The following is a 72089-nucleotide window of genomic DNA, read 5'->3' as shown; positions in this document are numbered from 1 at the left end:
TATTACGTTAATAAATATTTAAATGTAAGTAAAAAATACAAATTTAATAAAATATATATGTGAGTAATAAAAATTGTTGGATGTTAAAAGTTTTAGAAAAAAATTTTTAAATAAATAGCGTTACTTTTACGTCGTGGTATTTCCGTTCACCGCCCGTCTCTCGAATCTTTTCATTCGCCGTATTCGTAGTCTTACTTTATACATGCTTGCTATCAATCACGTCACTTTCAAGCAAGCATATTGACTGCAGTCATTAATCTCATTTCGAGCGCTCGCTCTGGCATCGATCGTAAGTACCGATATCATGCATTCTCGATAGTGGTTTAAATGTGATAATGCAAGCTAGAGCAAGGCTACATAACTTCCTTCGATGCGATTTACATATCTTATGTATTCTTATTTTTGTTTTTTTTTTTTTTTTTTTTTTTTTTTTTTAATTAAATTATAACGTATTGTATCAGTGTTTAGGTATTCGTATTGTCAATGTTTTGAATATGTTGCAGAGAATTATAAAAATTATCCGCGGAAAATATAAAACGGGCGACGTATCTACATCTGCGTCAAATATATATTTTGTGTCAATTATATCGATATCGATCCGACGGTTTCAGCAAATTTCAAAATACGCACGTATTTTGCGTCTACGTTTATATCCATGACCGTTGTCCGCTCTATGAATAAAAAAAAAGCGCGTTAATATTTCACATCAATATCGTACAGACATTTTAACGCGATGTGCCATAGTCGCCATACTCGATTTGATGTTGTAAATTTAATTTGCAGGCAGGACACGCACGCGCATATTCTTTGAGATACGAGCGGTCCGTGCTTACAAGACATAATGAATTTCGTGGCCCGCGCCAACATTAGACGCCCGTAATCTCGCGTAAAAAGACGTCGTCCGTCGCGTCGATTCGGCAGCCGTGTCGTGTTTCGAGTCAATGGTATTTTCATGATAGGTTCTTCGTGCAACCGCATCCACGATGAGTTACCGCGCGTCAATGTATTTCGAGGATTTAATTATTCCTGGTATTTCTCCCGTTCGTCTACGGCATATTAATCATATGCTAATCAAAAGCCGTTAATGTATTTACATTGAATATCACGCACGGATTTATCAAAATATGATTTCGAGATTGACCACTCTCTCGAAAAAACAAAATATATATAATAATAAAGGGCGCAACGTACTTTTTATAACTCTCTTGATTAGTCTATGCGACTGATTTTAAATATCTATGTAGAGGCAAACACACAAAATTCATATTGCGTTAATTAAATATTTACCCAGGTTTTATTATTACCTTATTTAATATTGATTTAATAATGATCATGACATTGTAATATCTCAATGAAAATATACAATATGAAAAAAAGTAAATAGCGTTTCTCGCAAATTGTGTGCAATATTGCATCGGTAAATAAAGATCCGATAAAGAGTTAATATATCATTTCAATAAATGTCGGTGCTTTTATTTGAATTGCGCAGATTGCGTAAAGCAGAAACAAAGCATGTCCATTCTATGACTCTTGACAATATCGCTTACCCGAAAATCGGGATATTTTGTGCCAAATCAATATACCGAAACATTATTGCGCGCAATGTGCGAATGTGCGCAGTACTGTGATATTCGAGACAGTATTATTGGTAAAAAGCGAGCACTGCAATATCTCGGAGAATTCTCCGGGAAAACGTAAAGCATTCTTTATATCTCCTTCTATTGCCGACTGTAATGTATATTATAGCGCGTTGCCTTCCCGTTTTTATTGCATTACCTTCTGTCCTAACTGGCAACAAGAACGGACGGTTGTTAAACGATCGTTATTTCGGCATCTCGATCCAATAAAAATATGCAAATATCATGACATTCGAAATAGCTCCGGCGTTGAATTTTTTTGGGGCATTCAACTTTCGTTAAGCTTCGTTTGCTTCAATTAAATACGTGCACAAATACATGAACGGAAGAAACTTATCGAGTCGCGACAGCAACCAACGTTCATGTTATGCAGCGGTTGGTTTAAAAAAAAAAGATGATGTGGATTGTTTCCTGAAGGAATGGACTGTGAATAACGAAACGAACGCTACGACCTATCTACACAGGCAAGTCGATTTTTATCGCCGTATCGATTATTTGATCGACGATATTTCGAGACAGTCTCTTTCGAGAGAGAGAGAGCAAAAAAACGAGTCTAGATTCCGGTTGATTTATAAATAAACTGAAAATATCTGTCGCGCTATGCTAGCTCGTCATATATCAAAAACGAAAAACTGAAAAACACGAATGTTAAAAAAAACGTCAATTACATAACTGCAACACGTGCGCGCTATGTATGAATATGCTTTAGGATCATGGCGTAATATTTCGTAATTTGCGCGTTAATGCCACTTGTTTCGTATTTCTAAATTAAATTAATTTCTTCGAAAAGTTAAACGAAACTCTCATTTGAAATTTTTAGACGAGGCGTTAATTGGATGGTTGAAATTGTTAATGATTTCTCGAGAAACTAGATTACTATAGTTACGCAAGTCAGACCTTCGGTTAACTTTACTCTCGCAATTATACTACCGACATTTCAACTGTGTATAATATTGTAATTGTAATGAAATAACTGAGATACAGTTTAGATATTGCTTTTGTTTCAAGAAACAAATGTTATCAAAATGTTGTCTTTTCCATTTAGACAACGCGTGTTTAAATGAAATTATTATATAACAGAGTTTATTTCTCGTTAATGCATACTACGTAATTTTTTTTCAGAATATACAATCGTATATTTATAAAGTGAAATCAGTGTTTATTTACTTACAGTTTTTCCGCGATGAGCAAGCTCGCCAGGTCACCAGGTATCTGCGTCAGCCCGCGATGAGAGCAATCGACCTCTTGTCCGCCGCACGTGCACGCCCAAGGACACCTGATTCCGTTCAAATCGTCTATCGTATCCGTCATACTACCGAGGCCGAAACTACCGATCCCGGTGCCATGAGAGGCGCCACCACCGAGCACGGATAATATTAGGAGAAGTCCCCAGGCGCAGACTACGGAGCCGCAGCTGACGCCGAGCAGACGTAGCGACCAGGCGGGCGTCATGGCTCGCGCCATCGCCAGGACCTTGCGATTGATGTCCTTCACGGCGCGATTTGGCCCGTCGAGGAGTTTGGCGATACTGCCGGCGCGGCTCTTGGGCAGAATATTGTCCGGATTGTGCTGAGCAAAGCAGGGCGGTTCACCACTGACGAATTGGCTCACGTTGATGCCCGGGTAAACGTAACTGGGCCCGGCTGGCTCCAGGAAGGAAGATATCTCCTGATCCTCCGTGGGAGGACAACCGAGAATGCGAACTGGACGAAGTATCGGGTCTTGTTCTAATCGAATGATGACGTTTTCTCGATCGTGGTACCTCAGATGCCGGTGTTCTGGTCTTTCCGTCGATTTTCCTCTCGAGTAGTTCCGTTGGCGATCATGAACGCGACAAGGCCTTCGGGTCGCGTCTCTTCGGCAAGGTGGTTCCGCGTGGGTGCGTGTTACGTGACAGGACACTCTGTGCCGATGCGCCGCGCAGATTCTCCTCGTCGGTTGTTCCTCGTCGTTGTCGTCGTCCAACGTCTTCCTCGAACGCTTCGAGCGCGCGTCGGAATTAATACCGGTCGATTGTAGCTCCAAGGCTGCGCCGTTGAGTTCCTCCGGATGACGTTTGTAGTGTACCAAGATTGGGACGTCGTTATCAATCGTTGATACTATGGGGCTTTGCGGCCGCTTTGTTGTCTTGTTTCTGATCCTTTCATTGAGTTCTATGTGTTCGTCGATCGATCCCAGCCCGGTGTCCACCGCGGCCAGATCTGAAGATCTCAAGACGGTATCGGAGTTCTGCCTCTCGGTCCTTCGGATATTCTCGCCCTCTCGCTGGCTAGGTCTCCTCGATGGTTGCTCGCAAGCTAGACCATCCAGCGGGCCCTTTCGGGGGCCGTTTTTGTGGCCCCCTTTCTCGCCGCTCGCTGGTTCCTCCAACGAATTGTTATCCACCACTAACAGCACCACCCGTTCCCGCGCATCCTGCGGTACAGCTCCCACTGACTTTATCTTGATGCTGGTTTTCGGCCAAGGATCTACCGTACCCGAGTGGGTACGTGGCTCGTACCGTGAAACGGTTTTCTACCGACACCTCGTGGTGTGCAGACAATCATTTACTGTTTCAAGTAACGTCGATTTAATAAGATGTCGAATCGATTTCAATTCAGTGTGCACACGATCGGATGGATTATAAATACACGGCAAAATTAAGCACAGGATGACAAACAGGAAACAAGTACGTTAATGAATCACGGATAAAGGATGATCGGTATGTTGTCAATAATTATTTCTTACATGGGCATTATTAGTATTGACGATTCGTTCAAATGTATCGATGAAATGGCCAAGAAGTTTATACGGGGAAGAGGCATCACCTGTAACCAAAAATATATACAAGATTATCGCTAAAATGTATTTAGAAAAAGAAAAGTTTAAATTTCGTAACATAATTTATAAATTTAAAAAGAGAACATGTATATGTATAAAATATATGTTTATGTAATTTTAAATCGTTTATTTAAGCTACATTAATATACTATATATGTAGGAATGTTTATACGCACGAGTAATATTAATATTAGTAATTGATGTGATATAAATAGAAATGTTTATTTAAATGTGATATTTTAATCTATGTTTTCAAGTTTTATACAAGTTACAACTTAGATAAAAAAATCAACTATACTTTTAATATCGTTAGATTTTATAAAGGAAGACAGATTCGTTAGATTCGATATAATACCTAAATGAAATAAATATCTGGGATTCGATCATGATAAATAAACGAAAAGTGGAAACTGCTCTTGATATAGGGGTACAAACGGGGAAAAAGTTCCGTAGTCCTTTGTGGACGCACATGGCGCACCTTGCACGGATCGAGGAAAGCGGAGATTCAATGGCGCACGCAGTTATAAAGCGAGGAAACTCGCCGGTGCAATATCGGAAGTACGAGAAAAATATGCTACCGAAGCACAATCAAGGGGCTCAGATGCATTCCATGCACGGCCGCCAGAATTTCGAGGCATATTGGAATTTTTCTCTGACATTTTCCGAGGTTCCTGCTTTTCTTCCCAATCCCCCTCCTCTCTCCCTCTCCTCCCACTTGCCCCTGTTCCTACCGCCCGACCGCACGCGGTTTCTGCGCAAAGGAACGTGCTTTGAACACGCTTACGCGATGTCTCATGTATGTATCCATCGCGTAAGTGCCTTCCCCCATGCGTTCCTGCGATTCATCTTTACCTGCGGACACCTGAAAGTAGAATGCGGTTGGAATCTTCCGCATTCAGAGAGAAATACGTTGCGGTATCGCTATCGAGCTTTTAAAATTAGATTCGACATATGTAAGATAAAAGAAATCACTCACTTGTAATAAACGTCTACTAAGCAATATGACAGAGGAATAAATTACGATTGGAAATAGTCGCAAAAAAAGTAAAGTCGAGACTTTAGAATTAATAAAATAAATGAATTTAATAAATTAAATAAATAAGATTTTATTTAAATAAATAATAAAATATTAAATAATACATTTAATAATAATAAATAATTAAAAATAATAATAATGATAAATAACAAATCATAATAATAATTAAATAATAACAATACGTAATTTTTAATTTAATAATAATTTATAATAAATTTAATTTTATCTCCAAGTAACAATTCACGATAAGTACTGTAAGAATGTTATTATTATATACATATACTAACCTATAATAATAACAGTAATAATTTAACATTAAAATAATAAAAAAGCATGAAATACATGAACAGCGTGCGTGGAATTTTATTCTAGCGTTGCGTGGAGTCGTACGTTATAAAAGCGTTGACAGATTTATTATAACAATTTTTTTAAGTAACATTTTTCAAATATTTTTTATTTAACAGCCATATATATTGCGAATTGACTTGGTCGCGCGCGTTTGACATTAAAAAAAGCTGTCAAAATATCTACAATAACAACCTTTCAATATATTATTGCAAACACGAAAGGGGAGTATGTATTACAATTTTCTACGTTTTCCAAAAGCAATGGTATTAAATTCGTATCAAACGAATAAAATTACACAACACTCCTTCAATAATCAAGCTGTGAAATTACACGATCAAATTATACCGCTTAATAACAGATCTTCATCAATACGAAATAACACACAGTACGTATATTGAAATAATCAATTAACATGAAAAAGAAACAATAATAGACTGCGATAATTTTAAATAATCGTTTTATATGTTTTTTTTTTTAAAGCCTAAATTCTTAAGTAACGCTATATGTGTTCTTTTGTGGATATGTAATATTTTAGATAATTACTTTTTAATTTTAAAATTATTTTGTAATAGAAGTAGATGCAGGAAGATATATGTATGACTGTCATTAAAGTAATACTGACGCTGCGAATTTATTTTGACATAAATCTTTTTGCTTACTATTATATTGACGTTCTTCAAAAGAGGAAAAGAAGTCTGCCTGTTGGGTTTCGTCGTACATTAAAATTCGCGGAAAATCTAATATTCGCTTCGAGAACGCGGACAGGGATCGATAATTCGATTAGCAGTAGTCGCTACCGTCTAGTGGATGCTTCCACCTTCCTGCTCTTCACTCCCCTCCCTTCAACCCGTTTTACTCCCACTCCTCTCTATCATCCAACATCGAGTACGGTTAAAGTAGCTGGCCCCGATAGGGTGTGTACACTACGCACGTATAATATTCTCGAGCACTTTCCTACAGATAATATCGCTCCAGAAGCCTCTGATGTCGAAGTTAAGGTGGCAGGGGAAGGCGCCAACTCGGTTTGAATGCGACACAAGCAGCGCAGCCGCTCTTGATGGATAGACAGACGGAAGAGGAGAGAATTCCTTGTCCCTTCTGGCACGTCCTCCGTCCTGGCCATGCCCGTCGCGGCTATGCCGCATTAATTAACGTTGTTAGCGCATATTAATTAAAGCAAAGTAGCGCGCCGATAAATGGGTACCGGCAGGTTGAAATCTTTTTCTTGCGTCCCGTCGTACATACGAGACCTCTCCGGTGGCTCAGAGGTCGCAAAAGGTTGTAGGTAATGCGAACGAGCGAGACAGTGAAAAATCAATTTCTGCGTCCTATACTTTATGAAAATTTAATTTATTCGCGATGTACGACGGTCGATAACTAACGACATTATGCTCATGAACATGCAGCTGCGACGCGTATTACAAAAGAGACTAACTAACTCTACTTTACTTTCTACAGAGCAAACGTATGATTAAATCCGTCAACGGATTCAAATGTCCAGCGTGCTTAGACTGCAGAATGTTGTACTTGCAAATTGAGCGCTTGTGGACTCGCATAATGTGATTTAAAACATGATTAGTCATATGGGACGCATCGAGAACGGTGAGGCTAAAGTGTAGTTAGCTTTTCGAACGGTCGTCTGTTTGTGGAACGCATTAAAGCTTCTAAAAATCGAAGACATACGTTAGCCGAACGCGTAAGTACGTCCCCCGCGTGTAAAGAGAGGGGGATCAATATTGACAAAAGTTCGGGGCTGTCGCGACCCTTCGGAGCGTCTGCTCTTGGGATATGTCGCGGTGTAAAACGAGAAAATAAAGTACGAAGCATATGTTACCTTTTTCAAAGAAATTCAACGGACAAACATAATAATCCTATGGATAGTATATACAATATTATCTTTCCAAACAGTATTATGTCTCTCTTTCTTATAAGTAATTAAATTTATATTTAAATTTGTATGCACAATATATTTTTAATGCCTGAAATAATCATGTATGTTAAACATTATATTTTTCATTCTTCGTAATAATAACATACATATAAAATTTATATTATGCACATAGGCTACGTATTAGATTTGCAAATAACTCCGATAGAATAACTGCAGCATGTAGATTTGAGCACGCGCGTGAATATGAATTGATAATGTAATGTAAATTAATGCAAAATGTAATGTTAATTAAAAAATTCAAATATCTCCATTAATGGCGCATTATTTTTTTTTTATAACTTTTTTCTGTATCGTTACTAAATATTAATTATCAAATTACACGTTGTAATGATATAAAAACTTAATCGTGCTTTAGTGTAAATTATAATACGTATCGAAGGATTAAAACGGATTATTCTTCTTTTCTGAGGTCTACACGAAAAGGTTCTTATTCAAAATGAGATTGCACTTATTTATCGTTCGTAACAGATCAGTTCTTATTCTCCAAACTTATGAAGTCTATAGGCAAAACTGCACCCAATTTCCATTGAAATCGAAATATCAGTACAATATGATCATATCGAAGACTCACGTTTGTTCGACAAGTATTTTCCATGTGAGAAAAAAAATGCATACATTTTTTCGGACGATGTACACGCTCGCGTTGTCTGCGATATCTTTGTATCGTCGGTTTTACGAGATCTCGCGTAGAAGTAGGAACGATATTACTTCGTCGCTTAGACATGACGAATGTATGATACGTACACGTCCGTAGAAGTAGAAGCAAATCCCTTTGAGAAGAAAAAGAGGGCGAGCAAACCAGGAACGATTCAGGAACAGCCAATACAACTGACTCTGGAATATTACGTTTCTATTGAAATATATTTGTAAGCCACTTCGGAAGACAATTTTGTCTGAAGGATATGGATGTAGACAGGTGGATAGAGATATTCCTGGAGGGCGGATCGTTATAGCGCGCGAAGGGAAAAGCGACTATAGTGTTGGTAGCTATATAAAAGAAAGAGGGAGGAGAGCTCGTTTATCCTGTTCGCGGCTAAGATTACTTTCTTCACGATATTGTACGTAAGACTCTAATCAAAACTTCACATATTGTGAGATTACGTCTCGCGTAATTTTTAACTATATTTTATTATTACGTTTTACAGTTCTAATTTGTATTGTTATATTTCTCTATCTTTGGTAGCAAAAAAGTTACACACATTCTATTTTTTGATATTTATTTAAGGAAAAATAAATATTTGAAGTATCTCTCTTTCAAATACACCAATATTTTTGAAAATCGATATTTCACACAAGCCACTATGTCATCACTAATTCTTGATATTTCCGAGGCAAATATTTGAAACTCTTCCGTCTCTGTCTTACACTGTTCTTTATTTCCAACAAGTTCTAAAGACTCAGACCCTATCACTTTTGCCATTGCTCAATAACGTAACACTGACATTATCATGAATGGCGCGTACATAATACATCTTCACTTTCTTCAATATTTCCGAATTCTATCTCTCGCGAGTTTCTCCAGTAGACGGATCCGTGCCCTGCGAACCGAAGAAATTCGACGACTTTTCATGAAAAACCTCCGGGGCGCAGTTTACTTTGGAACAAGAGATGTTTGGCTAACATGTGTGCCTAATGGCCCGTGCAAAATGGATTTTTAAAGTCTTTCTTTTAAAATGCGCGCACAAGTATCTATCGGAAAAGAATGTCGTGAGGCATCTCGCGATCGATCGAAAATCGATGTTCGATACTAAAAAGCGTGATATCGTACGTCGATAACATCGAAAAATCATCAAACAACATTAATAGCAACGATGTTTCCGCAGTGTTAATTTATCTAGAATTTGGAATAGTATTTGGTAAACACACTTGTAGAATTGTTTTCACTAACATAAAGTAACGATTAAAGTAAGATTACGAAAAATCAATGCGATCAAAGAGTAATAAAGAATTCGTATTTTAAAATATTTGAAATATTCTAAGAAAATGAAGATAGTTCTATCAAACATTTTCTTCCATTTCTCCTGTATATAACATCTTATTATATAATACTTAGGAGAATAACTCGTGTGCCATACACTCGAGAAATGTAAACGCTCGAGGACAACGCGCGCGAGATAACGCTTGTACGCTCTCTTAAAGCTTTTACAGATCACAGTAAGAGAGTGAGAAGGGAGGACCCTCGGATATATTAGGTTTCCCAGTGCGGTTTTCAACCACCCACTCGATCGGTTGATCGGTCGACTTTACCCCGGGGAAATCACACTAGATACGAATTGGAAGCTAACCCTCTCCCTCTCCTCAGCCTCAGCCCACTCCTTCCTTTCACCTTCCGACGTGCTTAAGAGGAGGACCAAGAGTACGGTGCAGTACACGGTCCTTGGCGACATGGAGACGGTGCTGTGTATTAATCGGGGGAAGGATCTTCTTTCATTCCTCGTGGCATCCACTCGGTCCCCCGAGACCGGAAGAGATGAGAAAGGATTACCGCAGAAGTAGTATTTCTCTCTGCTGTATCGACACTTCAGTGATTGGCGGAAATCAATATCGATTTTTTTTCCCTTCTAAAATCGCGCGAAACTTTATGAACCGCACAAAACCGAGGATTTGATCACTGTGTAAACTGATATCGTTATCAGTTTGACAAAAAAAATAATATCATCAAATACAATTATCTTTAACAGTAAAACATAGAGTTTGAAATTATCTCTCTCTTTTCCTCTCTTTCTCTCTTTCTCTCTTTCTCTCTGTTTTTCGCATCTTCTACAAAAGCATTTTTATAACATTTCATCAAATGTATACTAGAAAATACATGCAAAACAATGCTGCTTAATTATTCCATTTCTGTCAAAATGAATTTTTGCCTGTGACGACGTTTTTTTCGTAATATTTCGAAATTGCATTTATCCTTTCAAAGAAATGAATAACAAGTTAAAGGCAAGAATTAAAAGCAGAAATAAACTCTATTTTTCGCTCAACTCTTCCCTCGTTAGCAATATTTAAGGAAACTAGAAAGGGTTCGTTTATTCCTTCCAAGAGAGTTTATTTAATAAAACGTATTAAACTCGCCTTCCGTTTGCTTTTCTACTTAAGATAATTTAAAGAAAATGTTTTGATAAATAAAACGTCGCGTCGTTTCTTTATAACTGTTGTTTTGTTTTAAATTAACAAAATACAAAGTTATAGAGAGTAAATTACTTTAATTACTTGTATTACTGGATTTTAAATAACTGCCATTAAACCTTTGCCATACGGCCAACATTCGTTTTGATTACCTCTTAAGATGTTTTAAATTATAAGTAATTTATAATTTATAATGTTTCTATATGTTAATTATCAAATAACTTGTTTATGTTCGTACAAGCATTAATTCGCAGATATAACAATAAGAAACAAAGAAACCATTTAGTAATTAATCGTACCTGCGATAATACAACGCGTAATTACTGTACTTTAATGACGCTGTAATGAGTTGCTACATAACATTTCTGTAATAATAAATTACCATTTCAAATTATAATATCTACGTAATTATTTAACTTTTATATTTCCATGATTTTAATTCACATTATAATTAATATCTTTATTAAAAAATTACTATACTTAATATCTTTATCAAACCTGTCTCTCAATGTGATAAATATCATTTCCATTTCATCGCGTTCATTAACTCTGGATGGGATCTTAATGTTCCACGCTCACTTTTATTGCCTATAGTGAAGACGAGTTGTTTTGTGGCGAAACGATCATCAGAGAACATCCCTCGAAACGGGAGGAGCCGCAGGAAGCATGTCCCTAATTTCTCATGTCTGTCCACGGAAATTTCGCATTCGCCCGCGTCCCCTCGCATCTATCTAGGAGCCTGCCGGCTATTAAATCTTGCCGGGCGGCAAAAACTCCTTCCGAATTCTATTTGTCTTTCCACCCGTCCTCTTATCCTGCGACCGTGGAAGAAATCCAACCACTTCCGTCGGTTTTCCTAGCCCGTCTCGAAGTTCCGGCGACCAAACGCTAATCGGTCTAGACTCCGTTTTCTGCTCATCCCCCCATTCCTGTCTTACAAAATCCTCGTTTTCCTTCCTCGACTCTCCTTCGTCAGGATATGGCGAAACGAAGCCACGAGCACATAGTCGAGAGATGGTTTTCTTGCCCCTTGAGTACTTGGTCTCTCCATGTGACACGTCAGCAATTGGTCGACAGAACAAACGCAGGAACTCACTTCCTTATGACACGTGCGAGTTTCTCGACCACTAAGTATCCCGACGATAACATGCGTTTGTTATTTTCATTGAGAACGATGTGCGTTGATAGATATAAACCCTCTGTCAAAGGTTAATCTTGTTTTATCGTATGTCTGATTATAACGCGTAATGAGATATCGAAAGATAATCAATCATAGATATAAAAAATATTTCATATTTTGTCATATGAATTTTCTAAAGTGAGATACATTATAATGTTTATACACATCGTGCATTCTAAACGCATAATTGTCTATACATATATTCTAGATTATACGTTATGCGCATGATGTCAACAATTTTCAATAAATATTAATTATGTGATCTCATTGTTGTGAATTACACTATCGCTATTTACCTACTATAATAGACTCCTTTATTATGCGACTGTAAATTAATAATACTTAGGGTTTATTACATATGAGCAAAGTCTATATTATACATAATGCATAAATTTAGAAACTCTGAAAACCGGATTAAAATCGAGGATCATGGTAAATATTAATGCATCTATGTAATATTAAATTATGATCTGTTCTATATCTGTTCTTAATGACCACAATGTTAAATATTTAACAAACAAGTGTATTACATTATTCAACATGAATCGAATATAAAATTTGTCCAAGAACGTCGAGAGTAATTAATTTTCCATTTTAATTGCATAGCGCGCGCAATTATTTTTTCGGAGTCTCTTTCTTTTTTAAATAGTCTTGTGGCAAAGCCATTAAACTTTTTCTATTCGCGCTATTGTCACACAGATATCGATGATGGAATAGTGTCATAGGTTCAATATTGACATTGCTTATCATTCGTACGCAACATTAATCACGATGGCGTTCCGAACACGTCACTCGCAAGAAAGCGTATTCTCTAATACACGCTTCGCTCTCTCACTCACGCAGGCGTATCTAACTGATAATACAGTGCGAGGCGAGAGGCAAGGGGTGAGAGTAGAAAAAGGTGCTGAAAGAAGGCCACTGGAAGCGCTCTTTTTTCCCTGTGACTTTTAAATAAAGTCATCCGACGAGCACGCTCTAATGGCAAATCTATAATGGTTCCGCGCACCTTTTTTCCCTCTCGTGCAGTGTCCTGTTCCTATCATTCTTTGTTTTTGCACTTCACTTTTGGTCGACGTTTCGTTTCAGGTCCGACGCGACGACACGACCACAAGCAGACCCTTCCTTTCTTGTTCACCGACACCAATTCTCCCAAAGCTCTCTCTCGAGAAACGTTGAGTGGCGCGACGCAAACGGCGACGCTGAGGATCGATCGATCGTTGGATGCAACGTGATAATCCCGCATGGAGTATGCGGTCGCGTATCTAATCTCGGCGGATGCGGCATGTGTGTGTTATGTATGTTTATGTATTGAGTGCAACAAGGTATATAATACGCGCAGTGATAAACCGTATGTACGGAGAACCGGTCGTACTTCGGCGTATCCGTGCGCCCTGTTTAAGATCGCCGGTGATTGATTTTCTGGAACGAAGAGAACGATCCGCGCGCGTCTCGTCGGGGAACATATCACTTAATCACTTGGTAGAATTTTCACGGCGTTAACTGGAATTAAATACACGACGCACAAAGAACTAAAGTGGATTAAATTAAGTAATTAAATTGTAATCGATATCTTTGTAATAAATATCTGATTGGCTTTTGTCTTTTTCACAATTCGTTAATTCATAGAATACATGGAAATGTACTTGGCAACAAAGAGAAAAGTTGTATTTTAAGTTTGCATTAATTTTTCAACCAAGTATTTTATGTATAATATTTAAATCAATCTTTCTAGAAATAAACTTGTCAAACGTACTGATATAATTTTTAAATTATAATTATATAAAAAAAAATATTTTAATTGATATTGCATATTAAAATTTAATAATATATAATTATGTATTAAAATTATAAAACTAAATAATAATAAATTTACATAAAAAGTAAAATATTGTAAATAATATTGCAATCGATTTATATTGTTTCGCGCATCAACGACGCTTATTGAAATTTCCGTTAGTTAGCGTATAGCAATGAAGGTACGAGTAAAACTTAAATGGCCATGACATAATCAATAAATGCTTTGGCACACAAAATGCACATATCAAATCAGGTAATTGAAACGGATAAATGAACGTTTATCGGATCATTAATAATTATCGGACAAATAAATAATTATCGAAAGAAGAGAATCGAGCATATCATTAGTTTAAGTAAACACACTAAACAGCGTAAAGCGTAACCACTGCCTAAAGGAATACTTATGACATTTACGACGCAAACGCAGACATTTACGATAGTAATAGACAAATGCGTAAAACTTGGAAGACCGACTAATTTGACGAGGGTTCCGAAATGAATCGTTTCGCCGAATTGGTCGAATGTTTCGACGTGGCTTATATTACCACCAGGTCTCGCCGGCTGGACCTGCTCCATCGTTCTCTACGGCTTTATCTTCGCAATGGGGTTCTATCTTGAACACCGTGGTCGAGATTGCCACGCAGGTCGTTATCGTTTTATGAATAACAGTTCTCGAAATTGCCTCCACCAATGTACATACCCTATCCCGATCTATGTAACTACACGCCACGTGTATTTAAGTATACCATGCGCTTTGCACGGGCTTGTTCTGGTGCCCGATGTGGGATATCGAGCGAAATACTTCAAAATAGTGCACCTATATCGGCTGCAGATGCATTATCTATGACGTGTAATCGTCCGCACGTAAAACGCGATCTTATGAGAATATATTTTGCCGTTTAATAGCGCACTGATACGCTTATGCACGAGATTAATATCGTCGACGATTAAGTATTCAAATTGCATGCGGTTGGAAAATATTAAAAGTTGAAAATGACTTGATGCTAATGACAGATAAGTAACATAATAAATTAAATGCTATTAATTGAAAAAAAGAAAAACAATTTTAAATATCAAAAGCTTAAAAATATATTAAAAAGTGATATATATTTTAAAATATCTTAGTTATTAATAACAAGAGTGCGGAAGAAAATTAAAAAAAATGTTTCCTTTTTTTATACCACGACAAACCCTAAAAACAGACTTGTAAACTGTCAAGACGAATTGAAACAAAATAATATAGATGTCTCGTCTTTCTCCCCTTAAGCAATAAATTTTCTTTTTCCTGGCAGTTACGCTTACCACGGCCGAAAAAAAACCATCTCTCCCCGCGATTCGGCATGAAAATAATGCATGATGCTAGGCACGGTATAAAGAATGTACGCATTCTCCAAGCTATCCACGCACCGACATCGTTGTACGAAGGTCCCTCAGTACTCACACGAATACAGAAAGTGAGGGAGAAGCACGTATTTCGTTCGTACACATGCGTATCCGCGAGACGTATGCAGGGAAAGCACCATAAGGGTAAAAAAGGCTAGCGAGACGCACGGTTTTGCGATAGATAGACGAGTTCCTAAGCTTTATTTTTTATTCCGTAAAAAGAATCCAAGAGATCAACGAATAGAACAAGAATACAATGGAAAAAAGGAAAAGGAGAGAGGAAGAAAAAGTGAGAGATGGTGAAGAGGTACACGTATCCCGCACGAGCTTTCAGAGAAAAGTATGTCGGCTACTGTGGATTATGATAAATGTCGCGACTGTGAAGCTGCGATTTCAAAGGTATCTACCAACACCGGTACCGACCGTGTCTCTGAGGGCCGCTTTTAACCTCTGTCGTCCTTCCCGATCTCTTGTGAGACGCGTGCCATACATACAAAAGCTCAGCGGAATCTTTCTCTTTTTCAAAATCGTACGAGCGTTTGTCGGCAACCGTAGATACTATATGCCATTCGCGCGATTCTAGAAAAGTGACGGATGAGTCTCGAACCGTTCGTTGGAGTCCGTTGAAGATGTGTGTGGAAGATAGAATCGATGATGGACTGGTAACTCGATCGTTCATGACCGCTTGTACCGGAGAATCACCCGATAAATGGGACGTGCAAGCACAAAGTATCGGTTAGCACCGGGTAATCGTTTTCGCGAAAACTCGTTGGCCGATCGAACGGAAGGGGTGGATTGGCAGGATGAACCAGCGATGATGCGTGGTCAACGAGCAAACGCGCTTTTTTTTCTCCTCTCTCTGTCGAGAGCGAGGGGTGCGTTGATCGCAGCTTGATTGCGCGCGACACAAACCGCTGCGTGTAATTAGTGCGCGAGTCGATTTGACGCCAGAATCGTTTCTTTACCTCAAAGGGAGCTGTTAAGGGCAAGTGGGTTGCAAAAGGAAAGAAGGGTGATAGCTAGAGGAAGAAAAATAGAAAGAGATGAAAAGCATGATACAAATCGGAGGAAAAGAGAGAGAGAGAGAAGAAGGGATGGAAAAGGGGAATAAAAGAGGGAGAGGACTGGTATACTCAGGGCAAAACAATTACCTACCCTTCCTGCACGCCGGGGGCACATTTTCACCCTTCAAAACGTGGGAAGGAGAGCCACCGCTTGAGGTATGCGAACTACTCCGTACAAAGCACATGTATATACATGCGTACACGCGCGTATACATATACACACATACACACACACACACACACACACACACACACGTGCGCGACATATCCACGCATCATTCGTAGGTATGCTCGTGTGTGTTTTCTATATACACTAGGGCATCCCTCATCCTCTCGACGAGCATTACCACGTCCCCACGAGACCTAGGTAGGGTTCTCGCTTTACGGATACAGCACGACGAAAATACGATAAAACAGACAGGTAAAAGAGAATGTGTACGTGCACGCACACGCACACTCGGACGTGCGCGAAAGAGAGAAAGAGAGAAAGAGAGCAACAGATAAATCGATACGCGATGGTAAAAATATATGGGGATAGCTGAAAAGTAGGTACGCAGGTAACTGGACGTCCGTGGATGCTTAACAGTTTTATAAATTGGAATTTATACGGTCGTCCCCTTCCATTTTCTTCTCCCTCCCTTGTTCCTTATCATCGGTTCGGAGCGTTGGTAACATGAATAATTCAGCTGCCACAGTAAGCTCGCACGTTGCTCTTTTCTTTCCCTACCCCCGTTTTTTCATCCTCTTTCTGTAAATTGAACCCAGAGGCGATCCACTAGCGCAACGATACTCGTCAAAGCCATTAGTCCCGCACGGTAAGTTCCTCTTTTTTATTTTGCCTCATTACGTATCTTGCAGTGCTTGTCATGCGAGCCAGCTCAACGCGAAATTTTCTTGTAAGAAGTTTTTAACACGAATCAGATCGGAAAATGCTAATATCAATTAAGTTAATTTTTAAGTTAATAGATTATGCAAATTGCGTGATTTTAAATCGTTGCTAAAATCATCATTCTTCTATCTCGATTTTTGCATTTCAATCGTATATATATTAATTAAAATGTTATATAAAAATTGTACGTATACATATATATAATTTAATAAGCATCGGGTTGAAGCATTTCGGCGATCTGGATTGACTGATAATCTTGAATATTTGCGGAAAAATAAATATAATAAAAAAATAGTATATTGTAATTAATATAGAGAAATAGATAAAATAAAGGCACAATTCTCTCTCTCCCTTTTTATTGCACTGACCATACCCTACGATATCGTATATAACGAAACGATAAGATAAAAATAAAAATCACATCATTCCTATGTTGTTTCGGCATTCGCAACTGAATAAAGCTCCAGGCAATTGGTCGGCCAACCCCGAACTTCAATGCGTCCCTGATCTTTATCGCGAGTTGACCTTTTTACTTCTCTCTCAATTGCACCATTTGTACCATCCGTAATTATCTTCTAATATATAATTTATTCTTAGCCAGAAATACGCTGGCCGGAAGGGAAATGCAGAGTGTAACCATTGATAAGAGCGTTTTACATACAACGTAAGAAGCGATAAGAGAAAGATCCAAGGAGAGGAAGAAGCGATTGAAACGTGACAAATTACGGGACGAGTGTGAATCGGAGTGGAGGACGCCAAAGGAGTAGAGCGAACGCAGAAGAGAGAGGGAAAAGAGAAAGAGTGACAGAGAGATTTATCGGCGAACTGCACTGAATTTCGTAACTGCCATGTGGGTGGAGGCTCGAGTTGATTTATCCATCGCCGAGGGTTATCTATATCGCCGCAACTTACTTAGCCCTCGCATATTTGTACTGTTTTGCATTTTGCTTAATTCTATCCTGTAGAATAGGAACGCTCCATCGATATCACGTATACGCGCCTATATTAAAAATATTGCTTTTGAAAATCTAATATGCAAACTCTAACTAACCACTTGGATCGATGAGATTTAAGATTTAAAAGAAATATGCTTGAAGAATAAGAAGTTAAGAAAGATTCGAAATAAATTACTACCGAACATTTTATAATACTTTATCTTGAATATTATATTATATGCATTTTACTGGCAAAATATCTTATGTGTATATAACTAGTATTACTACTAGTAATAAAATATTTCTGCTTAAATAATTCGAGATCTGCAATCTATTCTTATTCTTATTCTATTCTGGTCATTCTGTATTCGCCGCCAGATACTTATAATTCACGATTTTTATCGTCTGCATCGGCGCTGCGTCCCCACCGAGGTTTTATCCCGCTGTAATCGCTGTCGAAAGCAGCGTGAGTCGTAAATCGCCCAGCATTTAGCTGTATTTCTCCGCGAAAGATCGCGGTACCATGAAGTTAAGTAGACGACTGGAGGAACAGCCAGAGGATCGAAGAAATGGTCGAGTGGAGGTTGCGCGAAATAAGCTCGTCGCCGATATAGAAAAGAGAGAGGAAGGACGATTGTAGACCAAAGTCGATGAATTTTCTCAATGCTCCTTTATCGTCGCGCCTCCGTTCGGTATCGTCGTTCTGTGCCAGAGAAAGTATGAGAAAGTCGGCCGTACGTACCCCCGTGTAACCAAGTACTGAGAATTACGATGGGACCGGATTGGTTGTGAGATTTCTTATTTTATAGTTTCAAACGCGACTGACTTGTGAGTCAATCTCTTCCTCTTCCTGTTTGTATTTCACGATAATGATAAAAATGTATTGTAACTGTGTAGAAGAATCACCCGAGAAATCGAGACAAGTATATACCGGTTAATAAAGCATATAACGCGGATAAAATAATAATACATGCTTTTCTCTGTTCATAACTAGTATGATTCATAATATTAATGTTTGATTCATAAACGCATTTAATGATATTTGTATTATATTTTATCGAATTTGTATACATATATGTATGCGAAACGTATTATAGAATTAATAGATTATTATTCATAATAAGAGATTCATGTAATATAAAAACATATGCCTGTATTTGTTTAAAATGATTGGAAAATAAAATGATTTAAAACAGAATACTTTATCGTCTATATTAGATTTCTTTATCGTTTCTTGTTACAAAATGTGATAAAATTCCTAATCTAACATAGTTTCAAGTATCCATGCGTATACTAATACGAACGCAATTTTCCATATTTTTTAAACCAAACAGATAGGTTCGTTTACGTCGCGCGCGGATACGCTTCGTATATCCGTGATGGCTGCACTAAAAAACAAGCACGTCAAAGAATTTGATTAAGCTTCAAGTTTATTTCTTTTGCAATATATATAAAGCAGAGAATGTGGTAATAAAGTATGTATTATGAAGATAACGCGCAACGAATGCAATGCAACTCAATGTTCTATGCGTAAAAAATGAATATGACCCAGCGGAAATGAAATAGAAACGATATCGGCCGTTGTATCGTTGTTATCTTTATGAATCGTATTGAATGAAGTAACTGTGTATGGTATCACCACACGAACCTTCTGTATCGATACTTCGAACGCACGATTTAATAATAATCGAGTGAAATTAACGCATGCGTCGCCGTTCATTTTGAGGAAAAGCACTTGCCCTCTCTCTGTAAACGATGATGGGCGGAGAAATCGCGCCGCTGTTATGCACTGCGGCTTAAGAGGTAAATGCGGTGCTGGAAAATTTCCGGGTAATCAATATTGACTATCGACGCCAACAAACCGCTTTTCGCAACAAGCCATTTCCTATGCAATTCAAATAGAAACATTGAATTCGCGTTAATCAGTACGCATTTGTAAATGTTCGCGGAAAATACAAGTTAAAATGTCTTTCGTACTTTTATTTTTTTTTTTTTTAATTAAAAATATAAACATATAATACTTTTTTATTCGCAATCCTCCGTACGTATAATTATTGTTGTCGCATTAAATAATTATTTATCAACGACATATGTACAAAAGCATAAATTATCGCGACGCACAATTACTTTGTCAGATATGAAATATCAACATAATAATTAATTCCTCTTTATATAATTCAAAATTCAGCAAACAAAATCAGAGTTTAATGAAAATGAAAGAGAGCATTGAATTATTTAACATGAGCTATATTCTCTGTAAGCTATATATTCTCGAGATATGAAACCTGATTTCCGAATCACGAAGCACATTGATCACGTCAATATTTACAATCAATATTACATCACGTGAGATATTGTTCATTTGTTTCTAAATGATGGGCGAACATTTGTCAATATGTAATACGACCAATATTAATTTAAAAGCAAGCTTGTATATCTCGTCCAATGTCGAGACATTGCAGTTTAAATCACAAACCTCAAAATTACAACGATTAATCTGTCTCGCGAGTTTAATTATTTCATAAAATGCATTGATCCGTTTTGGGACGAGCAAGGATACCCGTTTGCGAGCATTATTGAAAATTAGTCAAGTATAAACCGCACGAAAGATTTAAAATTCAAATCGATGTCGATAAAACACGTCAAGGTCTTTCCCGTTTCCTGCTTCGCGCTACTCTCGGAGATTTTATGGTGCAAGAAATGCGAGAAACGCAACGATGCGAGCGTTTGAAGTCTGATGATATTTCTTCCCCTTTCGAGATTTGTCTGACGCTTCTTATAAAAATCGGCGTAGCGTGCGACAAAAATGTATGTCTGTTTCGGTAAGTTATCGACATGAGACTACATCAAAAGAATTTATAGTATTTATATGAATTTCGATTACTATAATTTATGTACATTTATCGATCTATAAAGCATATTCGACAGCTCTCTTTTAAAAAAATATATAAGAATGTTTTTACTATCTAAAATAATAGAAAATATTTAACTTAAGCGCTTATAACATATATAATCTAATATATTTCTTAATATTAATACTCATATTAGTATTTATATTTTAAAATATCTATTTTCAAGAGAGTGCTACATATAATATGTAATATTATTTTACAATTGGTATTAAAACGAAAAAAAGGTTCTCTTGTTGGAAATTTTCTCTTTTTCTTTTCTTTTGTATTAATTGTACTATAGTATTTATTGTGAAACAAATATAAATCAAGTCGTATTCTATCAGACAAAAATGATGTGTTTCCACAAACTTTTAAAGACATTTAAAATGTGTTAACCAAAATATATGTATTTTCCTCAATTCTTTCCAATATTATTTATATCTAATAAATATAATTTCTATATTTAAATATTTTTACAAGATAAAAATCTGATATTAAAATAGAATAAAATATTAAAGTATTTATATAAGAAATTTATGTTGAATGCATTCAAACGTTAAAAAAATTCAGATTTAGTCATCGCACATTTATGACAACAAGTCATAGCTCTGACACGTGTCCTCCTTGGTGACGGATGACAGATGTCCGTAACACGTGTCGTTGTGTACGTACAAAAAAAAAAGATCGCTCTTCGATCGAGGGTCGTGACACGCTGTCTACTCTCGGAAGTAACGCCTTTCAAGCGTTTTAAAATACATTGCATAAATATATAAAACGGAAGCGACTGTGATAATCGAAATTCATACTGATAAAATAAATTCGAAAATGATAAATTACACAAGTAAAAGATACATATATACATACGCACATTGGCAATGAAACATCTATGAAATAATGCACAGAAAAGTATTGAAAAAGATAGAAGGCTGAAGAAGCAACACTCCCGCATGGTGAAGATCAAAGAAAAGACGTGACATACATTCATATCAGAAAGAAAAATTAAGCAAAGGAGGAAAGAAAAAGAGAATGAAATTTCTTATAGCAAGTCAGTACATCAAAACAACTGTTAATGTAATTTTCGTTTCGCAAGTGTGTCTGTATTCTAGAAGAAATAATGGTTCTTCATCAAAATCAGATTATGGTTATTATATCGCAACCGATACCGAGAACAGTGTATAAAACTATTAGAAAAACAGAACATAATTACAGAGTGAACAGTTTTTGGATGTACGTTGATAAAAACTTGGAAATTTGTTATGACTGAAAATATGATTGTTTATGAAACATTTTTATAACTATCAATAATTCTTTTGACGGAATATCGCGACGAAGATTTAAACAAGTTTAAACGAGATACGCGACCTCGAGAAGAGCTAACCGTATTAATTCCCACGTCAATAAAATTTCTTCGCAGGCTCGTAATTTCAATACGCTACGAAGTAATTCTCGGACGAAGATACTTCGACACTATACTTCGTCCTAGAGCTCGAGTTAAGTAAAAGTTCGGCGTTACGGCGCCTTATAAATCAGAAGCCCGAACTTTCTCACGGGATAACTCCTTAAACTTACTTTTTAACTCTAGCTTTCCTCGAGAGTAACAACCCAATTTATGCAGATTATGGACGCGGATCCGAAACCGCGAATTTGAGCCAACGCGCAAATTGCCATTTCGACGAGCCGCACGTCGACGTTGTAAAATATTCAACGTCGATTCTAAAGATAGCCATAACATCCGCGCCTATGGTTTTATATAGTTACTCCAGCTCACTGATACGGTGGAAGTTTTGCGATTCATTGAAGAAAGGCGATCGTTGAAGAAAGGAAATGCGTTTTTAAAGTCGCATCTCTCTTCGATCGTTAAGAAGATTTTATAAGGTTCTTTGTTTATATATGAGACAGCCACTTTTATTGCACAATTTTGACGATAAATATTGAATACTTATGTCATGAGAGAAGAAAACTATCTTTTCGTAACATGTTTGTGCACTCTATACTTCATTTTTTATATAGCAACGCAAAAGTAATGGATATTGTATTAAAATACCATCAAATATATAACATCTGTCTTACGAAACATTTTATATTTTAAATAAATGTTTATATTAATTTCTGTAAAATGTAAAAGTAACATACATAGGTTCTTGCGATGTATTTCCAGTACAAATAACAATATGCTTTTACGTCATATTTGGAACATAGCTCTCGCACATTTTTGACAAGCATCAAAATTTAACAAGCATCAAACTGAGAAATTTAAAACGCGCGATTTTTCGTTTTATTGACATCATCTGCTCTCAATCAATTAAACAAGTTTTTTGGTACACAGATTTTAATGTGATTTTAAAAGAAGTCAATGAAATCGTTAACCGCGAGCGGGCTTCTCCCGCTTGATCGTCTCAGAATTCGTTCTTCTAATCGGCGAGAATGCACGCGCGACAAAGGTCGAGATGTGTCATGCTCAGGGTCAATGCACATTACTTAACGGGGGAATTTCGAGAAAAAAAAAGAAGAAGTAGACGGAAAAAGATAGAAAATGTGAGAAAACGAGATGGCGCGTCTTTCTACTCGGGCGCCTAGAGCACATCCTCATTTAAATGAAATAAATCTTGTTACGAGTAATTTTCGTCCGGTTGGCGGGCCCGAGATGGTAAAGAGAGGAGATGGAAAGGCCTTTTAAGCCAGTACCCGGGCGATGCGAGACAAATGGATTTCGCTCCATCACCCTGGGGACCCCCTTGCAACAATGAATGCTCTTGCGTGCGGCACTCAGGCATTGCGTATTCTTACGTTTAGACAAAACCTCGTTCCAAATTTAATATCCGCTAGCTGTCCGACAATGTTTGTATTGTTCGAAATAGAGACGGATATGCCTGTACACCGGGTATATTCATAAACCTGAAACTGATCTTGCAAAGTGTATACTTCGGAACTTCTTTGAAAGAGGCTATCAGTAGTAAGAGTCTCATACATACAGCCAATCTAAAGTTCCTCCGTGACAATAAGAGACCAAATTTTTTCTTCATTTTAAAAAAGTATACCATCAAAAGTTAATTTTATGACATAAAAATATAATATTATTATTCATAAGATATACGATTTTTAAATATTGGGTTTAAAATATTTCCGTGAAAATAAATATTCTCGTAAAAGAAATATAAGTAACTATTAGTGCATAATTTAGCGAAAAATGATATAATAATACAACAGATAATATATATAAATAATAATTGATTAAATTAAAAGAAATGTCAGCGAATTATGAATATTTTACGAATTCTTTGGTATGATTACGATCGCGCATGTAAAATAAGTAGCAAAAAGCATCTTTCTCTAAGGTGCAACTTTAAAAGCGTAACTTATCGCAACACGTTTTGCGGTAGTTTTAAAAATTTCAACGCTCCTGCATATTGATGATCTCCGTCCGAAACAGGCGCCTACGATCGCAAGTGTATCCTACTAGAATATGTGACGTTGCCTGTATATCATAAATGTTACTAAATTCTCAAAAGAGATATGAAAGTGGAAACATCACGAAGATGATACTATCAGGTCGGCCTTCTTGGAAGCTCGCGTGCCTGTTTGCGGTTGGCACGAATTACCAGAAGCTCCTTGCTTTGCGCAAGGCATCGGAACAAGGTATTAATTTGATGTAGTTGATAGCCACGCAAAAAGTATAATCAACGATGAAAAACATGGTCAAATCATATTTTAAGAGTGGCTTCTATATTGAAGTGCATGATGCGCGAGCAGTTATCGCTCGCAAAAGAGATGCTATCTAAAAGTGAAATCCATACCGCATTAATTTTGTATTAGTGGCATTAACGTGTCTTCTAGAAGAATATAATACAGAGGCAATAATTTTAATGTTATAAATAATTAAAATAATGATAGAACATACAAGTTAATCAACTTCATAAAACGTCATAAAAGTCGGCCATATAATCATATTACTGAGTACATATAAAACAATAACAAGTAGCTATAAATCAAGATCCTTTTTTGTGGATTATATAACCGTACTATAAATAGTTATGTGTGTGTCGATAGATATCATTGATAACTTATAAGTAGTGTCCATTGCGTGACAACATGTCGATTATCTGGAGTATAAGAGAAATTAGAGAATATATGCAGACTGACCATTATTATTATTACCGAACGCCATAATTAATAGCATATACATAAAACACAAAGATTGTATCGATCCATTAATATTTCTGATTACACCAACATTATCAACGATATCCTGTAAATTTCACATTATATAACATTTTCACATTTTTCTCAATGAAATGTGCAAAATTATATTCTTGGAATGCTAAATAAAACATGAGACAACACGCAAGTAATCTTTAAAAGAAAAATATACAAGATCTGTCAATAATTGCTTGGAATTTTTATATAAATAAATATTGTTATAATTATTCGGAGAAAGAGAGAAAAAGAAAAATTTATTTAGTAAAATTTATTTTAGACATCGTTATAATACTCCAATATTTACCGACGTAGAATGTGTTACGTAAAATAACAAAAAGTAAATTCCACGGAAAAAGCCTTTAAACACGAGAACGACAAAAATACCGAATCTCTCTCTCGTGTGACGCGTCCTGTGTCTTTCTTGCGCGATTCAATTTATACGGTTTTTTCCTGAGTCCGTGCCTTTGTTCGTCGATCCTGACTGTCCTGCGCGAGGAGGCAAACAGCGCAATGAAGACAGAAGACGGACAGAGAAGTTGGATAAGCTCTTCTCTCCCGAAGCGAAAAGCTTGCGTTTTGTTATTTCGTTTTACGCGCCTTCATTTCGCCCGAGTGTCCGAGGACCGTACATCTTCGACATCCGGTATACGAACAGTCCACCACGTTGGGTTCGTTGAACGCCATAACGTATTTCCTGTATATTTTCGCAGACGTTCCGCGAAACGGGTGTGCGAATCGTAGAAAACGATAGGTCTCGTACAGTAATAACAAGTGCTATGCTTGTAATATATTTAAATCAGCGACTGAAAGATTTGCTTTTGCACACTGGGATAAATATGTATGAGTAGACTCTATGAGACTCGAAATTATGTTTATCGTAGAACTTTACAATTTGGAGTAAAAGTTAATGGACATTCAAAGACGAAAATGTCTGAATATATAATTTAGAAAAATTACAACTGCGTGTGTAAGATTTTTATTTAATTTAAACAATCAATAAATTCTTCAATAAATTCTTTAGGAGATGAGTAATTAAAAGAAAAGTCGAATTTTTTTTTAAATTATAAGTAAAATGATAAAAAATGTTATAGATTAAATAAAAAATAGATGTTATAATGATAATATATGCAATATTGCATTAATGAATAGCAAGAAACGACTTAATCTGTTATAAACTTTTTATTTTATTAGGAATTACGAATTATAGATTTCTGACCCGTTATTTTATTTCAACGGATTATATCATCATCAATAATTCGCGACGATTCATTGAGCGTCTTTTTCTCTTTTTCATTTGCTATATAATTTTGTGAAGGTTTCACGGGGTGGCCATTAGATTTAGGTGCGCGATATATTTCACACGACGAGCGAAAAATGACGTAGCGAGTAGAGTTCGTCGCCAAGTGGATTGCAGCAAACCCTAGTTGAAACAAATGTGATCGATGGTCCATTTGCGATATGTCGTTTGTGTCGAGTAAAATCGAGATAATGCTGCGCTTGAACGACACATTCGTGCGATAAAACTGACGTATCTTAATTATACGTTTATTATAATATATACAAGTTCACAAACTAACTTTGATACTTAATCGAATAATATAGTAGACAAAGAAATGTATAGCAGTATATAATACACATACATATACATACCACTATTTTTATATACTTAATTGCACATATTAAATAATTTATATTATATTATTTTGATTTTATATATTCTTTCTTTTATTTTTTTATAAATATATTTTTAACATTTAATTTTAATATCTTTTAAAATTATATATTTATACGTCGGCGAATAAGCTCTCAAAAAATGAATCGAGGATTATTATTTGCGCTTGATATATAAAGTTTCCTCCCTGAAACTTGTCCGCGGTTTTTCCATCGTTTTCGTGCACAAAGAACATCGAAACCGTTTGAAAGCGTCACCTTCCTCTCCCTCTCTCCCGGTAAATGCTATCAGGGGGGGTGACTCTATTCTTTTAGGCTACGAAGTTCTTACGATCGAAAGTAAACATCTAAGCACTCTACAAACGTACCCGAAACTGTATAAGGCGGGGGTGAACGGGCGGGAGATTTCTACTGCCTCAAAAGCGCGCCTCTGGTGCTCTCGTTCGCTTTAAAAAGGGTCTCGAAGAACCCTCTTCAAGTTCCGTCGGTCTTTTATGGTGACAAAGTGGATCGATCTCGTCAGTGTCTGTTCGCTCGTCCTGCCACTAGATATCTCGCGAAGGCCCAGATTCTCTATTCAATCCTTCAAAACTTTTCACTCAGTTTTGCATCGCACAAATTTCTGTTTCTTTTTCGTTTTGTTTTCCTTAAGCTACCCATATTAATGGTAAATTTTTAATATCGTTCAATAATAGCATTATATCAATTTCACAAAAAAGCATCGAATAAATTAAATTTTATTGAATTTTAAAAAATTATTTTCTTAAAAAAAGTATGTAGTAAGATTTGTGTTTTTAATCATATATCTTTCAAATAATTATCAATTTTGTAGCAAAATCTTTATTTTGCATTAGGAATGCAATATGTATTTATTGAGAAAAAAATTTGAATTATCTATTTATTTGTCTCCTTAAAGAAACTGTTTCATTAATGTAATAAATAAGGAAAATTATACGCTCGCCTATTTCTCTTTCTCTTCCTATCGCCCTTCCTCTCTCTTTACGTGATTCTAAAATATTTGCAACTATGTTCGGGAAATATGTCATGATTGCATTTGCATATCTCGCAAAATTATAATGTAAGACTCGTTTTAATGTTTCGCATAATACTGTAGTTATGATACTGCTAATGGTCAGCTGTGCTTGGAAAGAGTTAGAAAAGCGTTACTCCGAGCGGTAAGAACGTATCGAAAAGTATATTATGCAAGTAAAAGTGCAAATACCTGTACAGCGTTCAATAGTAGATACTTTGAATTTGCAAATGTCCATATAATATTATATATATATTTAGAAAATGGTATCAAAGATTTCTCAGTCGCAAACTCGTTCGTACTTTTACGCGCAGGTAAGGCACATTTCAGTTAAATAAAATATAATAAAAAAAATTATTCATATAAATGATATTAACGTATTAACAACAGACTGCAAGACAATTTAAAAGTACATCTAATTAATTTTACTCATTTGCGAATAACGCGTTTTTCTTTCAATTTCTAAATTTCGAATTATTGGATAAGCATCTTATGATTTCCATATATATGGTGTGTATTACATGACTATACTTGCGTGTAATTTCTGCGTGCAACCAGACATTACTTTAAAAAGTGCTCATTATACATCTTCTTTCTCAGGCGCGTATTTGCACGCTATCTTTTAAAGAGCCACGGCTGCGTTCCCACCTTAGCAGAATCATATTGCCACTGCTAAGGACTTAAAACCTATTTAGAGGCAACGTTGTTTTGCTAACAAATATTTTTCCGATATTCTTTTCAGGATAATACCCTTACAATTAGAAGAAAATGAAACAAAAATTGAACTCTGCTAACTCTTGTATGATTATCTGCGTTAGTGCCACTAATTACATTATTATTACAGTAAAAATGTGTAAAATAATTGTATTATTAAGCAATCGTATAGATACTTAAATAAAAAAAAAATAGTAATGTCATACGATAAAATTTTGTACGATATCGCTTTAAAATATCATACTCTTTCTACATATATCATGATCATTTAAGATTCTGCGCGCGTATTCAATAAGTCGTTGACCGATCGCGATCAAATCAATCGATCAGCCGACTATAATCGGCTGTTATTTTAGATTCGAAATTGCACGCAGCTTGTCGTGGCACCGCGTCGCGGCAATTCGCGTTTCCCGCCGCGTCATAATTGATCTCGAAGTCCCGTGGTCGGGAAACGAGCTTCGCCTCCCGGGTAGAAAGTCAACGCGTTATAACGACAAGCAAGGCGCTACGCGCACGAAATCAGATGTTAATGGCGTTTCCGTGCTAGGTGAATTACACAGCGCCCAACGTAATTGCAGACGTTCGCGTATCGTGAAAATACGTGTATGTTGTACTTAACAGCGAGACGTGAATTTGCGTCACGCCGCGGCGAAATGAAATTTCGTCTCAATTTGGCGGGCGCCGTGTCTCGTCCAATATAGACGCCGGCTAATTCGTTGCAGCGAACCGCATTAGACGGAAGACGCTGCTTGGTAACACGTATATGTATATATTTACATATACATGTTACCTTATCTCCACTCTTTTCAACTTCGGAGAACGCCAAAGTTGCCAGAGCAGCGCCTGCCATCTGCAAAAGGAAGCCTGTCAAAATCGTGCCGATAAACTTAAGTAGAGGCGTCTGGCATTCCGCGGACGCACTTCAAACGCGCTAAATCGACAGCGGCTCAAATCTGAACTTTCCACACGCGATCCAGACTTCCCCTGACCTCGCACGTGTCAGTTTCATTCGCTTTAATCGATAAATTGACAGCTTTGTCTTTTTATGTACACGCTTTAAAAGATCGTTTCGTGAGAATGAAGATGTAATTAAAAAATTATGAGATGCAAGATTGAAATGACATTTGAACGAGAATCACAGAAGCGTATATTAACAAAATATTAAATACGTAATTTACTGTATTTAATTCATATTAATTAAAATGTTATGAAAAATAGTAATAAACCCACTTGTTTATAAAAAATGCGACAAACTTGACTTGTCAAAAAAATATCATGAAATCTATCGTCATAACGGACATTTTATACAGTAGAAATAAATATAATATTAGATTAAAAAATGTTCGTATGCAATACACATCAATAATAAATAATTTTTATGTTTACAGTCAGCAATTGAAAATTTATTAATAAACAGCAGTTTAATTTTAAATTTTAGTACAAATGATAAAAATCAACATAAACAAATCAAAAACAAACTTTGATACTTACATAAAAAATATATTATCATAATACTTATTTTCATATTTCATTATAAAAATTTTAATAAAATTTTACGGGGAAATTTAAAAATTACATATATATATGCGCGCGCGCGCGCGTGTGTATGTGTGTGTGTGTGTGTGTGTGTGTGTGTAAAGCCGTCACAAATATATACTTGTTTATTAAAGTATTAAAAAAGAATAAATGTATTGGATTTATTGTACACAAAATTAAACTAAACAATTTAGAGAGACAGACAGAGAGGGGAAAAACAGAAAAAGAAAGAGAGAGAGAACGCAACGGCAATAGACAATTTCGCGGCTGTCAGAATAGCCTGTATATTTCAATATTGTAAAAACTCACAATCTCGATCAATACAAACTCTGACTCACAAGGACGATATGTTGCACCTGTACTTGAAACATGATTCCAAAACCACGTGCCGTTCGCATTTAACAAAATCTTCTGTCGAAATCACGGGCAATTGAACAAAAAATTACTCGCATTCATGTAACATAATCTATATGCGCGCGCGAAACTTTGCACTTTTCTACATACGAACTTTTGCATTTTGCTCATTTTCGTTGTTATGGGTGATTTAAGCCGAACCATAAATTTTATACACAAGTTTTCATAGAGATTAGATTATGTTTATAAATTCACATATAGTTACTCACCGATCGAGCCGGCGATGTCACTTTTCCCGTTGTGCGTTAGAATTTTTCTGTATCTCGGAAATCAGATTGTCGAAGAAATATCCCAGAGAACGAGGAACCAGGGCCAAGGAGAGAAAACAGGATGCCGATTACGACCTCGTCATTTCGTGGAGATTTCGTTGTGCAAATTATAAAGAATGAAGAGATCCACCGCTCCTCTCGCTCACGTCGACTTTCGTGCGTTCAAAATCGTGATAAGAGCCTGCCGCCGCGCTGGGCCCGTACAACCGTTCAGCTCGGTGTCTCGCGCTCAACTGCTCTCCTCTCGTTGGCGCGGATTTCTCGCCGGCCAATCGGCGTCGAGACTGCGCGGCGCGCGCAACTCCGCGCCTCGTGCTGTACACCGCGCCTTAAGTTTAACCCCCTGTCAGAAGGGAACTCGTACTTCTCGCTCGCGTACATACAAACTCTTGGTCGTCTCTCTCGCTCTTTTCGCGCGCGCTACGGGAGACGAGAGTGAGCGAGGGTCGTCGGCGGCACGGTGCGTGTGTGCGTATACCGTACACGTGATGCGTGTACCTTATACATGTATGGCGCGTGTCGCGTTACCTCAGGTGCGAGTTTCAAGATGGATTTAAACGGCCTTGCGACGTATATTCGCACGCTGGCGTAAACTCGATGTTTGTTTAGCCACAAGATACGAGTGGTAAGTATACGCGCACTCCTCTCCCCCTCTACTGATTACTTTTCATTACGAGAATTACAAGCGTTTAAAGCGTGGTTATGGGAATTGCGCGACTATCTGCGTGATATCGAGTAGGTAACAATAATATATTGACGCGTCGCAGACATCGGCTTGTGTACACATTGTGTCTTGCGATAACTTTCACGGTTTTTTATAGGTATCTGATTCTTCTTTGGATTCGGCAATAGTCTCGTAAACTCATATATATGCAGATATATCTATATACTCGTAGAGGAAAATTGGATTAAAAAGAGAACGCAACAGATTGATAAATCAAGATATGTAATACAATTGTAATTAATTAATAATTTTTTCGATAGTGATTTTATAATTTTAATATTTTTATATATGACGTATTTATCAAATCTGAGAAAATGATTTTTAAACACTTGTTAGATTATATATTATAGCTACTAAAAGATCGTATCTTATTTTATTCAGTTTTAGAGAAAGCATACAATAGTAATATACATATTTTATTGTGTCACTCGTATAGATTATGCGACAAAAATTCGCTTATAAGTAGTAGGAACTAATAGAATCAAATATAAGAAATATATTAGCGCACGTGTTGCGAGACGGAATTGACATCACAAATTATATTTTAAAGCCAAGCCGCTTTTCTCTTTTTAAAATAATAAACTTGCAGTTCCACGCAATCTTCGCGAGCCATTTTATATGACTCAAATTTTAAAACACATAAAGTGTACTCTCGACGTCATAGAATTTATATACACTGATAAACACATAAACGTACATAAACAATGTAAAAAATATTTCATTTGTGTGAAGTAATATTTATCGCGTACTAGAACCGCAACACTTATACTTGTCCCCTTCGCTACCGTTTCCCTCGACAATTCGCTCGCTTTCTCTCTCCCTCTCTCTTTTTCTCTTATTCCCTTTGCTTCTCTGATAATTCCACCGAGGGCTCAGCATAATGCTTTTTTCGCCCTGCCTTCGGCGCGTACTGCGACAGGCTCTAATATCTGCACGCGGCCTTCCCGCCTCGAGTGATGCGAATTTTTCCCAGAAACGACTTTCCATTCGACCGCACGAATCCACAAGGTATCCCCCAAGGCGCCCACCCACGAATTATCCGAATGTCTTAGGTAATTCCACTGGGAATCGTATTGCATAATGTTAAGAAAACGCGATGAAAGCCTCCGCTATATATCTCCGATGCGTTCTTGTCCGGTAATAGTATCTTATCATTACGGTACGCTTTTTCTTACCCGTCATCTATTCCCGCCATTGTAATTTAATTATTTTCCGTCTCTGAGATTGCTGCGCCCAGATATCTGTATCTTGAAATATCTTTGTAACACTTCCATAGGATTTTAAAAAGCTAACGTCTGTAAAAAAAAGAAATATTAGAAAGAAATTGTGAAAAATGTGCCACGGCGTGTTCTTTTAAACGATCGTGCCACTTTCTGACATATTAATATACGTCACTGAAGACGTACAAGTTAAAGTTGCACGAAGCTTAGAATGAAGGATATCGGCGTAACTCGCGCGGTAACTTCCGAAACACGTACACGGAAACGCATTCCGCGCATAACGAAAAGTAAACACCGGAAGAAACGCCCCGGTATGCAGCGTAGAATCAGCCTTGGCGGAAACTCGGTTCCGGCAACGGTGTTCTTCGTTCAGCGGCTACGACGCTGGTTTGCGGGTCCCGGGTTCGTGCCAAGTAGGATTTAAGTAAGTTCTTAACGAGCGTCTAGTTGCTGTTATCTGACAGTTCAGAGTAGCGCTAATACGGCCGCGTTCGTCCATCCCGGCCCGATAGACGACTACAGCTCTTGGGCGGCAGCAGCCGGCTGGGCTTTATCAGATCGCCGAAATAGAGTTTTAGATTAGATTCGGAGACCAGTTCGCGGACGTTCGTCGTCGGAGCCGGTTCGCGCATAAGGACTTTTTAATGCATTCGCCGTTAAGAACTCGATTCAAACTCCCTAAACGAGTTACGGCAAAGTTCTTTCTCTCTTTTGCGAACGCGTGTACTCGTGGACGGCCTCCTTTAAACCGCTTCTTTCTTCCTATCGGCCGATCTCGCGTTTCCTGCTCTCTTTTTCTCTCCGTGTCTTACCTCCTACGTGTTCCCCTATATAAAAAGAGGCACCGGAAGTCATCGTCGGATCAACCGGCCTTTGTCGCCGACTGTGAGGCTTTCAAGACTTTTCGGCGCGAGATGTTGTCCCGCTCGCATTAAAAGCCCCGTGAGTTTATCATCGATAAGCCATTGACTAAAAAGTTGATAGCGTTTACAAAGAGATTGGCTCATTGAGCGTGCTGAAACAAAATACAAAATGTCAAACGAAAGCTTTATGTTAACGGGAATATGTATTTTGATATTATTGTATAAATCGTATCGTGTAATTATAAAGTATAATTGTCGGACTTTTGCGACATACATATCAAAAATATGAATTTTAATGAAAATCTGTAATATATGTATACATGTATATATATGTATATTCGCAGTACATTTATTACGAATATGAAAATATGATATTTCGTAATTATTTTTACTTCAAATTGAGAAAATTAAATGTCAAAGTTGTATTTCGAAACGTGTAACACAGTTTTCTTTTAAATGGAAAAAAAAAGATGGTTTAGTTGTTGCATAACACAAATACTCTATTAATACGATTTTAGATTCGTCATATTGCTATATGTAAAACTTGTTTTCTTTGTATATGCTTGTGAATAAGAACCGTGATCGATTTATATTTCTATGAGGCAACATTTCTCTGCGTCGAAAGGCATTTCAGAAAGTTGAAGTTAAAACGTCGACGATTCAGATTTAGCGTTAAAAATGAGTTCCTATTGCGAAGAGAAATTTCCTATCATTCCCGATTCGTTTGTGAGCATATAGAGTTTGATCGTGTCCTGTAAATGCGACGCGAATTGGTCGTATTCTGCATTTCAAAAATCTAAAATATAGCTGGCGGTTATTCTGTATCGCAGTGTAATAAATTTGTATAAATATTACCGAAAGCACCCGTTTTTGAAGCTACAAAACGTTCTTTGATAACAAATCGTACAGAGAGCGATTCACATGAAACGTTTGTCAAATGTGTCGCATATTTATTTTGATTTTAGTTCATATGATATTTCTTTTCATCACCTTGTTTGTACTATGTACAATTATTAAACGCACCAGGGATTGTCTGGTTAAAATTAAAATTTATCGACCTATACCAGGATGTCAATTTATATTGAAACGGACGGAGAGTCATTTCTATTTTGCATTAAAATAACTCAAATTCAAAGTATTATATGTTAGTCGTAATTGTAAACAAAATAAAATCTAAAAACTCTAAAACTTAGTATACAAATTATTTTGAAATAAATATTTAATTTTATAATATGTTTAACAAAGAAATATAGAAAAAAAACATGAAAAAATATAAAGATGATTGTATCTATGTAAAAAAATCTCGTTTCGTTTTTCCGTCTCATTAAGTGATCTCCGTTGATGATTGAAATCAATTGCAAATCCTTCTTCATCAGAAACCTGCACGGATATAAGCGGCCGGTAAGCCGCACACGGACGCGACAAAAACAGAACGACGGCTCCGCCGCCGTCTCGATCGGATAAGGCCCGAACGCATATTGCCCCGGGACGTCGCGATCCATTTCCTGCGCGCTGCTTAAGCGCTGCCGATCTCCGCCGTGACCTTATTTCGCGATGACGAGACGGCAGGAAGCGGAGAAGGAGAAGAGGAAAAAAAAAGAATAAGAGAAGGGCGAGGGAGTTTGCGCCCTTCGTGTCTAAGTCGTGACATGACAAGAGCGACCCGGGAGTCGTTCACATCGGCGATCCTGTCACCTCGCCGGTCGTCACGATCCCACCAAGGCCCTTTGACGATCAGGTTAGAGAAAAAATACCGGGAGAGAAGACGAGGAGGCGAAGTCATGAGAGACGAACTCGAAAATACCTCGGTCATTGATATAACGAACGTGACCGCCGCGCCTCCGACACTATTATTCGCATCTCGAGAAAGGCACGAGTGCCGTCCCACGCGTTCACAGCTCTGGTCGCGATAAATCGGTGTTAAGTCGAAATTACGATCGTATCGGTTGGTCGGTAGCGACGGTGCGTGCTCGGGCAAAACGCGCGAGGCTTATATAAGTCCCGTTCAGGACACCATCTGGACTGACCGGACGATTGCGCGTCGTGTACACCCTTGTATTGATGATAATTGTCCGCCGACCAGACCGTTTGCTCGCTTTTTCTTTTCACGCGAGTGCCCCTCGGATAGCGGATGTGTATAACGTTTTATTTCACACGACACAAACGAGTCGCGTCGAAATTGACCGTGAGCTTGTCATAATAATTTTATTTAACAGCCTGTTAAGCGATGGTATTTTTTCTGTTCTTTAATATATGATGTAGAGATTTCAGAGCATCAGAGAAAATATGAAACATAAAATATTGAAAAATTTAGTGAAATTCAGTTGCACAAATAGTTATATTATAGTAGAAATTATATAGAAAAAGAAAGTAGATTTAATTAAAATAACTGTCATTCTTGTTTATGACCTATTGCTATTGATAATGATTTCACGCCAGTAAGTATCGTGATTTTTATAGTTATGATTTTATGAGATAATGTTTAAATTTTTTTTCGTTCAATCATATCTCGTTAGTTTTTTAAATTATCTGCGGAATATCATTATACATAACATTTTTAAGAATAAATATGAACAATTTTACTAAAAAATCTAAATATTTTCACCAATTTTTTAAATAATTATCTGCAACACTTTGTACTTAAATACAAATATATTACGTATCCTCTAAAATTTCCATTTATCAAATAAGAAATTGTGAAAAATAGCTTGAGAAAAAATGCTATGCTATATTAATCAAAATAGAGTTCGAAGATATAAAGTTTTTTAAATATTTAAAAATATCTTTATGCCCTCTCTCTCATGTCGCATGCACGTCGTGTATAATGTCACTTATGCTAATTCCAAGACCTTTTGAATCCTGACGTAGGGTTCCAAGGGTACGAATTGTTCCTGCGGATCTTCGTGTCAGCGTCTCGTCACTGTCACGAGGGATTAAAATCCGGTTTTCGATTCACGCTGCACCCTGTCAATGAAAATAATAATGCCGAGCGCGCGCACACGCGGCGAAGCGCATTGTAGGTCCCCGTGCGTGATGCTCGTGGCTCGTCATATGTAGAATGACGCTCGCGCGTTCGTTCGCTTTGTATCACCCATTTACCGTAACGCAAACACGGCGCTTGCCGTATCACTGTCGTTTTAATTGCAATTTCCAACGCGAACGAAAATTACCCACGCGGATCCGCGTTTGAACCCTCAGGGATAGAAATGATGCTTCTTCCCTTGAAATGAAAGCGCATTACCATCCGCTTCACTAGAATGCCGTTTCATGTGATGAAAGCGTATTAATGTTTGAAATAGTAAAGGGCGAGCATGTAATATATATGTTTTAGAACTGCTATTTAATGAACACTAATTATATATGTTATATTATATATTAATTATATATATTTATTTATTAATGTTTCTAATTTTGTTATGCTAACTCATGATTTGATTACCGACACTGGCATGATATCAAAACATTGACATAATATTAGAAAATTACATCTAGTTACTGTTTATATTAATACATTATAAACTAGTACTTGTACATAATTAATATATGTATACTGACTATTAATAAACAATATAAAATTTATTTACAATAGTTATGAAAGATATATTGATATTTAATATTCTTGTTTATATGTTTTAAAACTTTTATAAAAAATTTTTTTTAAAGTAACTCTCTAAATGTATGTGCACAGAATATACATATAGTTTATATCTAACAAGATTTATAAAAGTTACATCTCTTCAGTAAATAATGTTAATAAATAATGTTATGATTTTTAAATCTCTTTTTATATTTATTTATGCGATAAAACTTCATTTGTCTATAAAGGGTAAATGTATTTGAGTGTGGCAGCTCTTTCGTAAATAGCACTGCGTACATTGTGTCGTTTTGAAATCGTTTTAATTACACGTGCACTCATTGTCAGCCGCGTGCGATTGTTATTGGTCAATAGTCATCATCAGTCAGCTTACATAGCGTTCTCATATATTGATCTCGATATTCTCGGTAATTATGAATTCTCTATATAGTTTATGCATATTTCGATCCGTTAATCACAGCATATAAAGTTCGTGGAAAATATATCGAAGTGTGAGTAAAATGTTTGCATGCAAGAAAAAATATAATTATCCATATTTTTAATAATTAAATGAAAAAAAACACTATTTATTTTAAATGCTATTATATTATATTATCATTATTGCCATATTTAAAAGGTGCAATAAAAATTATTGAGTCGCAAATTGCGTATTAAAATTTTATCAAAATTGGGAATTGTAAGTTATTCATAAAATTGTAATTGTATCAAGTTATGAAGATCACAATTCATATCAGTTAAACGCGGGTGAGCGTTGTTATAAACAGTGTCATTATCGTATTCATGAATACCAAATAACAACGTTAAATCATCACGAAAATGCAACCTTTTAGTAGCACAATATGTATTAAAAATAGTACATTTTATTTTTTTATTTTTAACGCAATACAAATGTCCGCGAACCTGGAGTTCTCTGCAAAAATATTATAAAACAAAAAAGGTCAAAATTTCTTTAGACAATAATTAAAAAAAAAAAGGAAAAACGTAAATTAAAATAAACGCGAACAATATGTAAACAATATATTATCGTAGGGGTTTAGTTATATAATTTAGTAGGTTTATAATTTGTGTAGCTGGATTATGACTCTTTTCTTAATCTTCGATCTGTTACAATGTATTCAGCATACATGTATTAATACGATTATTTTCTCTCTCTTTTACTTTTTTTTCTCGTAAATTTATGTGCCATTTCACGAAGTATTATCCGGCATACAATCACAAATGTAGTTGTTTTCTTAAGAGCGGATTTGTGGTCCAACCGCAAGGCATGCAGCACGCAAGTTTGGGATTAGAAGACGGTGTAATTTTTCTTGTAACACCGTAAATGTAGGAGCTTTACAAAAAAGAGATTTTTTATATAGTCTGCTGTAAAATTTATAGCTCGTATGTGATTGTAATTTAACTGACTATATTAAAATACAGTTTGTTAGATACTTTACTACAAATTTAGAAATTATTTTATTTACGAATACATTTATGAAAGAAATGTAATGTAAAAAAGATAAAAGAAAACTTAAATATTATTAATTAAAAATTTTCTCTTTGTGAAAATTCAGAAAATTATTTTAATGATAATAATTTAGTATTAATAATTTAGTATTATCATAATAAGTTTTTCCTTCTTGTTAATTATTGAGTCTCATAAATATTAAGAAAGTTTTTATGTCAAAAAATTATCTTTTTATATATTTCAATTATTAAATAAAATTGAAGAAAAAAAATTCAATTAGGTTTACCGAAACCTTGAGCATAGAATGCTATTTTTTTCACGGAGATTTATTAAATGTGCAAAAAATTAATTATTCGACAAATGTTATTGATATCTCATGTGTGTGTGTAAAATAAAAATCATATGTATACTCGTAGCTTATTATGCGGCGAAAAGCATCTCTGTTAGGATACTATCGCCATCTCTTTATCGAATAGTATACTATTCTCTCCACTCGACATACATCATATTTACTGATTTTAGATAATTAGAATTTGCATATTACATTATTAAACATATTAACAAATTAAGATAATATAATTTTATTAAATTTTGATTATGAATTTGTTTAATCAATATAATATTTCTCTACGATTCTACCTTGAATTAAGTCATGCTCAATAGATAGTATCACACATTTTCAGGAATACATATTTTTTCTTCTGTTGGTCACATACATTAAATGGTAAACAATATTTATGGATAAATATTTTTTTTGTATTATTAAAGTAAAAGTTATCATTTAACTAAAGTTTGATATAGATGAAGTAGATTTGATATTATATAAACTTGACAAATAGCAATATTTTTTATTTTTCTCAATTTATTCTTTTAATAATTATAAATTTGGATAAAATGAAAAATATATTTTGTCAGCATTCTATCAAATAACAATAAAATTAGCAATTTATTTTAGAGCAATTTAAGAATTAAATAAATAAGAATTTATTATTATTTTTCATATTTATTTGTATTAAAAAATTTATTAAGTTTACATTGTGTATATGTGGGTTTTTGTATGGATTTATGATACATATATGATGCATATATTCATACAAATCCATATATATATATATATATATATATATATATACATATATGCACATATCCATATATATATATATATATATATATATATGTAATTCTATATATACATATATATATATATATATATATATATAATAGAATTATATTTTTTAGTGATAATGTGAACATTGAACATATAAAGTACATGCATAAATTATTTAATATTACTGAATCTATATACATATTCCGTTAGACAAATAATATTTTCATATATAATATAAAATATTCTCCCACAAATTTGCAGTATGTCATAGCATAAGTTTTGCTACAAAAGTATCTCTAAATATTTAGTTGCTCAATATAATGACATTTTACTTATAATAAATATAAGTTTTGTTTCTTTACAATAGCACTTACTCAGCCTTACAGTTTTCTGTTTAAAGTTTCAAAATGCATACTTAGTATTTTTTTTTATATAGTTATAGAAATAATCGAAATTATCCACAGCCTTTAAAATATTCGCGAGTATCTATTATCAAAGCATCGCGCTATAATAGTAACACGATGACTAAAGCACACTTGTTACGGAATATTTACAGCGACATTTCGTAAGGCAACGTTGGTATATTATTAAACTTGAAACGTCTTGTATAAACTAAATTGTTTGAATATATTTTGCATTGAGTACTTTCGAAAATGATCCAAACGCAGATCCATATCGAAGCTCCACGTAGATCATTTAGAGTTTGCTTTAGTGTTGAGTTTTGAAATAAAGTCCATTGCCTGATTGTCTCCCTTTCGATGCTCCAATGCGCGAATGACATCCGTACCTTTAAATAAATTTATAAAATATTCACAAACAGTACGTATAATTAAATTAGGTGCATATTTAATAGACACATGTTTTATATAGTTTTTAATTATAAAAGTAAACTATCAAATATAATATTAATTATTATTATATATTATATATAATACTCTCTGTAACTCGATGATTTAACTGTTACAAACTATTGTTTCTAAAATGTAATGCTATAAGAACTTATTTTATAATACATACTTTTTTTGGTTGGACGGGAAAGTTTCAAATGAACTTGTTCTAAAGTTGCAAAGTCAGTTTCTGGTTCAGTGTCAGGAATCTCGCTAAATGGTAGGAAAGCCTCAGCCATAAATCTCGATCTAAGAAAGTCTTTGTCTTTCATTTCAAACGCTACTATAGCGTCTTCTATGGTCCTCTGTTCCGGAGTAAGAGGACTAAAAAAATGTTAGAGAAATATGAATACTATATTATATATAATTAATTAATAATTTTTTTATTAATAATCAAAGCTAATTTACTAACATGTTAAATGTTTCGTCAAAAAGAGGAAAGAGCGTTTCTTTCTGCACATGCGTTTTCGGCACCTTAATATCCGCAAATTTCTCATCAGGCAGTAATTTGATTTTAATATAGGAATCACATTTGCCTGTAACAAACATAATAAACTTATATCCTCTGTAACAAAGACATTCGCTAGACATTTGAAGAAACCCAGTGAAACTATTCATGCACGGTGAAGATGATTATCACTGTCGACATAATCTATTCTTATCGATGAGATCATTAACTCTAATTTAATTGTACAATATTAAATAATTTCAGTTTTATGCAAAATAATTTCTTTGTTTAGTTATTTTATATTGATAATAATAATTTTAAAAACCTCATATATATATATATATATATATATATATATATATAGATAAGATTATAGATAATCGACATGAACAATATTCCGTGCCAGTGTTCAATTTTTAACGCCAGGAAGACCATTGTATTCACTAAAGACTATTTATATAAAACGTCAATACAGAATTGCTCATGCATTCCCAAAATGCTATTTTCGCGAGAGCAGGCAATCGTAATAAAGAACCATGTAAAAATGATGAGGGAGAACTTTGTTTCACATTTGCTTTTACATACTTGTCTTCCCTTCTTTCAGTCTTTGTTTAGATTTTGAGTGCAGTTTGCGCTCAAGAGTAGACAGCTTGCCTATAAAATCGCCTACAAAATCGAAAAAAAATATCATTCCTTCTTTTAAAATCCGCGATTGTTTACACTAACCATCAAACATTAAAATTGAAATAGTGACTTATTCCCAACATGAGAAAATAATTATACAAATCCGTTTTACAACACACTAGTTATTACGTCAAATGTAAATTTGTTTTAAATTATATAAATATTACTTGTACCACCAGATATTCCACTTATAATCGTTTTTTAACTTCACATAGTATTATTCCATCATTTTATTTCCTTTTGTCTAATAATATTTTTGTTATTTTCACAAATATTAATTTTACATCATCACACAAACACCACATTACTCTTTTATATTTTTTTATAGATATGTATAACTTTGTTTACCATTGCTATCCATACAACGAAGATTTCTGGCATTCAGAATCTGTATATTCAGCGAATTATCGAAGAAATGTGCTTTGATGGTAACAAGACCATAAATAGGTTCCTCAATTTCCTTTTGTTCCTCTAAACGTTCCTGATGGTAACGATGTATGAGCTCAGCAGTTTCAAGTCCATGTAATTTTAAAAGACGTTCAATCTTCTCTAAAACTTGCACATTCGCTGTTTCATCGGCACCAAGATTAAAAAATCGGATTAACGTGTGAAGAGTGCGATGTAAGTTTGAGTAAAAAGCTGGCGGTCGTCGTTTCTACACAACAACAATACTAGTTTATAAAAAATGAAAGCTGTGTATGAAAAAAAATATATTTGCATAAATATGTACCTCTAAATTAGTGTTGACTAGTTCATATAGCGTCTCAGACATGATTTCCCAAATCACCAGGAGAATTCTTTTAAAATTGTCCTCGTTGAGATTATCATGTAATGTTGCCAGATTACTATCCAAATACTGTAGCAGACGATCCATTGCGTTGCTAGTTGTATCAATTAATTCGGCCCCTTCCATAAGATATCTGAAAATGCAAGCAAATTTCTCATTTTACAGTATTTTAGAATATAATTAAATTAAAAACAATAAATGTGCTATAAATTATAAATTAACAAAAATTATTATTCCATGTAAAGAAGGTAATAAACTTTTTAATCAAATTTTATATTTAACGTACCTGTTCATTGCAGGAGCCATTTTTTGAGCTACAACTTCCAACAATTCTAGGATCTTGTTCTTCACAGTATCTGTGGCGTTATCAATAATAAGCTGTAGAGTCTGCCGACAACGATCAGCCTCTTCTTGAGTCTTGTGTTCCGCTAAAGCTTCTACGATTTCTTGCAGTCCTAAATCTTGGGCCAAAGGTGCGATCGACGTTCTAATATAATCGATGTTATTAATTGCAAAACACCAGGCCGTCGATATTGTAAATTTCTTTTCGTAAACGCTACTTTGTGAGAGCTGCTCTAATTCTGTCGTCATTTCTGCTTTTTCTGCCATTCTATCCGCATAAGCAATGGAACATTTACAAATATCCTGCGACAAATAATTCGCATTATATATATATATTAAAATTATTTCTATTTCATTTTTTTCATCCGATTTTTTATTTATATCTGATTTTTCTATTAATAAACATATATATTAAGTTAATTATATTTAAACTTTAAATAGAAAAACTTTTAAACTTACGTCAATAATCTTTGCTATGAATGTGTAGGAACCTTCAACGTCAGGCCACGCAAGTTGCGTCCAAAAAACTTTGATTTGATAAAAAGTTGTTAATGTATCCACGGCACTCGAACTATATTGAACGCTATTATCGACTGCTTGCAAACTGTCAATTTCAACTGCTCTATCAATGCGTTTCAGTGCTTTGTATACTGCAATGTCTAACCAATGTGCAACACCACCTCGAAACCAGTCATGATACTTTTGTATCTTCATATTCTCCAACTGCCCTTCGGCACAAAGTACCTGACCAAGTCTGTAATTAATATATAAATGATCAGATGAGCAAATTGACTAAAGTTATCGATATCACATGTAAAAATTTTGCAAAATTATAAAAACTCACATAGCATATCTTTGAAGTGTAAGATAAAGTTCAAACAGAGTTGTGCCTAAACTTAATTCTGCGTTGTCAGTGCTGTCAACTTCAATTCGTTTTAATCTGGCGCATACATCCTCTATAATAATCATGCACATATCGCTGATTCTTTTCTCATACGCAATATACAGCATTCTTGCATATGGAACGTTGACTTTTCTAAAAAATTTGTAATTAATATGTAATTAATTTGTATTATATTATTTGTATTTTATTGAGTATGTTTACTCTGTGCATTTTCTTTTAAAATGACTTACTTTATAAATACTTTGTCATAATTCTCGATAGCCTTCTGTAAGTCTGATCTAATTAGTTGAATTATTTTAATATGATACCTAAGTGCATCTTCGTCTGATTCTGTTTCAGGTGAATTATTGTTCAATATGTGTTCAAACCTTGAACATGTCAAAATATACCTTGAGTAAAATTGTCAAATGATACACTTGAAATTTATAGGTTTTATTTTATATTTACCATTCTGCACAGCTTCGTATAATTGTGTTTTCCAAGCTTTGAAGTACATCCAGTTTAACATCGTCAAATTGAGAAAACCAAGAGTACATTTTAACCGGAAAGAGGTCAATGTCTTCAGGAACTTTTAGAGACGATATGGATGATAATATCCTATATAATAATATAATTGAACTGTAAAGATCTTACTTATCTCTTGAAGTATTTTTCTATATTAAATTATTGCATTTATTACCAGTAATCAAAGTAGCATTTAACAATATTTATAGAAAAGTATTTATGTCAATCAAATGTGATATAATAGATCAACAGAACAATGTCAATAAAACAGATTGTTAGATACTTACCCTAAAATAGCAGATAATTGCAGCATGACATTTTTATCTCCCAAAGTCAGTCTTCGAATTTTTCGTATGCTGTTTAAACATGAATACAGAACTTTTTTTGTGGCATCCCAGAATAATCTAGTTTCGTCGACAGAGAATAAACCACTGTCCATCGGCCTTAACAAATCAATCGCGAGCTTATTAAAAACTGTGAAACTTAATGGATGCTCTTGATGAATCCTTGCATATTCAACCCATTGTGCCAATGCGAGATTTCTAGCTAGTAAACCACGTTGAGCGCTGTGCTGAAGAATTAGAGCGTCGGCAGGTGCCGACCACCGGCCACACCAACAATATTTCTCGATTTTTTCCGTTTCGATCTCATGAAGTAATAACACTCGCAATAGGTGTCGATGTTCTTGTGCGGCCACTTGTGCATTATGTTCCGCGCTAAAGGCCAATCGCAGCTTTACAACGCCCCGACGTTTGGATTTGTTTTTCTTGTCTAGAGCGTACCACATGGTATGTCCCGTTGTTGGTATATCCTAAAAAATATATATAATATATATTATGTATGTATGTACATATAAATAAAACGCATAAATAATAATAAAAATATAAAAAGTTTATACAAAATCTAATAAAATGTTATAAAATGCAATATATTATATGTATATAATTTCATTAACAAATGCTTTTTTAGTAAAAAAAAAGTAGTTGATTATATATACATTTAAATTAAATATTATATATAAATATAAGATATAAATAATATATTAATTATTTTTTAATATTTAATATTTAATGTAATATTAAAATTTAAATGGATTATATATTCATTTTTATAAGCACTTTCTCTTACAAAAATATGTGTTATTAAAAAAATAAAAATATGATATATTTTACAGAATATATGTACACTTTACAGAAACATATACTATATACACATGTTAATTAAATTTTAGATTACCTTTAATGGTATTCGACATCGACCAATGAATTCGTTATCATGACTACCAGTCGTAGCTGTTACTGCAATTTCCTTGGCTAGCTTAACTAAACCACGAACACCTTTAACATCTTTAACTTTGCTCATTTTTTCAGGCACAGTTTCGGCAGCATCAAAATCCCTGGAAAGCACATTGTATTAGAATTATAGTAATTAATAATAATACATTTTATATAAGCAGTATAACTTACCACACTTCAAGGCACAAGACGTCGTTTTCAGGATCATCTAATGGCCTAGATAATGGAAATATATAATTCAATAATATTCGATATAAAATTTTTTTAAGTACAAAATAAAATTTTAATTTTAATTATTTTTTTAAATATAGTATGTATAATCTATTAACTTTAAGTGGATATTTAATATACTAATAAAATTTTCATGACCTAAAAATTTATTGCTTATTTTTCAAACATTACGTTTACATTATTCTTTTTTAAATCTTTTAAAGAGATTAGTAAATTTTGACAAAAATTAAAAAATATAATGTTATATATTAAATTATTTAAAATGTCTTAATTATTTCACAAAAGTAGGAAAGAAGTGAATATTTTACTCACAATTCAAAATGTTCTTCCCAAATTGGACTGAGCGTACAAGTTTTCACGGCAGTATTGTATCTTCTGGTCGGGGCTGATTCGAGATAAAGGGCGCAGAAAGGATCACTTTTGCCGTTAGAATCTTTGGAGATGAGTTCTTTGGCTTCGATCACTTCAACGTTCAGATGCAATTCTGGTGGCTAAAACATGTGCAATAAAATTATTATAAAAATATATATTTATTATACTATCTACTTGTTACAAAATAATTATACAAATTACCTCGAGATTTTTCGTTTCTTTTAACACTCTTTCGTGTGTCTCGTTATCGACTTTAAAAGCATTTTGTAAGTGGTTCAAAAGAGTTTCTTGGCTACACTCTTTGGAAACATCGAAGCCAATCTGATGTTGTGTCATATACAGCAGTGCAGCATAAAGTTCTTCGATCTATAAACAGTACATCATGTCTAATATTAATCACAAAGTAGCAAAAGACATATATATAATGATAAGATATTCCTTTATCAATTATCATTAATAGCCCCATCTAATTTATTTTGCTGAACTTTCACTTCACATAATTTTCTTAATTAAGAATTTGCTAATTATATGTTTTATGACAATATAATCTATAGATAATACAAGACAGTTTTGTGCGTATTATTTTTCAAAGCTCTGTTAAAGGTATCGTATGCGAGTCAAAGTACAAAGTCTTTAATCAAATTATTCATATTTTTAATTCATTATTTTTAAGACAACAGTATTATAATCACACAATAGAAAAGTAATTTTAAATGATTTATTATATATATATATAGACATATGTAAAATTAAAAAAACCTGTGAAATATTTCATGTAAAGCATAAAATATCTGAATTTTTAAAAATTATTGTAATTCAAGAAGAGAGAGAGAGAGAGAGAGAGAGAGAGAGAGAGAGAGAGAGAGAGAGAGATTTATAATTTCTGATTAATAATTTAAAAATAACATGACATTAACTAATTTTAATAACTTTTTTTAAATAAGGAAATTAAAAGAATTAGAATGTACAGAAGCATATAAATAAAATAAATATAAATACAAGAAAAAGAGATAAAGAATAAAAAAGAAAAAAGAAAGGAATATAAAAGTTAATAAATATTTGTTTTTTTCTGGAAAGAGATTTTAGATGGTCTTACGACTTTTTCTCATCATTAATCACAACAATTTGGGATAACTGATGATCAAACTCACCGTCATGGATTGCAAAAGTGCATTGGTTCTACGTTCAATTTCAGCCTTCGGCACTCCGCAAAAAGTATTTCTCATACGATTAAGGGTGGCCGCCCCTAGGGGCGGATTTGTGCTCACCATATTGAATCTCATTTAGCTATTTTTTTCACTTCCCGAACTTACAAACAAGACTCATAAGAATCACGCAAACAATTATATAGTCACATCGAGTTATATGTCCAGTTCTCTCATGGTACACATTACGTGTGTCCAAAAGAGTCATTGTTAAACGTACAATCAAATCAAAATGGTTTCTTTAGTGACCGATATGCCGACAATTTTCTCAGACGTTTCGTCTCCAACGATTTTGACGACGATAACAAACTGCAGATCTAGGGAAGAGAAATCTAGAGCGACACGACAATGACCCGTAGAAACGCAGGACAAAAGATTACATTGTTAGCTAAGAACAATGACGTTTATGCATCATTGATTCTGGCTCAATCAGACCTCGAACTTGTTCACACCGACATGTTCGGATTTTGCGTAAAAACAAAGAATTGACCGCGCAGTGACCCTTGTGATCACATTCAATGGGGAATAAAAATTATTACTTTAATCAAAGATTGTTTTCCGAAAGCGTTTCATGTGTTACTAACAGCACTGTAGAGAGAAAGAACCGATTTATCGCACGCGCGATCGACGAATTTTGTTGCGGTATTAAACGCATTTTCAAGATGAACTTCCACAACGACTACGACCTTTCTTATCGATAATACGACGAGTCGTCGCACATTTGACCGTATGTATGCATAATCGACGATCGCTATCGATCGTAGCATGCATAAATCGTCATATTTTGGAATTAACTGATATCAATGGAGTTTGATATAAGCGTGCACGATTATATCAATTAATAAACTTAAAGTAAAATCATCACTAATTAAATAAAATTTTGAGTGTATTGAGCATATTTTATTTTCCTTATTTTACTTAATATTTTATTTAATATTAAAACAATTATAAAAAATTAAGTTTTGAAAATAAATTATTTATCTATTTTTATTGTGTACAATATTAAAGTTCGTTTGTTTGGCGATGTTTTTTTAGACCACTTATGGATAAGAAATTTATTGTCGATTTATCAGAGTAAAAACAAGTTGGCAATACCATATTTTAAGAAACCAGATAAATTTAAACCGTTGTGATAAATTTTAGGTTGTTAGTAAACTGCATATTATTATTGATTATTGGCTAAATCGGTCAGCAATATATATGCTTTACTAACAAATTTAAAAAAATTAAAACTGTAGCAAGTGCATTATTGTTATATAATATCACTCAATTTTATGCTATATGTTATTATTTTAATATATACCGCGGTTTTCTAACATCTTCAAATATTCCTTATCATTCTCGCAAAAAGATGGTTGATAATATGGTAACACATGCTTAAAATAGCTGATTCCATACCAGCGATTTCAAAGAGATACTTTCTAAATAAACTATTCCCACACACTTACTATACACAAACTTTTTGGAATTGTCAATAATATTATGAATATTTTCAGCATTTTATATATACATACAATACGTTTAAAAAATCAGATTCATATCAAAAATCAGATTTGCATCTTACACAATTTTTTAAAAATTATTAAATAAAAAATTACAAATTAAATTAGGAACATTATAAGCTAGATCTAGAAATTTCAAAATGCTGCTACTACTATTTTAAGTTGTAAAATATAGGATAACTTTTTTTTATATTTTGCATATTCTACTTCTTACGTATAGGAACTTTTAATTTCTAATGAAGGTCGGGAGGTCAGCAATTCAGTATGTGAAAAGACCAGAATTTAGAGCACAGCCTTCAATATCAATGTCCACTGAAAGGTATAGTTGCCAAGTGTAATTGACTCTGACAGTGAGATTTAGTTTACACTATATTTCATGGTTAAATTAAATGTTGATGAAAACAACTTCCGTCGAGCAAACAACATCATAAAATATTTAATATACGTTAATAGTTTCCTATTAATTTTATATTATGCTTTTGCAGCGAGTAAAGAGATGTACATATATGTTCTCAGGAAAGAAGACCATGTTCCCTTATGTATTTAAACAGTCTGAAAATACGTAATAAATCTGGGCACAAAAGAACTGTGTCGTATCCCGTTTAGAATGACCTACAGGACAAGTGTAACCACATTGCGTTCATACGTTCGCGCAATTACGTCCAATGAAAGTTGATATACCGACAATTAGTTCATTGGTCATCAAGGCATATCGAGACACCCGTTGTATGATAAATAGAATGTGTGAATGTATGGATCACATGTTTTTGTTCTTCTTATTCCAGCCTCGTTTAATTTTCATAAAATTATGCAATTTTGAACGGTCCAACTCTACGCCCACTCTATATTACCGAGTCTAATTTTCGACGAGGATATATTAGTTATTATGTATATACGACGTTATATAATAATCATAATTATTTTACTTTATAATATTAATAAATTTGAATAATTTATATTTATAGTATATCTATTATTTTTACATGCAATATATGTATGTATATATATATATATATATATATATTGTAAAACATATATGAAAATATCTTAAAATTATATAATAACAAAAGGCACTTGATTCATATACAAAAAAATTTGTTAGTAATGAAAATAGATAACTTAGATACTATAAATATTGAGACGCGCGTGACGACACCACGTGACGATTCAATTCGTTTTTAAACTGTCTGACAATTTGCCAGTTTTACGAAAGGCTATTGGACAAAAGAAGAAAAAGCAGTCCAACCCTGTTTCCGACTAGCGATTTATTTTTACGATTTAGTAAATACTCAAAACGTGCTTGTAACTATATTAACATTGTACTTGAATAAGCTATAAAAAAATTATATTTATATGTTTGCACAAATATTCTAAATATATTATATATTTTTATTATATTTTATTATATTTTTATCGTTATACTGACATTTATAAAAATTTTCTTTCTTTATTTTTTTTATAATTTTTAAATTTTTATCAAAAAAGATTATACAATTAGTTATAATTTAGTTTTAATTTTCTTATATTATTATGTTGTTTATTAATCAATGTTTAAACATAACTTATTTTTATATTAGAAATGCGTGATTTAATATATGAAAAGATATAAAATTTTTATAATAAAATATTTGTAATTATTCTGATGATATTTACTCTTCTCTGCAGGACACAGAATCACAACACATAACAAATCAAACTGCATTTCACTATCTATCTATGTTCAATTTTAGAATACATATTTCTTACACAACTCACAAAAATTTTTTAGATATTAAAGCAAATTTACAACGGATAAAAATAAATTTCACTATTCCTTATCGACTTATCCACACATTAATCGTAAAAACACACAAGTACATTTATGCTTTCTTGTTCTAGAACTTCTAAAAGTAAAAATATTTTGAAGATATTTGACAGTCTAGGTAATTAAATTATAACAATTAGCGATAAAGAGGTAATAAGGATAATCGACATGAGACGACAAGACAGGAACTTGACGGAGGCGAGCACCACACTGCCAGGAATAGATGGACCGACGGATCAGAATCGTCGTACATCGACTAGAAGACTTACTTCGTGGTAGTGTAACGTTGTGCATTTGCTAACGCACAAACACGTGGATCTCATTTCAGATTGAGTTTAACTACTCGATTAAGCATAACACCCCGTATGGAGGATGCACGTGTGAATGTATAATTGTACTATATTGAGAATATTTGCGATCGACACTTTCCTGTATATTTTATAATCAAATCCTATAGGTGCAAAATTGCTTATAAAGATATGCTTATGAAGAAAGAGAGAAAAAGAGGTAGAAGAGTATTGTTTAATAAATACTTCTGAATTTCTTTTATAATTTCTTATATACATTTATCTTGTTTATGTATCTCTTGTAAATTTTTAATACATTAATAAATTTTATAATTATTTATTTTTCTCTCGATAGCATAAAAATATTGGACTGACTAAGGATTTATTGCGTGCGATGAAGCATCTTAACTGTTGACGTTTATTTTGTATCAAAGTTCAACTTTAACTTGTAGAACAACGACTGATTCTTGAACCAATGAAAATTTATTGGAATATTTTATTACATACGACATCACGCAAAACAAATTATAGAAATGTATGAAAGGATATATTCATTACGTTAATGAATCTTTTGCAATCAAACTATTTATGTGTGTGTGTGTGTGTGTGTGTGTGTGTGTGTGTGTGTGTGTGTGTGTGTGTGTGTGTGTGTGTGTGTGTGTGTGTGTGTGTGTGTGTGTGTGTGCGTTTGTAAACTATAAGTAATAAAATATTTTTTTATGGAGATATCTAATACAAACTATATAACATGTATAAATTTAAGATAGGATATAGTGCAAGAGTATGGCAATATAATGTGCAAGTAAACTGGCTTAGTTGATTTCAGACTTACGCATTTTTTCTCTTTTTCTTCACTTTTAGTAAAAAGTGGTTCGTCAAATTTCATTAAACGCATTATTTCATACTGAAACAAAGTCAATGCTAAAATTTAAACTGCTGAAGAAAAGCATGATTTCGTATGGTAACGCAAGGGAACGTTTAACTCCGACTACCCTTCGTGCTGGACTGAGAGACTCCTTTAGAAAAATCAATACCGTTACCGATCGTTACAATCACGTGGCAGGACAATAATATACAGAAAATATGAAGTTTCGATCTAACGAGCAGAAACATGAATCATAAATATCTATCATGAATACAAAAGGTTAACTACATATATTATGTTGTAACTTCGAAAAAAGTACGTGAAGAATCATTCATAACAGATATATAAAATAGTTTTATCATACATACTTATTATGAACTTAACGGTACCGTAACGAGATTAATTGTTCATTGTTTAATTTACGATTATTCAAAATTTATAGAATTTCAATTTTTAAATTGTTTCACGAAATGTTTAATTATAAGTTTTCTCACTTTTTATATTAGAAATAATCTCTAATCAATTTTTTTGAGTTATTTATATAATAATATGAATATAAATTACGAATGTCAAATGCACTAAGTTTCTTTTAATGTAATTTAATTTTACACAGTTAATACAATTCTTGTTTAAAATTATTTTCCCATGTCAAGGAATCTGTCTTGAATTATGTGCGGTGTGAATGTAACGCGTTGTATAAAAGTTCTTTCGACTGCTATGCGTAGGGATTACAAACATTAAAGAGCCATTTCGATCTTGAACAGACCATCCGTTATCTATTGACGTAGAGAATGTGGTATGGAACTACTCGAAATATTTTCAGACAACTCTGCTTGCCGTTAACGCGTGAGAATTCGTTCTCTTGCCGAAAGTAGTCATTAATAACTTGCAATATCATAAGCTATTCGAAATTAGAATCTCAAAATAAGATGCGATAATATCGTCTCTAAAAAAAGATTTATTAATCTTCTAATATTAACTACGGATTACAGATCTTGGCAACTGCTTGAATTTAAGGGAGATCTGAGTTAAGCAATTTAATTCTAATGTTTCTTATATGTATATTAAATTATAAAAATAATGATTATATATAAAAATACGATTCTGCTATAAAATAAGATAAAATTGTATGATATTTTGTGGTCGTTTAAGAACAAAAATTAAAAAATTATATATATATATATATATATATATATATATATATATATATATAAGATCCATTTATAATTTATTATTATATTGATATTTACTTTTTGTACAGTTGTATATTATTATAGTATAATGTTATATATTATTATAAGTATTAATATAAAATATTCAAACTCACGTTTAAGCCCATCGATTCGGCCAAGAAATTCCGAGCATCCTCAATTTCATCTCTATCGCTGTCAGTTTCCAGCAAGGCATCAGTTGGCTCAGTGATACTTCCTTCTTCACTTAAGGTATCTTCATCTTCTTCCGTTTTATCCTTTTTCTTTGGAAGCGGGCCTTCTGTCTGTTCTTGAGCGCGAACTTTTTCTGCAAGCAGTGTGCCGAGATTTTCAAAAAAGCTGCCATCCGATTCTTGAACCCTAAAAATATAGAAAAAAATTTTACATTAATAGTAATAGTTTAACTATATCTACAATTTACTATAAAATTTTGCATTTTGTTGTTATATGTTTTCTATAAAAATAAAATTCATTTTGTAAAATATAAAAATATAAGAAATGTAAACTTCTTATAGTTGCAATTGTCATAAAACATATAGAAAAATAAATAAATACCGTGTGTATTATTCAATATCTTTATACATGTATTAAAAAAAATAAAAATGTGAAATATACTTTACTATAAAAATATAAATTAGCCCAAATAATGTTTTATCTAAATATTTTATTATGTTTTATCTTTATATTTTTAATGTTTTATTTTTATATTTTTAATATTTTATGTTTTTAATGTTTTATCTAAATATTTTTGTTTAAAATAAGATTTATTTTTTTTATTTGATATTGATACAACAACTATAATATAAATGTAGCACTACTACAAAGCTCATATCATTCTAACAGTTGTACAAACGATTCAATAAATATGAAGATACATTATAAGCTTTTATAATTTTTCGATATTTCTATTAATAAAATTATATTTCAGAAAAAGAAAGAAAATATTTATAAATAAGATACTTAAAACTCTTGAAATGATATATTTAAAATTAATATCTTGCTATTTTTTAATATATTGCTTAGAAGAAAAGAAGACAAAAATATGAGAAAACGGAAGTGTTTAGGAAGTTCGAATATTTTTAGGCAAAAATATGTGTGTTTGTGCGTGCACAAATCGTTGTGTACAAGAAGCGTAATTTTTGAAAAGCACGTGGTTTACAAAAAGCATTATAATGCTACCGTAATACTAACACACAACATAAGCTTTTCTATACAGATTGCAATCACATGAAAATTTTCTCGTTTCACCTTTTACTAATAAAGTTGAACGCCGCAAATTTCCAATAAAATCTTGCGACGGTCACTGCTTTTGCTTCCGGTTTTTGAGACATTCGAAATGCAGCGATCGCATAATATGGATGTTTTTCGTCCAGCTTTTCGAAGTGTGCCATTTTCCTTTTCTTAGTCCTTTAGCAGAAACACACACAACACACGTCTAACGAAAGTCACGCAAGAGATAGATGATGCTTTTATATTTTAATGATTACTATTGCCCTTGACTTTTATTTCATAACGTTCTAACTTTTATTATTTTAAACTAATCAATAAGATTATCTAGTTTAAAATTGAATAGAAAATGAACTTATAAGAAATAGAATCTTACAAAATTAAATTTTAATTATGAAAAATTTACAAATTTTACGATAAATTTGAATGCTTTCTTATACACACTCGCACTTAACTATTCACTTTGATAATAAATTCAAAAATTTATTGTTGCAAAGTACTATAGTAACTGACACTTGACAGTGAATTAATATTTTGCTCACATTTTTGTAGGCTGGATTCTTTTTTTAATCAAGTTATCTTTCTCTTGAGGTTTGTATGTTCTCGTTTCGCGACTTCGTTCACACTGATTGTCATACTGTTATGACTTGATCATATAAAAACCGGAACTTACTTTTTTGCTACGTAAATGGAAACCCACACGTATTATGACTTATACGAGATTCCCACAATTACAGCCTAGAAATTCCATGAAATTAAATCGGCTCTTGCTAGATTTATACGAGCAGTTTCGGTAGTGGGATAAAACACATATGGGCCGGATCTTGTTTCTTTACAAACTGGTATTTCAAATGCGAAACAGGTAAAAGATTAGCAGGTGGGAGGTACTAACATGTTACTTGGCATCTGATTATTCCAATAATTTGCGATAGAGGTATAATTAAAATTACGTAAGTTAATAAGATTGGCTTGAAAGAAGATAATAATTATAATTTATTATAACAATAAATGTGCATATAATATGTAATACATTTGATATATTAATTTAAAATTATATTTCTTTTGTTGATAATTAGGATTCACATGCAGCACATTGCATAATCGAGAATGTGATATCTACTAAATTTATAATAAAATAATTTAAACGAATCTAGAGCTATAATAACAATACACATTCTCAAAAATATGAAAAAAGTTGTGATAGAATAATATCTAACTGCTATGAAAGTATAATATTATGTGTGTATATAATATAATCTTAATATATTCTAATCTGTTTTTTTAATATACTTTATTTTTAAATATTGTTTTTCCTTTTTACATTCTTCTTACCTAGAAATTTATGCATACATTATGCCAACACTGTTATGAAGTCAGATTGCAAATAAATTGTGCGCAGTATCAGATAAGCGAGCTTTTTACGATTGAGGGATAAGCAGAAATTAGTTTATAAGACGTATAAAAGTATCTCTGGGATTTGCTTGTTTACTGATCATTCAGATTTATACCAAGGTTTATTACAAGAAACAATTTACGCATAAAACCCAAGAAAAGAAAAGAAAAACTTTTTGAATCATCTCAACTTAATTAAGTAACTAATTGATTAATTAAATAATTTTGATCAAATGTACACCCTTAATTTTAAATTTTTTACGTACATTTTTCTTTTTAAAAGAATATTTAGAAGAATGAAAAACAGTTAAAAAATTAATCATGATTTCTAATTTATAATCAGAGTAACAATCTGCTTTTTCGAACATTTTATAAAAAATAAAACGGGAAGTTCGTTCTCGAATTACGAAGAAAAAAATAGAAAAAAGATGTTTGTTCATTTGCGTCACTGCTGCCTTCCTTTTTTTCGAAGCAATGCATTGCGTCTTCTTGAGCCTCTTTTATTCTTAACTCAAGAACGAAGTGATTCATGGACGCATGCCAGTTGGGTACTTTGCAGCCGATCGTCGTACGAAAAACATTTATATAATCTTATTTTATTCTTCTTTGTCATCTACTTTTAAGCTCTTACGATGCATTGTAATAATATTAAAGATTAAATTGTTCAATTGGATTGTTTCTTATAATCGATTTTGTTATATTAATCGATTAATCGCGAATCATAATTTGCATTACACTTGATATGAATTTATAGCTCACTTATAATCCGTGTAAAATCAACGAAACATTGCTATAGCTTTCTAATATTCTTCATAGAAATTTGTATAAAAATTAAATAGTATGTTTATTATTCACTGTAATTGGCTCGTTCGATTTTTATTGCTTAAATTTACAAACCTGCTGGACCGATCTTTAAATGCTGCATTATTATGATATATGAAACTGAAGTGTTGTTTTATAAATAATAAGTGCAAGATTTATCGTGATGTAAGTCGAGGACAACCTTCCATGATATGAATGACCTCGAAATAATATTGCTAGACTGGAATGCAATCCTGTTTTCAGCTTCAAGTTTATTAATACAATATATTTATCATATAGATGTCTTTATGTTGCTTTATTAATATATAGTGATTAAACAATTAATTAAATATTTTTTAAACAGGAAAATAATTTATCAAATTTAATTTTCTTAAAAAATGTTCAAGATCATTTTGTATGCTTCTTTATAAGCAAATAAAATGTTAGATTCAATAATGAGTTTTTAATACGCTCAGAATCTATGACATTACAAAATTACATAAAATGTTGTTGTTGCATATACAAACCTTCACTTGAGAAAAATTTTCATTATTTTAATCTCGTAAATACTGAAGTATTTGTATTTTGTATTTATGTATAATAATCCAATTTTGAAACTCACTAAGATAGATATCATATAATCATTTTATGTTTCAAGACGATTCACGATCACGCGGGCCATTCACCTAGAGCGATGATCTAAAGTGCTTTTCCCCTTCTTTATCAAATCATTCTTACTATCGAGGAAACCAGGGAATTCCCTCGATTATTTTAATATGACATACGCGATATTTTCGCAACAATGCATCATCAAATCTTTTGGGTAACCGCGGAAAATACTATAAAAATAGAATAAGCGCAAAGTCGCGCTCATTAATCAATGTATTATTATTTTAAGATATAATTTACATGTATGATTCTCGTTATAATTTATGTGTGCGTGTATTTATTTTTGTCATGTAACAATGAATTTAAATTTATATTTACATTCAAGTGCTTAAATAATACACACATTTAAATATTAGTATTATTTTGTATTAGAAACAATTCATAACGCGACAATAAGTTATTTGTGTCGATAAAATCGAATTACACCTGACAAATTTCTTCACAGATGGTCGATTTCACGTCTCTCGCGACATTTGTAGTTAATTATCTCTCATAAAGATGTTGGAAGGTATGAATCATGTAACATCATAACGACCTTGCACATCAGGTCTGTGGAATGGAATATATATACAGGCACACCTATATGTTTTACATATAGGTATAGAACTCAACTCGATCCCTACTCTGAACTGCCTCATGTTGCTCTCTCATTCTAATAATAGATCTTATACGCACGTCTGGTTATATACAATCTAATTTAATATTTCATCGATGAGTTAAGAGCATTCATCTAGTCTATCATAGACGTTATCATCAATCGTGAAAATTATGAGTATGTATGCAGAACTCATCGACTTTCAGTTTCGTGCCAAATACGTCACGCGCATACACACACACATACAGATCCATACACAATAAAGTTTATTTTCTGTTTTTCTTAAAATTATTAATAATACAATAACATTTTTTATATATTTTTATATTTGTATAATTATATTTATGGAAAATTGAATGTCCTTTTTTATATATTTATTATTATGTTTTTAAAATATTTCAAAACTTTAATGTATTAACTTGAATACATATGAAATCTGGTTTTATATTTTAATAATAAAATAATATTCAGTTCCTTTTATAAAAAAATTGTGACTTCTTCTGTATCTTTATTTTTAAGACATATTTGTTCTGTGGAAAACTTACAGCAAAGTACAAGTTGCAGAACGAGAAAAATCATAGAACATAGGAAATGATCAAACGTAGTTGACATTAATTTACCTTATCTCATGTTCCGATTTCTCTTGTTGCTTATTTTCTTTCGTCAATTTCTCTTCTACAATCTTGTGATAAAAATCTTTCCACATAGTTTCTTCGTCCATCTTCGTAGCTTGATTTCTTATCCGTCAGTTACAAGATATTTATATACAATCCAGCATTCTCCAAAGGATGTATTATTTTCTACCTACGATTATTCTGTGACTATGTGGAATTTGCGCAAGATGTTTATGTACACGTGTACAGAAAAAACGCGCACTCACAAAAACATTCCCTGCTGCTATCGATTTTCGTGATACGGAGGAATTTGAGTATGTTTCGCAATGAAAAGATGCCGGCTGGTGTTAAGAGCAATATAGATGCAACTAGTAAGCGTGTTCCACTTCGCAAATGACAGTTTCACCATTCACTTGTACTTTTTGATCGCCCTGTAGATGGCACCTAGTGTCAAGCCACAGAAACGTTCTTTTCTTATCCGTTGTGCATAAAAATCTTTGTATTTATATACATTTAAATAATTTTAATTTTACAACATCTTATTTTTACAAGAATGCTTTGTTTCCTTTTTCCATTCCAAGAAGTATGAATTAAAATAAAGTAATAAAAATTAATTTTATTTTTATGTTATTTTTTATTTAATATTTAATATTTAAATAAAAATTATACTAAGAAATTATGTTAGTGCGCGTGTGAAAGAAATATTTTGCTTAGTTTATTTAATTTATTCTCTTATCTCTCTCATAGTCACGATGTTAGGCTAATTAAATTTTTATGTCACAGATGTATTTTAAGATTCCTGTATGCTAATGACTCAACAGTCGCAGAGTTTCTGTCACCTCAATGACATCATCTATTATATTATCTCTTTGTTGAACATACTGCATAGAATTAATATCGACGAATCACCAATGTAAAAAATATGATTTAAACGCATTTTACGCACTACATATACACCTATATCGCATATTATCTGTTCTGTGTACAAAATTTATTCTAGCAAAACTATTAATTTGATTCAAAATATAAAACTAATAAATTTTTATAAAAAGTATTTTTTTTACAAATGTCAACAATTGTTAGCACTGGATATAACGTATATTTAATCAATCAATATACTTTCTAGTCTTCTTCATATCAATCAATATACTATCAAAACATAACGAATACAAAGAATATTTAATCTCACTTTTATAAAAAATTAACACAATGATTACTGCAATAGAAATGTCAATCCTACGAAGAAAATAATACAAATGCATTCCATTACTAATTTTAGACCAGTACCTGTGTACGGAATTGATTCCTGGCAAGCTGCTACCCAGACTGGCGTCCCGATCATTGCGGTGCATGAACGCAGGCGCCATTTCGCTTGATACTATACATATGTACATATATCTCTGCGTTACAGCATGGTAAAACATCAATAACAAGATTATTATAGTATTGAAAATGTTAGCTTTCTTTACGGAAAATATTAATTTTTTTACAAAAACTATAAATGCTAGTTATTATTTAGTAATCTCATATAAATTTTACACTATACTTCAATATTTTGCTATGTTATCTGTGAGACGACACATATTAACGTCTACATAAATTTTAAACTTTTATGATGTACGTCCACATACGACTTACAAAGAGATAAGTACAAATAAAATTATAAGAAATATTTTGCTGTTGTTCTGGATAAAATGCATCACATACATCTGAAAGAATTTACATACAAACGGACTAGCTACTTTTAATTAGCTCAAACATGCGATGCAAATTAATTATATTGTTTCTATTTTTTCGTAAGTAAGGCAGAACAAATATATTTTTAATTCCATATCAATAATATATAGATAATTAAATTAATCACGCAATAATTAATATGTTGTTTCTTTTCTATAACTTATATTTTATATCACAGGAATTACAGTATTTTGTGCAACGGCGGAACGTATTTATTATAATGATAATGTTAATACATGGACCACATCTCAAAGGAATCAATCGGACGATACGTCATTCGTTTTGATAAATCCAAAACAGATTCAACAAGCGGAAGCAACGATAAAAAATTTCTTGATAAGATTGACTGGACCGATTGCTCAGCCAACGCTAATATCATCTTTCGATGGAGGCAATTTGCAAAGCACAATTAGTGAAATAAGCAAGATTATACGAACAAAACTTATGGAATTTGCGCGAGCTAGTGGATTAACTACATCAGTTCAACGTCAATTTAAACGAACATCATGGAATTCTACAATCTCTGAAAATTGGTTTACCGAAGGTTTAGTTCAAGGATCACTTTTATTATCCGACCTTGTCAGAATAGGAGAAGAAGTTTGGTTCACGATTGATCGTTATTTCGATAGACATAATGTGACTTTATACGAGGATAAGGTAAGTTCAAAAATTATTTTATTTGAGTTATATAATTAATTGAGTGTGCGATAATATATTATATTTTAAAATAAAATATTGAATTATATTCTTTATTCTATATACATATGTCGTAAAGAAAGAGAAAGAAAAAAATATGTAATGCTTCATAGTAATGAAAAAAATAAGTTATAAGAATCACATATGTATGTACATTTTTTTCAGGAATTATTATCACACAAGACAATGAAAAGTTTCAAGTTTCTAAGCATTATAAACGATGCTGCCACATTTAATGAAAAATTATTCAAATGTTTGTTAGCGGTAAAAGACAGAAAAAATCTTACATTTTTTTATCTCGATCAAACTCTTGTAAATTTAATAACAGGTTCACTGGACAGTAATGTGAAAACATTTAGGTTCAACGTAGAGCCAAAATTCTCCTATACACCAAATAATGGCAGTGAAAAATTGTACGCGCTGCTTTGTCATTCATTGGTTAAAAGAGCCAATCATTATGACGATTGTATCAAAGAGCTGCGATATCTCGTAGCTTGCGTATCATCACCGAGGCAAAACTCTCGTGAAATGATCACTCATCGTACACTTTTTGCCAAACCATGGTTAACTGCTATTGAAACTCTAAGTGACTGTAAGATTTATGTTAATGAAGACGGCAGCGCGAGCGTTCGCTGCAACTTCGATCAAAAATTACCGAGGACTACGACACGGCGAGTAAGATATATTTACGAAAAGATTTTGAACCATCGAATATCTAAACGGTCACCTCTTCGTCATGTTGCAAATGAACTCGGAAACGTTCTTTCAAGAAGCAGATGGGGAAGACAATTTATATATGACGTGTGTCAATATTTTACGATTTATGAAGAAGGTCGCAGAAGATTGAATACGCTTTCAAAATATTATACTCATAATAAGGATAAAAAAACAGTAATAAGGTAATATAATAATATTTTTTGATAAGATATTATAATGGGCACAACAATAATACTTGCCAAAAATGTACTATACAAATGCAAAATATACCAGAAAAATATATTAAAATAAAAAATGGCATTACTCTTTCAGTACGTGTATTGGATGCTATTATTGCATTCTATTATAATGCAATGAAAAATATCAGTCAATTAAAAAATATTTTTTAAAACTAATAAGATAAATTAATTATGTTGCTTGTTTTATATTTTTAATTAATATTTCTTCCTACATTTTTATCTCTTAGCATGTTTAATAATTACTACTCTGCTAATATTGCAATACAAAGTATATAATAGTATATTATAATTTCAAACATATTATTAGATTTTTCATGATAAAATGTATGATCTATATAATTTTGCATTTGATAAATTTAGTTACATATGTATAATTTTTTTTTCAGGTACAATAAGATATCTGTATCATTGGATTTATACAAAAGTGGAATATTAAGGAAAACAATGTTTGCTATTGATAATGTTCATCGTTCTGCATTAGCGATGCAAAAATTCTTTATTCAAGATATTAGAAATTCTCGCAAGCAATCATGGCAAACTCAAATCCTTGTCTGCTTGTCTAAGTGGATGAAAAAACTTTTGGAATTATTTGGATGTACAAATTTGGATGACACAGACAATGACATGCAGATTCCTACTGATGCACCGTCAATTAATATGACAGATTCAAATAGCGTAATGATAGACGATGATATCTACGATGAAAACAATGAAATAAACCATCTTATGATATATCGCAAAAAAGATCGTTAGTATTGATATTAATTATTATGAAAAGATGTTTTATCGTATTAATTAGTAATTTCTCTGTTCTAATTTTTGTTTAATTTTTATTTAATTTAAGAAGATATTTCATGTCGACATCGAAATAGTTTTAGCAAATAATTTACGTTTATTGATTAGTTTTAAATTTGGACAATTAATGTAGTTTGTGTATTGCAAAAGATGTATTTTATAAATTAATTAAATATATTTTTACAGAGATAAGAAAAGCAACTGATGAAGCCTTTGATAGATTAATGCATTCTATTAATCACATAAATAGAGTGCAAAACAGAAACAGTAAGAGAACTTTAACATGTCTCGCGAATAATTTGTTATTGGCAACTATGTTTATGGAGACCATCAGTTTTGTTTCTACATTGTTTTGTTTGGGAGAGCATAAAGATGAATCTAACTTTGAAGAATTGGAGGAAGAATGAGTTTTATCCGCGATTGAACGTAGATTATTGTTTTTAATTAATTAAGTTTTATTATTTAATAAAATATCTTATTTGTGTGAAATCAACATTACAACGATTAAAAACATATGTATACTTTTCAGAAAGAAAATATATGTAGTTTTTATATACATTTAACATATATATTTTTAATAAAAAAACAAGCAGAAAAATTAATTATGTATACACTAAACTAATTGTCAAAACATGTAAATGAGAATTGAAAAAATAAAATTTTAAATTAAATTTATATTCTTCGTTAAGAAACCTCTTACTTTTAATTTTTTTTGTGCTTACTCTATAAAAATTACATTATTTTTTGTAATTTAATATTAGTTCAATAAGATACTCTATACAAATTATAATAATAAAATTTTTCTACGCTTTAGTTTCATAAATAGTACCAGGTAAATGTAGAAAAAGACAAAGAGAGAGTTTTTATATAAGAAAAAAGATCTTAGAAAAATAATTTGTATTATTTATTATATAATATTACTTTCAAAAATTTATTAAATGTAAATTTAATTTTTATATAAATCCATATATATATATATATATATATATATATGTAATAGTTGCACATAATCTTACGTTATATCTAAAAATGCAATGACAGTTTTATATTGCTCGAAGATAGAGCTTTTTTTAAATCTTTACAATAAATCTGTTGCCTGCTAAATATTAAACTCATCAGGATAAGAAATGATAAAGTTTAATTTATCTTTTTGCATTTACGACACTTACATAAATCTTGCATAATCCTTCATATTGTTATAATACCGTAACTGCGATAGTATCAGCGCCGTTTCAGTTAAACGTTCACGGAATATGTCGTGTATGAAATTTACAGTCGCGGCAAAATGGATCGTCACATTTTACACATATACCCGTTCACATTGAATCATGACACAGTCAGGAAAAATGCGCGGAGCAGTCATTATTCTCTATTTCGTTGGTATGAATAACTATGTACATTCTACAATAGATGAATGTTGATTAATTTCCTTTGTTATCGCATATTATTATCACATAATAATATTAAAACAATAATTAAATGGTATTATTCTCATTATTCTCGATGCGAGCCTTAGCCATACATTATTTATCATTCTCTATACGTGTTCTTCAGGTTTCCTGATTGAAACATCCATCGAAAATGTAACGTATAAAACACAACCAAAAATTATCGGAGGACAAGCAATTGATATAAAATATCGACCTTTTATGGTTAATATCATTTCTTAACTACTTACTTACTAATGTATAGATATAATTTGTTCATTTCAGTTCATTTACAGCTCTCTTTACACAATTCATTGGGGTTTCTGTGCGGTGCTAGTATAATAGGAAGGACATGGGTTCTCACCGCTCTCCATTGTTTGTAATAAAATTTTAATATAACAAAAAATATATTATTTTTAATTTTATCTCTCATTATAATGAAATTACATCAGTTTTTCTCATTAAAATTTATGAATCAAAAAATGCAAATTAATTCTATAATTTCGATATTTTGCATTGCTTTTTAGAAAGTTCCCGGAATTACCGTCAGAGTATCATGTACGAGCTGGATCTAATAAAACAAACAAGGATGGATCTGTGCATAAAGTGACAAACATTTATGTATACAATCAGACAAATATCCAGTATAAGCTCCAGCACGATATCGCGCTTTTGGAAGTAAAACCATCATTTCGTTTTTCGAGAACCATTCGACCAGCTCGTTTACCGAGATCAAACCACCGAATAAAGCATCAACTCTTAGTCTGTGGTTGGGGCTATATAAATGCTGGAATTGTAAGTAAGCTTAATTTATAATATGTAAGGATTTACGCAATTAATATTCTTATTTTGGATGAATGTTATTATATATATAATTAGACATTTAAAAGATATGTATTTTTAGAACATTTGAAAAAAAAAATGTCATTTGGATTTTTTAATTATTGCATTTTTTTATTTATCAATTTGTTCCATTAGTTACAAAAGATATATAAAGCGATTTATTGTAATTTATGTAATTTGTAGGAAAAAGTAGCTCAAACTCTTATGGGTGTTTATGTGGAATATGTTCCGTTTGAAATGTGCGTTAAAATCTCTTCTATTTATGCAACACTCGTCAAAAGTGATTATCATCTATGCTATGGAACTCAAGGAAAGGATGCCTGTAACGGAGATTCCGGAGGACCATTGGCTAGTAAAAGAACGATTTACGGCATCGTGTCTTTTGGCCAGGGTTGTGGATTTGTTTCCGGTGTTTATGTTAAAGTATCGTATTATCTGGACTGGATTAAAGCTATTACGAATTTATAATTATGCACATAGATATGTTCAATGACCTCGTTTTTCTTGATTAATTTCTGTATTTTAAGCAATCTCTTCTAATTTTAATCGATTAGCCATTAATAATAATTATTGACAATAAAAAGAAATTATACATGTTTTTTTTTGCATTCATGTTGCGATTCGTAGATACAGAAATAAAACCGAAGTGATTATTCGACACGTCGCGTCATTGAAATCCTCATGTTCTTATCCGACAGGTTGAAAGTATTGTTTTCCAGAGAATAGGCACAAAAGGCGTATCGAATCACGGAGTCGTGAACCCTACTGCGTTCAGGTTCGGTGCCTGCAGGAAATCCACACACACGTGCTGCGCAAGAGCGTCGCGCACGCCTGCACGCGACGCACGTAGCATTCGCTCGTGCAGGACTGAATAAAGGATATACGTGACTACGTAATGTACGCAATGAATATCTAGCTTTACGTGATAAAGATATTTTTTGATGATATTGACTTTTGCAACTATATACATATATGTTTTGTGGTCACAATACCAAAGTTAAACATTAACAAACCAATAGCAATAAATTAAATTTAAAGTACGGCATTTGAAAAGATTGTTTACGTAATATAATATTATTTTTAATAATATAATAGACAGATTACATAATAAAACATAAATTTTTAATAACAGAATAAACAGTCTAGATATGTACAGTCAAATATGTAATGTTTATTACATCTTTAATATTAATAAGTAAGTATAATTATTAATTAAAAGTTGAACAAAAATTTCAAGCTTTTATTGCTATTTAAATTCAATTGAATAATAATAATCACGACATTAAAATGAAAAAAAGAGTACTTTTTCTTCTTCATTTAAAATATATGTTTTAAAATCACAATTAAAATAATTTTATCGTACTAATTGTAAAATCACAAATTTTGCAATATAATGTATGATAAAATTATTTTAATTAAACTTTCTATTTATTTGTGTTTTAATTTTGATATACAAACATTAGAGATAGTAAAAATCACATGAGACAAATAAAACGCACAATATATTCTCTTGTTTTTTGCTGTTTACTCGACCATGCACACGCGCCTGTTACTTCAAACTACTATTTACTTGGATGACTCATCCACGCGTGTTTCCCTGCGAAGCGAGAGCCTTTACCAGGTTTGCCGCTCGCGCTTTTAAGGGTCTTTAAACTCCCCCGCCACGTGCAATCTATCGAATGTCTTCGTAAAAGACCGTGAGAAGTTGCATTATCACAGTGGAACATCCGCCACATTCGAATGTGGGTAGACAGACTATCTTTGAATATTATGCTATCAGTTCTGCATGCGATAAGGCATAGCGATAATAACAAATTCCGGAAATAATAATATATACATCAACTAAGTGATAACAAAATTATTAATGTTATAAATAGAATTTTATAACATTATTGCTGCATTTAAAAATAAATCTACTTAATATTTGTGAAACGTACTATATTTTAATACATATGGAATGCTAATCATAGTCTATTAATAACGACATAATATATATGATAAAATCTTCATATATAAAATAAATATCAATGTTATTATTAAATATGTATTTGTATCCTTTACATAATCCTGTGGTTTTATGTGATCTTATAATATATATGACTATTATTAATATAATATTATTTATTTATTGTACTTTGTTAATATATTATGTGTTTTAATGAAATAGCTTTTATTAACGCAATACTCTCATACAGAGATTATTAAAAGTTTTATTATTAAAAAGAAAAGAAATATATATAAGCATAGATTTTTTATAAACTTACCCATTTACACATATCGCTACAGGATGAATTTTATTGCGGCAATTCTTCATAATCTCGCGGCGAATCTTTAGAAACCAAGCGGTACTACATTTAGGACTACAATACTTTTTCGCAGTACTGTTACTTTGTATAGTTTCAGTGATATCACAATAGTCTACGTATTCCCAGTTAGTATCTTTTAATACTACAGGCATTTCTTCAGTCGCTATCAAAATATATGAATCTTGCGAATCTGTACTGGAGGATGAATTCGATGTTCTGGCATTAGTGTGCTTCTCCTGTCGCAGACAAACGTTGTCTACGACATCCGATTGAAGCTGCATATCAGTCATAATCGATAGATTTCTATTAGTTAAATATTCGTCTTTACATGCAGCAGATGATGTTTTTATTTGTTTAATATTCGTCTTGTCGTCTAATAATTTTTTCGAACGATTTTGCGGAAGACACTTCTTGCGATAAAACTTTAACTTGATGGGATTTTGTAACATGATTATACGTAACACATTACAATCTTATAAATTATCTTGCATTAATACGTCCTTTGGAAATCTTCAAATTTCTGAAGCATTTCTTCTATCAGCTCCACACATTTACACATACATACACTGTTTTGATATGTAAAAATTATGGCTTTTTAACTATTTTATTTTATTTTAATATTAATATTATTTTATAACTTGCTTTAATTATGACATATTACGGCGAATTAATAGTGTTACGGTAAAAAAAACTGCTGAACTAACTCTGGTTATTTAGCATGTGAGTCCTATGAAGGAAAAAGTGGCACTGAACAGTTTCCATGCTATCAAGCTCACTCTCACCAACTGGGGGGATTCCAGCTGATTATGTACGCGCTAAGAAGAGGGGTGTATGAATTCACTATTGTTTTGTTTCCTTATTATTAGTTAAATAGCAACATACATTTTTGCAAAAACTTTCTAGCATTGCATTTTTATGCAATTTATCCAATATCAATCTCAGTCAGTTAAAATTAACAAAACCAAAATTAACTAAAAATGTATAAAATTATAATTATTATATTTGACAATTACTACTGCATATTACTAAAAATAATAATTCCAATTTTTTTAGAGAGAAACTGTTAATTCTAAAATTGGAGATTATATTCAGAATATTCAAAATAAAAAAATAAATTAAAACTACATTAAAAAGAAATAAACTATGAATTCTCGTAATATATGCAGAAAAGATAGAAGAATTATACGTATATATATTCACCAAAGGTGGATATTGCGGTTTCCGTATAGTATGCTATTAATATCGTTTTATGTGCATCAGTTATACATCACTGAATATATATATATAAACATAAAAATAAATATGTCAACATAGTAATCTTAATATTTTTATAATTAAAATATTGATTTTCTTTAATTTTTTACTTAATTTTTCTAATTTATTATTATGTGCTTATTTTCTATTGCAATAAGTTATTATATAAAAAATTAAAAAAAACATTATAGATATTGTATGTTGGCAAAGAAATATTTTTTTTTGTTATTGTGTTTTACAGATAATTTTATATAGATTTTTTGTACACTTTTTTAAATAATTTGTCTTTCAGATTATGTAATTGTTATTAATTATGTAATTGTTATTAATTGTATGCTATCAACAGCAAGTATATTATGTGTGCGTGTAGTTTACTTTCATATAAAAAAATAAACGTATCACTTACTCTAATACTCATTTGAATACCAAATAAAGATTACAAATAGTTTAAAACATCTGGCATCGCATAATGATATTTGCTATGACACTTTATGTGACTCTTTAATTAATATGTGTTATATTTTACGTTTTATTTTATTTAAGTTATATATACATTTGAATTAAAATACATAATATAAGAATTTCTAAAAGAATAGTATATAACATACTGATATAACATTATATAATATATAGAATTTTAATTTGAAATTATTTATATGTATAAAGTTACTCAAAGAAAGAATTTTAATCTAATATTATATCTGATATATTACATATCTGACATCATATCATATCTGTCAATTAATAATCAGATACGTAATATATCAAACATAATATTAAATTAAAATTTTTTATCAGTAACTCTTTATGAGATGTGATTGATATTAGATATGTAATATATATATGATAGAATATTAAACCTTTTTCTTTGAAATAATTAAATATAAAATATTTTTATTGTTACAAAAAAATTTAATAGTTAGGAATTAATAAGTGTTTTTTTATGAAATGTTTTTTATCAAAGGTTGTTAAAACATCAAAATTATAGAAAATGTATTATTGCACGAGGCAAATAAATAATAAAATATTATTCTATTAATTAATTTAATTTAATTTATTAATTAATAAAATATAGCAAAAAATTTATACATAGATATTTTTTTCCTGATAAAAGAAAGAAATACGATGATGATATTGTCTTTACACAAGAAAACTAAAATGTAATTAATATAATATGCTTATAAGACTATTCTGAGGAAAGTGAATATTAATTATGTTCATGGAACCGCAGGTATATAAGCTGCTCGTACATATCGTTGTTACGGAGAAACTTAATTAACCTTATTTGACTCTATAAAAGTGGCGTACGTGACACATGGTAATATAAAAATTTAAATACTCATACGACTTAGAATGCTTTATAAATTATATTACATCTTCCAGTAAAAGAGCAATCATTTTTTAAGAATTTTAAACTTAGTAAAATTTAATTAATTTTATTTTAATAAAGAAAATAATTTTGCGTAGATGTAAATCAATTTATATATTTTTTGGAATTTTATTAAGACTGTATATAATGAAACAATTTTTCTCAAAATGATAATCACTCGGTAATAGATAATGTTCTTGAGAATTGATTTCTTTAGCATAACATGAAGTATTTTTTATAATTACGTTATTTTCTATTTTGTATAAGTTTCCCAAAAATTCAGTATGATATTTAATGCATGAAATCTAACACTAAATAAAGAGTAAAGTTGTTTGACTGCAATATTTTGAAGTATTTCGTCCTCTCTTTAAGAAAGAACGAAATGTGCAAAAATGTCGGAAAATTATGCAGCGCGCAAGATCAATTTCTCGATGTATTTACGGTATTGAGGATGTAAAATAATCTTGCTAAAATAAAATCCGCTTTTATAAAACCATAATTGTTAATGCATAAAAATGGATCACATGCTTAAGACATAACAAAAGAGTAAAGGTGATAGTCACAAAAACGTTTGTACAAAATAAATTGCTTTTTATAAAAAATACTTTCTACTCGGAAATATTATTTTCTAAAATTATATAAAAAACTTTAATATATTATATAAAATGTGTCACATTTTTTAAGTTTTAGTATAAGAAATATCTAATAAAAAATTTATATTAATATAATGTAATAATCTTAAATATTTCTTGTTGAGTAATATACATGTTTAATATATATAAAAATATAATTAATTAATCAGTATTTAATTTTACAAAAAAAATTTTAATCTATTGCATTTTTTGTAATCTATTTTATTACTTTTTTTATTTATTTGACTCATCAAACTATATTTTTATCTTCCTTTTTTTCCTGATGGCGAATTTTTATTACAATCTTCTTAGAGTTGATGAAAGTTGTAAACTTTGTTCGGTTTTCATCTAAATTACGTTCTAGCTGTTCTTTACTAAGTTTTGCGACTTATAAAAACAGTTGGAGCAAAGTAATTTCGTCTTTATATTTAAAAAGCGTATAAAATACAAGTTTTTTTAATTACGTAAATAGAAAGTAACAATAGACTGAAATTTGCTCATATTAATTATTCGATTTTTAAATATATTTTTATGTATTTTAATTTTTACACATAAATAAATTATATTGTTATATATCAAAGTCAATAATTTGAAAGCTTCAAAAAATATATATACATATAAACTTATGACAATTTTATGTTGTTTTTTCGTTGTCAAGTGATGATAAAAGGTCTACCTCTTTAAAAATAAATAATCTGATATTTAATTAGATATATTAGATATTGTTTAATGTTTTTTAGTAGATTGGTTACATAACTTTATATTATATAATTCAGTTTAATGAAAGTTACTTCTAACGATAGGTAAACTTTATTCGTATTTTTATATTTGTTATGTATTTTTTGTTACATATTGTTTATAATCACATATTTTTCATTCGCGTAATGAAATATTAACTACTACATCATTAAAAAGGAGCATATGCTTACCGCCTTTCTTCCTCAATAATGCTATCATTTGTCCGAAATTATCTCCTTCAAACTTAAGGAGCTCGACTTATCCTACGCTTTGGAAATATTCGGTATATCCTTGCCGCTTGCGTTTTCACCCTCGTTTTCAGCGGATTCCGGGCGGAAAGCTCGACCGGCCGGATTCGCGGGGGTGGATTGAGATATGCTGGGGTGTGGCCGGGCCCAGGGATTAACCCCTGCTGACAACCAATCATATCCGAGACAACCCCACCAGGTGGATGACTGCGAAACCCGGCTGAAACTGTCGCACTCCCTCGCCATCCCTCGCAACAACCCCCACCGCTAATTGCCTTGGCTTTAATATCGCATGTGGAATGAAAGCTAGAGGACGAGGAGGAGGAAGAGGAGGAAGTGGCAAAAGGGGAACCAAGGCGGTGAAGAGGGACCGGGGAGGATGGTAGCGTCGGTTGTAAGGCAGCAGAATGTTGTAGAGTCCAGGAAGGGAGAGCTTGCTTTGTATGTGTCGATCGCAATACCTACGTTCCTACGTTCCTGCTTGGGAAGGGAAGGAAGGAGCGCAGCGGGGGTGCGTACGGCACTATGCGTTCGTGAATTTTACACAGGTATCCGCGCGTATGTGGCAACCAGCGTACATTAGGCTGTACATCATACAGATACAGATTCAATTTAGAAACAAT

General features: G+C 32.6%; 4 protein-coding genes across 13 annotated transcripts in view; 2 read left to right on the top strand and 2 right to left on the bottom strand.

The window, feature by feature from the left end:
* Positions 1–4146, bottom strand: part of Sli (slit guidance ligand) — a 321101-nt gene extending 316955 nt beyond the window's left edge. For both annotated transcript variants that reach the window (XM_072903586.1, XM_072903587.1), the window contains exon 1: positions 2809–4146. In XM_072903586.1, the coding sequence (XP_072759687.1) occupies positions 2809–3101 (293 nt within the window). In that variant the 5' untranslated portion in view covers positions 3102–4146. The remainder of the gene's footprint in view (positions 1–2808) is intronic.
* Positions 4147–39991: 35845 nt separating this feature from the next.
* On the bottom strand, positions 39992–67689 carry Stac (C2 and C2B_Munc13-like domain-containing protein staccato). Of its 9 annotated transcripts, none has more exons than XM_072903180.1 (19): positions 59753–59857; positions 54416–54574; positions 53284–53527; positions 46495–46659; positions 46234–46412; positions 45862–45906; positions 45632–45791; positions 44683–45206; positions 44339–44488; positions 44122–44259; positions 43832–44023; positions 43447–43741; positions 42932–43290; positions 42589–42778; positions 42207–42513; positions 41760–41840; positions 41139–41262; positions 40857–41050; positions 39994–40626 (listed from the first exon to the last, which is right to left on the bottom strand). In XM_072903180.1, exons 1-19 carry the CDS (start codon positions 59830–59832, stop codon positions 40532–40534), a joined length of 3681 nt encoding a protein of 1226 aa, XP_072759281.1. In that variant the 5' UTR covers positions 59833–59857; the 3' UTR covers positions 39994–40531. The 9 variants fall into 9 exon arrangements, with proteins under 9 accessions (XP_072759277.1, XP_072759278.1, XP_072759281.1 ...); XM_072903179.1 differs by lacking the exon at positions 59753–59857 and adding an exon at positions 58472–58909; XM_072903181.1 differs by lacking the exon at positions 59753–59857 and adding an exon at positions 54937–55035.
* On the top strand, positions 60164–63193 carry LOC140671674 (uncharacterized). The gene is made up of 5 exons (XM_072903186.1): positions 60164–60261; positions 60381–60859; positions 61064–61797; positions 62241–62602; positions 62836–63193. The coding sequence occupies exons 1-5, from the start codon at positions 60225–60227 to the stop codon at positions 63054–63056; spliced, it is 1833 nt and encodes a 610-aa protein (XP_072759287.1). The 5' UTR covers positions 60164–60224; the 3' UTR covers positions 63057–63193.
* Positions 63947–65437, top strand: LOC140671850 (trypsin epsilon). The gene is made up of 5 exons (XM_072903515.1): positions 63947–64029; positions 64204–64301; positions 64373–64455; positions 64604–64871; positions 65103–65437. The coding sequence occupies exons 1-5, from the start codon at positions 63978–63980 to the stop codon at positions 65385–65387; spliced, it is 786 nt and encodes a 261-aa protein (XP_072759616.1). The 5' UTR covers positions 63947–63977; the 3' UTR covers positions 65388–65437.
* Positions 67690–72089: the final 4400 nt, after the last annotated feature.

Source organism: Anoplolepis gracilipes, chromosome 12, assembly GCF_047496725.1.
Source record: "Anoplolepis gracilipes chromosome 12, ASM4749672v1, whole genome shotgun sequence".
Classification (NCBI taxonomy): domain Eukaryota; kingdom Metazoa; phylum Arthropoda; class Insecta; order Hymenoptera; family Formicidae; genus Anoplolepis; species Anoplolepis gracilipes.
This window is presented reverse-complemented; position numbering and strand designations above follow the sequence as displayed.

Bases quoted from the DNA above. Each gene is read 5' to 3' on its own strand.
- Stac (XM_072903176.1), bottom strand. From the start codon at position 67,674: ATGTTACAAAATCCCATCAAGTTAAAGTTTTATCGCAAGAAGTGTCTT. The intron at 53,528-67,183 runs GTAAGTTTATAA...CTATATTTTTAG, and splicing joins GTAGCGATATGTGTAAATGG to GGTTCAAGAATCGGATGGCA. The intron at 46,413-46,494 runs GTAATTTGTATA...CACATGTTTTAG, and splicing joins AAGAAACGAAAAATCTCGAG to CCACCAGAATTGCATCTGAA.
- LOC140671850 (XM_072903515.1), top strand. From the start codon at position 63,978: ATGACACAGTCAGGAAAAATGCGCGGAGCAGTCATTATTCTCTATTTC. The intron at 64,030-64,203 runs GTATGAATAACT...CGTGTTCTTCAG, and splicing joins CATTATTCTCTATTTCGTTG to GTTTCCTGATTGAAACATCC. The intron at 64,456-64,603 runs GTAATAAAATTT...ATTGCTTTTTAG, and splicing joins CTCACCGCTCTCCATTGTTT to AAAGTTCCCGGAATTACCGT.
- LOC140671674 (XM_072903186.1), top strand. From the start codon at position 60,225: ATGCGATGCAAATTAATTATATTGTTTCTATTTTTTC. The intron at 61,798-62,240 runs GTAATATAATAA...TTTTTTTTTCAG, and splicing joins GATAAAAAAACAGTAATAAG to GTACAATAAGATATCTGTAT. The intron at 62,603-62,835 runs GTTAGTATTGAT...ATATTTTTACAG, and splicing joins GATATATCGCAAAAAAGATC to AGATAAGAAAAGCAACTGAT.